General features: G+C 38.5%; 1 protein-coding gene across 1 annotated transcript; it reads right to left on the minus strand.

The window, feature by feature from the left end:
* Window positions 1-22,417: 22,417 nt before the first annotated feature.
* LOC106094873 (protein teashirt) lies at window positions 22,418-57,103 on the minus strand. The gene is made up of 2 exons (XM_059365219.1): window positions 55,741-57,103; window positions 22,418-26,116 (listed from the first exon to the last, which is right to left on the minus strand). Exons 1-2 carry the CDS (start codon window positions 55,791-55,793, stop codon window positions 23,248-23,250), a joined length of 2,922 nt encoding a protein of 973 aa, XP_059221202.1. The 5' UTR covers window positions 55,794-57,103; the 3' UTR covers window positions 22,418-23,247.
* Window positions 57,104-72,089: the final 14,986 nt, after the last annotated feature.

Raw genomic sequence — 72,089 nt, forward strand, 5'->3', positions numbered from 1 at the left:
ATAAGAGGAAACCCAAAATTTCGATTAAATCGCACCACCCTTCTCAGAGATCTGGCGTTGGCGTTGGATGATCTCTTCCAAGATATCCTATTTTTCCCCCTCCCTGGACGGGGTCACCCTGCGGCTGTCAAAGGAAGGGAAGTACCTAGGCATAAACCCCAATTCGAAACTGTCCTGGAAGAGGAACACCGCGGAGAGAAGCCGTAAGGCACTGTGCGCTTTTTACTCCTGCAGGAGGATGTTCGGCAGGTATTGGGGGGGTGACTTCCAAGACGATTTATTGGATGTATACGGCCATCGTGAGACCAGTACTGACCTATAGAGCACTGGTATGGTGGGACGCCGTAGGGAAGAGGCCGCGAGCGAAGGAGTTCGAGAAGGTCCAGAGACTGGCCTGTGTCGGGATCACAGGGGCGCTGAGATCCGCACCGCAGGCAGTCCTGGAGGCGATGCTGGATATGCAGCCCATTGGGGCCTATATTTGGAACAGCGCTGCCAGGGTCACGCTTAGGCTGAGAGAGCTCGGCATGCTGAAGGAGGATGGTTGCGCCCACAGTTCGATTCTGTTATGGATACGGAGGGTAGACTGAGGAGGATCTCCGACTATCTGGCACCAGTGCTGACTGGGGTGAGAGCATTCGCCATTCGTTTTCCTGAGAAGGACGAATATAGGGCGTATGGTGTACTTGATGAGGATGAGACCTCGATCTACACAGATGGCTCCAAGATGGTGTCAGGGACTGGATTGGGAGTCTACTCTGATGCACTCTGATATCAGTATGTCTCTGAGACTGCCGGATGAGTGTACAGTCTTTCAGGCAGAGGTCTGTGCCTTTGCAGTAGCCGCAAGAGAAATTCTGGCAAGGGGCCTACCGTCCTCGAAACTCAAAATTTATGTGGACAGTATGGCGGAGGTCGAGGATGGTGAGGTCTCCGGGCCCACGATGTGACGCTGACATGGGTTCCCGGGCATGAGGGGATTCCAGTGAATGAGAGGGCGGACGAGTGCGCCAGGAGGGGTTCGTCTGCGCCGGGTTGACCACTCATCGGTCGTGCCTACGTGCCATTTGTCGAGCTACTGAACACAGTAGAGGGGATGGCCAGGGCGGCATCGGTGGCGTGGTAGGACACGCTGTAAGGTTGCCGTACTGCGAAGGCGCTATGGCCGGTCATCGACCGAAGGAGGACGAGGGAATTGCTGGCATTCGGTTGGAGGTCGATGAGTACTTCAACAGTGGTCATAACCGGACTTTGTGCCATAGGCCGCATGGCGGAGCGCATGGAAATACCGCACAATGACTCCTTTAGGAGTTGCCTCGGTGAGGATGAGGAAGAGACTATTGAGCACTTTTTTTGTTCCTGTCCGGGTCTGCAGAGACGTAGGCTTTCCTTTCTGGGGAGCCTTCTCTTCTGTGATCTGGGTGAACTTGCGAATGTACCTTTGGTATCTCTCCTGAGATTTGTTGAGGAAACAGGATGGGTCCGAAGAGGGTGGTGACACAGGCCCCGGCATAGGTAGATCCGTGCTTGCGCGGCGAAGGGCGGTTCTTCACCTCCCGCTCGGGTTTTCTCCACTCCTCTAGTACGAGGTCTCAGATTTTCCATTTTCTCCCCTTTCTCTCTCTCTCTCTAGGGTAGCACAATGGGCCAAACTGGCCTCCGAGTGAACTCACCTTTGGTGGGCGACCCATTCAACCTAACCTTACCTAACCCTCGCACAGTTCGGCAAATTTTTTTGGCTCCATATCGACTCATCTGAATTCCTTTCCTCTCTATCTCTTACTTTTCTCCTGATGCCTTCCCGTAACACCTCGATTCCTATTTTTAGGACACCTATTCATATATGAACAAAAACTCAAGACCTTCATACCAAGATAAACTTAACTATGGGCTATCTTTCGCACTTGCACTAGCCTTTTTGACATTGACTGCATCTTTGCGACAAGCAAGAAGCATAAAACCGATCCAAATTGATCTTTGGAGTTGATGTTAAGCATCAACTACAAGCAACAACACCAACAACAACAAACAAGCTCACAAGTCTGACTGAAAAATGGACAATATGAACCATGACGCTCCTTTGCAACATGATGACCAACATGGTGCTGAGCACATCGTTGATGCTGGTTGGTGTTCGTAAATCGATTTTGAACAAAACTAACAACAACAATGAAGATGCATTCCCACAAATACACTCTTACAGTCAGCAACATAAGGCCACACATGTCTGAATGATCCCTACCACCACAAGTTGGTGGTGAGCTCAGTCAGTGTTCATGCCATGGACACATAATCGTTTAAAGATTTTTAACTGCTGTTGGTGCTGCCTGAACAGTTGCAGTTGCTCGATTGCTACCTTTACGCCATTAAGTAGCCATTGGTAAGAAAGATGGCCAAAAACAATAACAACAACAAAAACACAACAGCACCCAACAAACCAGAAGAGTAAAAAAAAACAGCAATGTGGTGGACAATCGCCGCGCGCTAAACTTTGTGAGGTGAAAAAAAAAACAAAAGCTTTAGCAGTCACGTTTTTCCATATCTCTCCCTCTTTCTCGCTTTTGTTTTTGGTGGGCATTTGAAAAATACGCATGCGCGCATCTTAGATCGCCACAAGTCGTCATCATTTTCCATTTGGTAAATGTAACTTGGGGTTGCTGTAGATCAGTTTTTGTGGTTATGGGGGAAATGTTTTTTTTTTTTTTTTTAGAAAATACCGATATCATGCTTGGTGATTAATATGAAATGAGTGATAAAAACTATCATGAATTCTGTCGCTATTATAGATAACTCAAGTTCAGTGCCATGATCCTGGCTAACCAGAGTCTTAGACTTAGTCATTGAGAAGAGGTATAGAGATAAAGTAGTTATGAAAATGGAGCAATTGAGTTGCAGAAGCGGGAAACCAATGACTCAAGTCTTGAAAGGTAAAAATCGCTTCGAACAAGTTGGAGAAATTTAAGGCTCAACAAGTAAAAAGGCGTTAAGTTCGGCCGGGCCGAACTTTGGATACCCACCACCTCGGTTATATATGTAAACCACCTTTCATCAAAATTCGGTGAAAATTTTATACCTTATACTCATATACGACACGCATGTCGAAAAGCCGAACATAAGCCACTGTGTCAAATTTCAGTAAAATCGGATTATAAATGCGCCTTTTATAGGGCCAAGACTTTAAATCGAGATATCGGTCTACATGGCAGCTATATCCAAATCTGGACCGATTTGGGCCAAGTTGCATAAACATGTCGAAGAGCCTAACACTAAGCACTGTCCCAAATTTCGGCGGAATCGGACAATAAATGCCTCTTTTATGGGCCCTAAACCATAAATCCAGAGATCGGTCTATATGGTAGCTATATTCAAATCTGGACCGATCTGGGCAAAATTTAAAAAGGACGTCGAAGAGCCTAACCAAACTCACTGTCTCAAATTTCAGCGACATCGCACAATAAATGCGTCTTTTATGGTCCCAAAACCTAAAACCTAGATATCGGTATATATGGCAGCTATATCCAAAACTGGACCGATCTGTGCGATATTGCAGAATTATGTCAAGGGGCTTTACTTAACTCACTGATTCAAATTTCGGGGACATCGGGCAATAAATGAGCATTTTATGGGCCCAAAAACATAAATCAAGAAATCGGTCTATATGGCAGCTATATCCAAATCTGAACCGATCTGAATCAAATTGAAGAAAGATGTCGAAGGGCCTAACACAACTCACTGTCCCAAATTTCAGCAAAATATGACAATAAATTTGGCTTTTATGGACCTAACACCATAAATCGGAGGATCGGTCTATATGGCAGCTATATCCAAATCTGAACCGATCTGAGCCAAATTAACGTAGGATGTCGATGGGCCTTACACAATTCACTGTCCATCAAAATCGGACAATAAATGTGGCTTTTGTGAGCCTAAGACCCTAAACCGGAGGATCGGTCTATATGGCAGCTATATCCAAATCTGAACCGATCTGGGCCAAATTAAAAGAGAAAGTCGAAAGGCCTAACACAACTCACTGTCCCAAATTTCAGCGAAATCTAATAATAAATGTGGCTTTTATGGGCCTTAGACCCTAAATCGGAAGATCGGTCTATATGTTAGCTATATCCAAATCTGAACCGATCTGGGCCAAATTAACAGAAGAAGTTGAAAGGCCTAACACAACTCATTGTCCAAAATTTCAGCAAAATCGGATAATAAATGTGGCTATATGGGGGCTATATCAAGATATAGTCCGATATAGCCCATCTTCGAACTTAACCTGCTTATGGACAAAAAAAGAATCTGCGCAAAATTTCAGCTCACTATCTCTATTTTTAAAGGCTGTAGCGTGATTTCAACAGACAGACGGACAGACGGACGGACATGTCTAGATCGTCTTGGATTTTCACGCTGATCAAGAATATATATACTTTATAGGGTCGGAAATGGATATTTCGATGTGTTGCAAACGGAATGACAAAATCCATCGGTGGTGGGTATAAAAACGGCATTGTGGTATAAAAATGTCCGAAATCAACTGTAACTATTACAACAACCGAACTAATCGTGAAGAAAAAGTTATATCAGAAGCGAGCTAATCGCGAAGAGACCAGATTCGCAGAAATTAACGAATTCGGGAAACATACGAATAGCGGGTACATGCCAATCTCCGAGAGAACGAGTGGCATAAATGAACAAATTACGCAGGCAAAAAAGCATTAGTGAACGATTTGGGTAAGTCAATAAACTATACAAAGCGCTTGCCAGTGCGAAGAATCTATCGCAAATAGAGAGATTTACGTATGCGATAGAATCGCGTAAGCGATAGAATCGCGTAAGCGATAGAATCGCGTAAGCGATAGAATCGCGTAAGCGATAGAATCGCGTAAGCGATAGAATCGCGTAAGCGATAGAATCGCGTAAGCGATAGAATCGCGTAAGCGATAGAATCGCGTAAGCGATAGAATCGCGTAAGCGATAGAATCGCGTAAGCGATAGAATCGCGTAAGCGATAGAATCGCGTAAGCGATAGAATCGCGTAAGCGATAGAATCGCGTAAGCGATAGAATCGCGTAAGCGATAGAATCGCGTAAGCGATAGAATCGCGTAAGCGATAGAATCGCGTAAGCGATAGAATCGCGTAAGCGATAGAATCGCGTAAGCGATAGAATCGCGTAAGCGATAGAATCGCGTAAGCGATAGAATCGCGTAAGCGATAGAATCGCGTAAGCGATAGAATCGCGTAAGCGATAGAATCGCGTAAGCGATAGAATCGCGTAAGCGATAGAATCGCGTAAGCGATAGAATCGCGTAAGCGATAGAATCGCGTAAGCGATAGAATCGCGTAAGCGATAGAATCGCGTAAGCGATAGAATCGCGTAAGCGATAGAATCGCGTAAGCGATAGAATCGCGTAAGCGATAGAATCGCGTAAGCGATAGAATCGCGTAAGCGATAGAATCGCGTAAGCGATAGAATCGCGTAAGCGATAGAATCGCGTAAGCGATAGAATCGCGTAAGCGATAGAATCGCGTAAGCGATAGAATCGCGTAAGCGATAGAATCGCGTAAGCGATAGAATCGCGTAAGCGATAGAATCGCGTAAGCGATAGAATCGCGTAAGCGATAGAATCGCGTAAGCGATAGAATCGCGTAAGCGATAGAATCGCGTAAGCGATAGAATCGCGTAAGCGATAGAATCGCGTAAGCGATAGAATCGCGTAAGCGATAGAATCGCGTAAGCGATAGAATCGCGTAAGCGATAGAATCGCGTAAGCGATAGAATCGCGTAAGCGATAGAATCGCGTAAGCGATAGAATCGCGTAAGCGATAGAATCGCGTAAGCGATAGAATCGCGTAAGCGATAGAATCGCGTAAGCGATAGAATCGCGTAAGCGATAGAATCGCGTAAGCGATAGAATCGCGTAAGCGATAGAATCGCGTAAGCGATAGAATCGCGTAAGCGATAGAATCGCGTAAGCGATAGAATCGCGTAAGCGATAGAATCGCGTAAGCGATAGAATCGCGTAAGCGATAGAATCGCGTAAGCGATAGAATCGCGTAAGCGATAGAATCGCGTAAGCGATAGAATCGCGTAAGCGATAGAATCGCGTAAGCGATAGAATCGCGTAAGCGATAGAATCGCGTAAGCGATAGAATCGCGTAAGCGATAGAATCGCGTAAGCGATAGAATCGCGTAAGCGATAGAATCGCGTAAGCGATAGAATCGCGTAAGCGATAGAATCGCGTAAGCGATAGAATCGCGTAAGCGATAGAATCGCGTAAGCGATAGAATCGCGTAAGCGATAGAATCGCGTAAGCGATAGAATCGCGTAAGCGATAGAATCGCGTAAGCGATAGAATCGCGTAAGCGATAGAATCGCGTAAGCGATAGAATCGCGTAAGCGATAGAATCGCATAAGCGATAGAATCGCGTAAGCGATAGAATCGCGTAAGCGATAGAATCATGAGCTAAATGCAATCAAAAACCTCTATTGTTCGTATCCTTGCTACCCCATAGACTATGTAAGCTTTGGCATTCCCCTAAGTAAACCGTACACCTGTCCAAGCCCGGGACCACATCTGTCGGGGGATTGCCTTCATTATACGGTAGGTACAATGGGACCAAAAACAGTAATGGTTTGCTTAGCTTTTCAATGCTGTCACGAAAATTAGTAGTTAGATTAATTAATTAATGGGAGAGATATAAGCTTCAGATTGCAAAAGTCCACTAACGTTGTTACCTTGTGATTACAGTTCTTGGACGAGGGCCACTTCAGAGCCATTTGTCTCTTTCCATAATTCTGAGCTGCCTCTACGTGGTGCAGAGCTATCATACTCACGAACCTCTTGAGTGGCCCTATCGGTCTTCTTCAATATTATTACACCGCTCTCGATACCTCCTACCAATGACTTCAAGTGCTACAAGGATTCTGAACCAACCCTGCACCAGAGATCTTCTCATTTAATTAACCCCTCGCTTGCTCCCTGGAGGTGAGAAGAGTTTCAGATTGTGTGATCTTCGTTCAAGAACCACGGTTCCTGGATAAAGGCAACATCAGCGCCATTTTTGTATTTTTTCTGTAGCTTTCTCCCTCGAACGCTCAATCCACCGTTAGAAAACGTTTTTTCTGTTTCCATGGCAGCTAGAGATACGACAACTTCTACTATTAGTTTCTGCTGGAGGAGAGATGAGATTCAGATTGTGTGATCTGGGTTCACGAACCACGATTCCTAGATAAAGGCCACATCAGAGCCATAATTGGATAATTTTGGGCAGCTTGTCCGTAGCTGCTTCTTAGCGTTGCAGGTCAACCAGCTGGCAGTTCACCTCTACCCCTCTAGGTTCAAATACAGAAAATTTTACATCGGTGCTTTTCCTTTTACTAATGTTGATGACTTTTTTGAGAGATCCTGCCATGTTAAAACTTCTCTACCGAGTAGTGTCGCTATGCGGCAACCCGTACGGACTGGGCCTAAAGAGTAGGCGACTTATCAGTGAGATTAAACTTTACTGCACTCATTGATGTGAGAGAAATATCTCCTGTTTCTTAATGGAAAGTAAATGGGAAATTTAGTATTAATCTTACATCCTTGTCATTTCCTTTTTCCCTCGACCGCTCAAACCAAAGCTAAAAAACGTTTTTTTGCACCTTCAGCAGCTAGAGATGGGCTTGACCTTCGGTACAAGAGGAGAAACCCACACTAACGATGTGTTCCAGCTAGAGATTTTGTCGATCGGTACCAGCTCCATCATCAAATCCGGCCAAAGGGGGTTCAGAGGCCACTGATACACGAAGAGTGAAATTTTGACGCCTTCCCATAAGCACATCCAATAACCTTGCAACTTAACACCAACGAATTCCTTGAAGGAGTCATTCTCTCCTTTTCTGGTAGCTCATCAACCGACTTTCTGTGGATAGCCGGTCTTCTCATTACAACATCGAATGGCTTTGCCACCCGACAGCATCGAATTCTGTGAATAAGTCAAGATCATATTATTCGATGGTTTACCATACAGCTAGAAGAGTCCTTCAGCAGCTTGAGTATGGCTTCATCCTCCAGTACAGAAGGGAAAATTCACAATTCCTACATCATCCAGCGGGGTATTTCTTGGATCGCAACCAGTTTTATCATCATGCCAGGTCAATGAAGGTCATAGCCACTAAGACAGTTTAATGCCTTCTCTTTACCACTTCTAAGACCTTAACATTTGACACCTTGGAATTACGATTGAGTTCAGAGGATCCTATCTACGTTTGTCAACCAACTTTCGTGGATCGCGGCCTTCTCATTACCACATTCAATTACCATGCCACTTACGATGCCATATTCCATGTGGAAGTCGTCCTCACCTTTTCCAATGGCTTCCTATAGAACTCGAAAAAAACCTCTTTTCCTTCATCAAACAATTTTCCGAGTGATTACCAGGTTTCGAGATTGCTCTGGTCTAGGATAGCCCTTTGTAGTTCAGGCGCTGGTGACAAACGACAAATGCTAGATGCCTTCTCATTACCACATCAAGTGACCTTGCAACTTAACACCAACGATCTCTACGTAAGAAGTCCTTCTCGCCTTTTCTGGTAGATTCCGATAGAGCACGGAAAATCCGCTCTTCGGGCAACACTTGACACCATCATATTCCGTGAGGAAGTCATCCCCACCTTTTCCAATGACTTCCGAGAGAACTCGAAAAAGACCTCTTTTCCTTCATCAAACAAGTTTCCGGAGGATTTCCGGGTTTCGGGATGGCTCTGGTCTAGGATAGCCCTTTGTAGAATAGATGCCTTCTCATTACCACATCAAATGACCTTGCAACTTAACACCAACGATCTCTACGTAGGAGTCATTCTGGCCTTTTCTGGTGGCTTCCGATAGAGCACGGATAATCCTCACTTTGGTCTTCAACCAACTTTCCGTGGATAGCCGATCTTCTCATTACAACATCGTATGGCCTTGTCACACAACACCATCGAATTCTGTGAATGAGCTGTGAATGAGTCAAGATCATATTATTCGAGGGTTTTACATACAGCTAGGAGAGTCCTTCAGTAGCTTGAGTATGACATTGTCCTCCGCTACAGAAGGGGAAATTCACAGTTTTAACGTCATCCAGTGATCGGGACCAGTTCTATCATCATGCTAGGTCAATGGGGGTCAAAGCAACAGAGAAACCATTGACACCATCGAATTCGCTCGGAGGAACTTTTCCATGTTTATCAACCAACTTCCGCTTTCAATTACAAATGCAAATTTGCCCTGGAACGTTCCATTAAGGAACTGGCGCAAACTTCTCACAAATCAATGACTGCTGTCCAATTCAATTTTAGGCTCAATGATAAACGACCTCCTTTTTATAGCCGTGTCCAAACGGCGTGCCGTAGAGCGACACCTCTTTGGGGAGAAGTTTTTACATGGCAAAGTACCTCACAAATGTCGCCAGCATTAGGAGGGGATAACCACAGCTGAAAAATGTCTGACGTTCCTTCCAAGATTCGAACCCAGGCATTCAGCGTCCTAGGCGGACATGCTAACTTCTGCGCTACGATGGCCTCCACTTGACACCATCATATTCCGTTAGGGAGTCTCCCTCACCGTTCGATAGAACTTGAAAAATGCCTCTTTTGCTTCATCAAGCAACTTTCCGGGAGTTGCCGGCCTCCTGGATCACTCTGGTCCAGGATAGCCCTTCGTAGTTCAGGAGCTAATGACAGACGCCAGATTCTTGCGGTAGCCCAGAAGCCTCACTTGTATTTTACAAATCTGTAGTATTCCAATCAGAATTTATTTAAAACCTTTTCCAATTCACCCTTGTATTTTCCAAACACTGCCTTATAAACATCTCAGTCCTGTGGTGCCCTTGTGTCTGTAGTTTCCCGCTACATCAATTGACACTAGTGAAAGATTTCGTTTCATTATTGCAATTATATTCAAGCCACTCGCTGCCTTCACCTACCTAACGGTGCTCCAATCCTTCGTTTACAATACATTCCTCCTTAACTTAGAATTCAACATAACAAAATTTTCTCTCAACACCACCCACCTAAGCCCGAGACAAGACTCCACCACTATCTGTCCTACTCAGTGCAGTAAGCCTAGCTTTTTCACACACCCGCACACACACACACCCACACAAAACGCAGCATAACCTTAAAGTTCAGTTTAGGTAACAGGTAATTACATTGTATGCTTGCGTTAATTGCGTTACGTTATTTTTACGTTTCTCTTGATGCCATTGCTGGTTCAACAAATTGTTGATGTTATGCCGTCGCCATGCTTGCCTGCCTGTTCATATTTTTTGCAATTTGCATTTTCCACCTCCATGTTCTACCGACGGCAAAATGCATTTCCGATGATTGCGTTCGCAAAAAATAAAACCGTGGAAACGAATAAAACATAAGAGCAACAAAAATAACAAAAAAAAAGCAGCAGTCATGCATGCATGCCATGCTATGCAGCCACCAAAGACAAGGCAAGACCAGCTAAACTTGTTTAATGGCTCTCGTCGTAGTCAAGCCGCCTTCTTCGACGTCGTCGTCGTCACCGTCATAGTAGTTCGTATGTGTATCAGGTTGATGATTGCTTTTTCGTAGTTGTTGTTGTTGCTTTCGCTGCCTTGCTGCTGGAGGTTTTTTGTTTTGTTGTTGTATTTTTCAGTGTTCTCTCCGCTCGTTTTGTGTTTGGGCGCGCAATTTTCAATGTGTTTTGGTTTGAATTTTTTTGTGAGTTTGTGTTTTTTTTTTTTGGTTGGTTGGTTTGTTGCTGTAGCAAACAATTTTGCGCTAAAATATTTAGATAATTCAATTAAAATGATTAAAATTGAATATTTCTTAAATTAAATACAAAAGATAACTTTAAGAGCGCCGAGAAGTGGAAATAAATGGCTGCCATGGTTGGCCGTCTAGCTGATGTGCAGCGAACTCACACAGAGTATGGTAGCTGCTGTTACTGTGGGGTGTGTGTGTGTGTGTTGTTTGTATGGCGAAGAAGAAGCAGAATATGAAAATGTAGAAAGACCGATTTTTTCTGTTCTGTGAAGAATCAATGACTTTAAGTGTTCATTGTGATAAAGGAAACGCATGGAAATGATGGCAACAGGTAAGAGTTTTTGGATTATAATAATGTGGAAGGGAAATTTAGAAGCTCATGAAAATTTTAACAAATTGGAAATTTTATTTGTAACATATACTACCAACTTTGAAAATAATGTTTCATAAATTTCGAGTATTTAACATTTAATTTTGGAAAGAAATAAAAATTTGGGTATGGAACCAAAATCATGAAAATGAAACGAAGATTATTGAAACGAATCTCTAAACCTAAATCAATGACCTACAGACACGATTTAAGGACCTTAGACTGAGAGACGTCACTCCGGATGAACTCTCTTTCGAAATAGTGCATTTTAAACACTGGGGAATGTAGTTGACGACCAAAAGGTTGATAAAAGGCGTCAAGCCTCTGATATGGTATAAATACCATACCACCTTTGATTCAAGCCCGGTTACCAATCAACGTAATTTTACCCGGGGAAGAAACCCAGCAACATCCTAAAATTCGCATGTTTTATATTTTCTGGTTCATGGTACCTAACCGAAAATAAAGCCCATTTTTGGGATTCGAGATGGATCTGAGTTAGATTTGTCGGAATGCATAAGAACCACTTAAATGTTTACTATTATCATGTTAATTTACTTACATAGACCTTTACTTAAGGAGCTACAATCATTTTAAGTTTACCTCTGCAATGCTGAGAATGTATAATCTATATATGTGAAAAAAATCCAACATAAACCCATGCGGAACGGGTTACTTGAAAGACACTACCTGCAAATACAATTATCATTTGAGTTTTCTTACTTAGACCTTTACTTAAGGAGCTACAGCCATTTTAAGTTAAACTTTGCCAAGCTGAGAATGTATGGGTGCAAAAAAACCGACATAAACCCATGCTGAACGGGTTACTTAAAAAGCTGATCGTAATCAGCATTGGAAAGACACTTCCTGTTAAGTATAAAGAGTTTGGTTCTTAAATAGGAATACAATATTGTAACAAAAAAAATTTGCATCAGGTAATCCAGATATTTTCTTCCATAAACAAATCTTTCGTCTAGAGATGATGATAAAAAACTTCCACAGGAGAGTTCTTCGGATTCTTCAGGCATACTTGAATGAACCTTTTGCGAATGATGCAAAACCTACCTAACTATTCATTATATTCTTTCTTGAGGTGTCCTTTAAAAAAGCAACCAGTCTTCGGAGTTGTAAAGCCTTAAACTTTATTACAACTGGGTAAAGCGGCTCCTAGGAAAATCCTCTTTTCAAGAGCAATCGCCCCTTTGGCTATAACTTTTATACACTGCTTAAATCTATTAAAACGTATAGCCGTCCTTAATAGTTGGGTACCACCTCTATTTAAGGATCTATAATATTTAAATTTTTTTATATTGTACATTTCCATGTGTTGACAACCCATCTTTGTGAAGAATTCGTTAAAAGCAATCCTTGTAACTCAAATGACAACAGTTATTTGAACTTTTCACTCTTTTGGCGTGTAATTATCCCTAAGTGATCCGAAGTTCTTTGGCATTTTGTGGAAAGTTTATTTCACCATCCTTTTGCATATTGCAAATTGCAAATTTTGGCCATGAACATTCTATTGAGGAACAGGGGCAAACTTCTCACATATCAATGAGTGCAGTCCGATTCAAGTTTTAATCTCAATTATAAAGGGGCCTCCTTTTTATAGCCGAGCCCGAACGGCATGCCGCAGTGCGACACCTCTTCGAAGAGAAGTTTTACATGGTAGCTCACAAATGTTGCCAGCATAAGGAGGGGAAAACCACCGTTGAAAAATTTTTCTGATGGTCTCGCCAGGATTCGAACCCAGGCATTCATCGTCATAGGCGGACATGCTAACCTCTGCGCTACGGTGGCCTCCTTGCTTTTGCATATAAGGACCAATTATTTTGAATCTCCGGAACGATTCTGTTCAAGAAACCCTGTTTTCCAACAAGCAAGGAAAAGGAAGACTCTTTATCATTGTCCTACCTTTTGATAAGTGAAATATTACGGTCTAAGGAGCTATTCTTGTTAAAGGGTGACCTTCATATTTAAGGGTGCCCTTCTACTCTTTAACAAGAAGGGTAAAGGGTTCAATTTAAATCATCAGGATGGGAGAATGCTTTATTCATGTGACAAGCATGTTTCTCGCCTCATGCAGGAATCTTTCGTTATCAACTGCACCGACCTAAACCCCATCCTTTTTCAACTCGGGGGATTAATTCCACCTCGGAACTGGTTTTGCATTATTATAATTATAATTATTTATTTATTGATAGATTTAGATCTTTGGACATAAGTTTTTTGTTATAATTTTTTACTATGAATGAATCTTAATCTATATTGGCGTAGCAAGATTGCTGTATGCCATATTGGCAATTTTAAATTTTAATATTTGTTTTTGTACATTGTCGTGCCATTTAATATAGTAAAAACCTCATTCTCACTAAGTATAGTTTGATCGAAATATTGTATTTTAAAATGACTATATATTGGACATGCACCGATAAAATGGAGCGTGTTTTCAGACGCATGCATGTTACATAAGGTACAAATTCCATCGGTATTGTTTTAATACATCTTCCGATACAGTTCAATAGACCACATCTTGCACGAGTTTTTAACCCAGTAGCTCGAGCACATGAGGCATCGACACAGAAGTTTTCAAAGTCTTTGAACTTCAATGATGTAATTATATCCCCCAGTACACACATGTTGGAACTGTAGGATTCGGAACTCCATACCCAACTGACTGACAAATATTCGAACACTCTCTCGCCCAATAAATATTCAATTCAATAACTCTCTCGGCCAGAATACTTGGTAGGCGATGTGAGTCAAGCTTCAGTACTCTATCGATATATCTAAAGTGTGACTTTAAGTCGAAGAATAAATCGCATCACACCCCATTTCTAGATGTAAAACGTAGTTCGGAGTATTTGCAGCAAGGTATATCTTTTTCTTGACAAAAACCCGTAATAACCTTTCAGCATCTTCATATTTCTCATATGCCCATATCTGGTCAGCGTGGGACATAATGGATCGAGAACAAGCGTTTAATATCCTCATCTTATTTTCCTTTAAAATTCCAGGAGGATTAAGGTACTCCCCCAAGAAGAATTTATAGCCATCTTAGAGGTCATCACAAGCTTCTTGTGAATATATGTTTCATAAAAGAGGGATTGAATGATAGTTCAAACCGAAGACGGACGTAACTGTTAACAATTCCTATGACCTTACCACCAAATGTCAATTCTAAATCAACAGAGAATAGCGGACCCCCTGCAAAAGACCACAATTTTAGACTTTATTAGGTTCACCTTCAAGTACCACAGTAAGCAATATCAATACAACGCATAAATCATTTTCCGAAGATCCTGAGGACTGCCAGACCGCAAAACAATATCATCTGCATAAAGCAGGACTTTAATACTATTATCAGCTACATTCACTTCATATGGAAGGGCATTTGAAAGATCATTAACATACAGAGAGAGCAACATAGGACTCAGTATACATCCCTGTTTCACTCCAGTTTGCAAAGGGAATGTGTCAAAGTATGAACTTCCATCCCATATTTTGTTCTCACTATCATCATAGAGATGCATTAAAAGTCGTATAATCTTTGCTGACAGACCAATACAGGAACGTTTGTAAAAGAGACTGTTCCTTGGTATTAAGTCCAAAGCATAAGAAAAATCTAATCGTAGGTTCGTTTATTAACAAATTTTCTAATACTGATAATATTAACGAGTTTGAATATTGAATAATCCTTGCGAAAACCAGACTGAAACTGATTCATTATATTGGGTTGCCCAAAAAGTAATTGCGGATTTTTCATATAGTCGGCGTTGACAAATTTTTTCACAGCTTGTGACTCTGTAATTGCATTCTTTCTTCTGTCACTTATCAGCTGTTACTTTTAGCTTGCTTTAGAAAAAAGTGCAAAAAAAGTATATTTGATTAAAGTTCATTCTAAGTTTTATTAAAAATGCATTTACTTTCTTTTAAAAAAAATCCGCAATTACTTTTTGGGCAACCCAATACATTTCTCCGAAATCCATTCAACCATACGGTGCAGCAATAAACTGTTAAAAATCTTACAAACAGAATCTATAAGTCCTTTATAGTTCGTAACAACATTTGGATCACCTTTCTTGGAAATAGGCATTAGAATCGACTGCTTGAATGAGTTCGGAGCAGATTCCGATAGAAAAATATTGTTGAAGGCTTTTAGAAGCAGTTTTATGAAGTTTGGGGGAGCTTTTTTTAAAATTCGTAGGATATCCCATGCAGGCCAGGAAATTTGTTGGATTTTAGGCCATTAATAACCGCACTCAATTTGTAATATTAAAATCTAGAAATTCATCTACAAAACATGCACCACCTCATACCCACGGTGTCGTCTCTCTCAAGTAACATTGTCCCAAAGTGCGGAAAGAAATCATTATTGCTTAAGTTGCAATTGATATTGAAATTGAGGTGGATTTAAATGAATTCGCTTAATCCCACCATTCCTTACTACATTTTACCTTATCTTAATTTCCGTAAGTCAACGTTGTACGACTTGCAGCTTCTTCCCTTTACATAATTCCAAGTGTTTCGTCCTGGCCGCATAATAACGTAGTTTATTGTTGTTGGTACGAAATCTTCTGTACGACTTCAAACACCTTAACATAGCCGAGCGAAAACGATAACACTTCCAGTCAAACCACTTCTGATTCGGTTGACAAAGGATTTACCCGTTTTCCTCGCCTGACCCTGTCTAATCTCCATGCCTAGAGTTCAAGATGGACCCCATAACCTGTGACTATTCATATCGTCTTCAATGTGTCCGTATCCAGACCTTTTGGTTTTATGCTCGAAGTCGCTGAGTCCAGGTCCATCTTTTTCCTACGCTGTACTTGCTAGGCGTATCTCATCACCCCCTCGCAGTCCTTCTCGCTCTTCAACATCCTTCGAACTGCTGTCCCAGGTAAAACGTCACTAAACGCTGTTTTCAGTTTCCTGCGTCTTTCGACCCAGCGCTCGCAGCGGAAAAATATGTGCTCTTCATCGTCTGCAACTATTAGTACCTCATAAAGGTATGTGTTAGAAGAGCATATTCCCATTCTATATATCGGTATTTCCAGAAGTAACCATGGCCTGTCAACATCTGCGTAATGTAATAGTAGACCTTGCCGTGTTTTCTCTCTCTCCACATCCATGCATCATACAAAAGTCATCTTTTCCACATGCCCCGATCCTAATTCATGCACCTTTGTTGCTAACTTTCGAAAATCTCCTCTCGTATAGCACGAGCATGGGCCGTTTGAATCTCACCCTCTTCCCTCTGGATGTTGCACGTTGCGATATAGAGCCTGGTCCGCCTCATGGTCTTTAGGTCTATCGCAACCGTTCCAGCTATTACAAGGGCTACGGGCTCCGCGTCATATCATCAACGATAGGATGATATGACCCTAATAGCAGCTGTTCACTGTGCCGAGAACCGAGATTTGCTGTCTGTAGTGTCTGGCCTTATATATTGGTCCCATAGAGCAGGATGCTCCATGTAAAGTCTGCGCTAGCGCGGGAGAGTTCCAACTATATTCGCCATCAATTGACTGAGAGCGACGTTATCCTAGCGGCCATTGTTGTAGTGTTCCCAGTCGGATACCTAGATATTTGACCGAATTATTTGTCCTCATCAGTATATCGTCTATTAGCATATCCACTTCCATTGGGATATTTTTCTCGTTAGGAATAACAACTCCGTCTTCTGCATAGCAAATTGCAAGCCGTGGGAGTTCAGCCAATACTTCGTCCTTAGTATCACCTGCCACAGCAGGGATGTCAGACGTGACGATTTTATGTCATTTTGACGATTTGTTGTGCAATATTTGGAACTTAGACGCTTGACAATTTTTTTGAATCCCTTTATAAGTTGACGATTTTTTTCGGGATAATTAAGCTTCAATATTTTGGAAGGAAAATTATTGATGAATATTCGAGTGGCATTCCACCCTCAGTATATCCTACTGGAAAAGTTCCTTCTGGCATATCTGCTCACAGTTTTCCACTGACATTCCAGATATCCAGTCCGAGTATGACGCTCCAGATGTGACCTCATATTCACTTGATCCATCCTGAGAGTTATACATAAGTAGGCTGTCATGCAGGTAACTTCGCATAATTCTCATCAGATACGGCGGTATATTATGAAGTCCACACTGAGTGCATGGTGAACGTCATACCATCTGAGGCTGTTGAATGAACAAATGGTCGAGAGTAGTGGCACCTTTGCCTAATTGCTTCTACTATCTCCAAAACACCTCTGAGTGCTCCGTTCGTGGACATTCCTACCCGAAAGCCTTGTTGTCTCAAAGAGAGTCCACCTCGCTCAGTGATGCATATATAGCCGAAGAATATAACTAGAAGTAACCATGATGAGGGGATACGACCCAACGACCCCAAAATGGATTGTTGAATTAGTTAAAGTATTTTCTTCACAGCGGACATAGCTACTAGCCATAAGGGAAGCCTGCATTGCATTCAGCAGCACCATAAAAGCGACGGAAAATGGAATATTTGTTAAACGTCAGGTGGCTATATGACGCATTAACGTCAAGTCGAAACTTGTTGTGGAATCTAAGAAAGAACTTGCTAGTTTAGTTCGAATACCAAGAGTAGCTCTGAAATTCATCACTGCTCTTGAGGGACTTGTAGAGAGTATAACAAAACAAGACTGAGCAGTTAACTCTTTTGATAACTTTTTGAGGAGACTACAAATTATGAATTTTTTGTTTCTCTGATCAAGGAGATACACGCATTTTAAGTTTAACTGGGCATCCCCAATAGAGTGGCTCAATTCTTTTGTCGACAAAACAGTTATAATAATTGATTTTATTTTTAGATCCAATTTTTTCAGAGCCATGATTTCTTGGTTAAATTTTCTTAGAATAAATAGTAGATTTAAATTTTGATAAATGGTTATTGCGTTGTTCAATGGTTCAAAACCATAATTCAAATTTTGAACCACCTTGCGATTGACGATGCCTTGCCAGGGTACTAAAACTACCCTTTTACGAAGGAAAGGGTACTAAATATCCCTTAAGGATGGGTTGGATCAGATTGAAAGACCGATTCCCTTGGTGACCTCCATTGTGGTCGCCCTAGAAGTGAGAAAAACGGACACGAAGAACATAGATAAAGATTCGTCGTAGCACATCAGTAAAACTAGAGAAATAAATAAAAGCGTGCCAAGTTCGGCCAGGCTGAATCTTGGATACCCACCACCATGGATTCCGCAAAAATAAACCCTTATTAACTGAGTGTGTATTTGAATTATTTTTGTCTCAAGAAGTCATACTTGGCACTGATATTGTAAGTCATAAGACAGGTTTTTGGGCTACATTTCAGCCGAATCAGATCAAAATTTAGGCTTCTAAGGGCTGAAGAATTCAAATCTGGGATCGGTTTATATGGGGGTTTTACGTGTTTATATACCGATTCGGATCATATTTGGCATGGGCATACTGTCTGCAGTGTCCGGCTTAATATTTCGTTTCTATAAAGGACGATGCTATGCACGTCGCCATTTAGAATCTGCGCCTGCTCGGGAGAGGTCAAACTATATTAGCCATCAGTTGACTGAGTTACGCAGTTATCCTAGCCGTCTTTGTTGTCATGTTCTCAATTTGCTCTGCATAGATCAGAAATGTATCCAGTCGGATCCCTAGAATTCTTTTTTGTCATTTGCCTAATGTGCTCTGCATAGGTCAGCTTTGTCCTCATCAGTATGTCGTCTCTTTTTCTCGTCAAGAATAGCAACTCCGTCCTCCTCCTCGCAACTTTCAAGCCGTGGGATTCCGATTAGTGCTTTGCCCTAAGTATCACCTGATGCAGCATGGCTGCCAGACGTGACAATTTTACGTCATTTTGAGGATATTTTGGTCAAAATTTGGTAATTTGGCGCCTACAAATTTTTGCTTTGAATCCCTTTATAAGAGGGAACGATTCGGATAAAACTTGGCACTGATGTTGAATGTCATAAAAAAGTTTTTTGGGCCAAATTTCATCAAAATCTGATGAAAATTTATGCTTTATAGGGCTGAAGAAGTCAAATCTGGGGATCGGGGATATGGGGGCTATACCTGTTTATAGACTGATTCGGATCATACTTGGCGTGGATGTTGGAAGTCATAACTCACTTCTTTGTTCCATATTTGAGCCAAATGGGAAGAACATTGAGGCTTCTAAGAGTTCAATAATTCAAATTCGGGGATCGGTTTATATGGGGGTTACATCTGTTCATAGACCGATTTGGATCATACTTGGCGTGGATGTTGGAAGTCATAACTCCAGTCTTTGCTCCGAATTTCAGACAAATTTGATTAAAATTGAGGCTTATAAGGGCTCAAGAAGACAAATCGGGCGATCAGTTTAAATGGGATTGTACTTGGAGTGGATGTTGAATGTTAAAACTCAATTTCTTTTTCCGAGTTTTAGCAAAATTGGATGAAAATTGAGGGGAATCGGTTTCTATGGAGGCTATTTCCAAATCTGAACCGATATGGGCCACTTATAAACCCCTATGACCTATATCAATAAAAAGTATCGGTGCGAAATTTCAAGCGGCTAGCTTTACGCGTTCGACCGCTATCGTGATTTCACCAGACGGACATGGCTAAATAGACTGAGAATGTCGAGACATCCCAGAATATATATACATAATGGGGTCGCAAATCAATATTTCGAGGTGTTACAAACGGAATGACTATATTAGTATACCCCCATTCTGAAAGGAATCCAGACAATGTCTTGCCATTGCGAACCACTCCCCCAAAAGTTGTCCGATCGTCACCTACTCATCTTCATCTTCTTCAATACAGAACGTATAGACGCTTGTTTGCCCGTCTGTCAAAAGCTGTACTTCAAACGCTTAATGCTAATGATTTAGGTCTGTTGGTATTGTACATAGCCCAAATATGCTTATAGTACTTAAATTTAGCTCCTATGTAAAACGATATGCCGATTAGGCTTCAAAAATTGTAGCCCACCATTTTCAGATTGGATTTCTTGAGTACGAGCAGAACCCAATCTTCATCAGATTTGGATGAAAGTTGGAGTGTTGGCTTTTATTCAGGCTCCCAACACAGAGAGAAAAATCAACATCCGGAAACTCTGGACTAGGTGCTTCATGTGAAGGGTATACAATTTGAATTTAAAGCCAATGTAGTGTGGCCCATCCTTCCTACATTCGGAAAAAGGACATATCGTTAGTTGAGGTCTTGATTATTTTGAGGATTTTGCATTTTTTTTGTAATATGATCATAATCCAAATACTTTTTAACTATCGATATTCTCAATATACAGAACTAGGATTTGGATTTTTATTAGGACATTGAGGAGATACAGGCATTTTAAGTTATATATGTGACACCTTATTCTGAATTTAAATCAAACTAAGAAAAGTGTAGAAACCAATTCGACACTTTTCTTAGTTTGTAACAAGTTTACTGTTTACTGAAATCTCCGGACGTGATCACCAGTAATACCTTGTGTGTCACATATAGTTCGTGGTAAAAGATTGTGATTGATGCTCCCCTACCTAGAACTACTGCAGTTTTGGATGTTTTCAATGGGTCGGTGAAATAGGATCAATTTTTGATGCCGCATACATTTAGGGAGCTACAAGCATTTTAAGTTATGAATGTGAAATTCCGATATTTGAGCTTAAATTTGTTCATGGGCAAACAAAGGATTCTGGAAAAATATTTGCCGACGGCATTTTTAAAAAAACAACTTCAAAGATAATTCCAATAAATCAATCATGGATTGCATAGTGTCATTTCTTAAAAATTTTATATTTTCTCCCTTCACAACGTTTCTTCCCCTTACAAACGCTTCCTTTCCTTACCCTCTTTACCATAATTAAATCGTGTATCATTATTAGTTTGTTGAAAAACATATTTTCATCTCTTTTTTGTTAAAATAAATGGAGCCCTGAAAAGGGCTGTATCATCTGGCATCAATTTTGCTGTCTGCTGTGGCTTTTTTGTAGATCCATAAATTGGCATAAAGTTGGGTTTTTTTTATTTTTTTTTTTTAATTTTTTTTTTTAATTTTTTTTTTCGAAAATTTGGCAAGTTATTCGATGGCATATCCAGATTATGGTATCCAGTTGTGTAGATAAAATGGCAAGAATTTTCATTCATTTTCTTTATGACAGATCAAAAAATTGTTTGTTTTTAGATATCCAAATTGATTTGCGCGTTCCAAGGGTTTAAGTGGGGTTTTCTGCAGACATAGTTTATGCTTCTGGTAATGAAACCATGGCAAAAGATAGGGGATTTTCTGAAAAGAAAATAAAATAAAAGAGAGAAATTATTAAACGGGAAAAGTAGGATGTCAGGTAATAACTAATTCATGCAATTGCTTGTCTGCTTATCCCATTTTCCTTTGTGTCACTGAAAATGAGCGGTTTTCGTTCGCTCTTATGTCAAAACCAGCTGATTTCATAAGGACAAACAGATGTTTGGGTGAATCGAGTCGCTCACTTTAGTGACCCATTTGGGTTGGGTTGCCCAAAAAGTAATTGCGGATTTTTCATATAGTCGGCGTTGACAAATTTTTTCATAGCTTGTGACTCTTTAATTGCATTCTTTCTTCTGTCAGTTATCAGCTGTTACTTTTAGCTTGCTTTAGAAAAAAAGTGTAAAAAAAGTATATTTGATTAAAGTTCATTCTAAGTTTTATTAAAAATGCATTTACTTTCTTTTAAAAAATCCGCAATTACTTTTTGGGCAATAATTTTTCAAATCTCATCTCTAATTATTTTGAAGACTTGTCAATATTTTTATTTTTTTTTTTTTTATTTATGGATTTCATTGTCCAGTTGAAACCAATGGACCTTGATTTTGCTTCTGAGTAAAATTTAAAGTCAAATAAAAACCATTTTTAAAAAGTTAAGGCAAAATGTGGTTGAGACGAACAAAGAGGCATGCGTCTACCATTGCACAGCTGACTAATTAGTCTGTAGGTGGAAGCATGCAATATTTTGATGTCATATCGGACAGATGATGAAGCTGTAAACAGCATCGAAATCGCGATCTACGTAGCCTGCCCAATACATTTACAGCACACCACATTTTGCCCAAATTTTTTTTTAAAGAATTTTTGTTTTACTTTCCATTCTTAAAGGAAACAAAATCAAAGCCCATGGGTTTTAAAATAAAAAGAAGCACTAAAACATTTTTTTGTTTTTAATTTTAAAATATTTGTTTTTTTATATTTACCTTTTATCTATGTTGCTTTGAACTTAATTCATTTAAGTCTCATTTAGGGTTTGGCATTTTGGGGTTATTCAAAATTTTCTCTTCATGTGTTGTGTTTTTTTTTTTTTTGATTTCATTTTTTATATTTTTTTTCATCTTTCTCTTAAACCTTAAAGACGGTTTTCAATATCCAGTCTCTCTTTCTATCTCGGCAATAAATCTTGCAATCCTTACTAGCTGCTTTTCTCTTTTCCACTCTGTGCACCTCATCTTTGTTTCTCTAGCTCACTCTCACTGCTCATTGATCGCCCGCTCTATGTAACACTCGTGTGCCTTTTAATGTGGCATGCTCACAAGTTGCAACAGCATCATTCTCACTGTTGCGTTGGCTGCGCAGAGCCTCACTCTCTTTTTCCTTACCCTGCTGAGAGTGGGAGAGTTAACTCATCCATAGACTCTCCGGCTCTCTTTCATAGCATCAGGGTTACTCTCGAAAACATAATCTCTCATCAACACTCTTTTCTCCCATAGCGGGGTCGAAAGAAAAGCAAGCGAGCTTCCGGTTTTGTATTGGCTGCTGTAACACGCTAAAAGTACAGAAGACTTTGGAGTAGTGTTGGTGTCGTCGTCTAGTTATTGAGAATTATTCAAAATCAGTCAAACACGTGGCCTTCTTTTCTCTGGGGCGTTCTAGACTTTCTGCTTCGCCTTTAGCGCGCTTGTTCCTACTTGCCGGTGGCCAGCTAAAAGAGCGTTGTTCTCTTCTTTTTTTTTTTTTAATTGTGATTTAAAAACAGAAATCATAATTTCGCGGCTGACTCCGAGAGCGAGACGTTGGGCGCCAACGAAATTATAGCAAAAACAAAAAATATGTTTTTCACACTGTTTCCCATAATAGAAATGAAAAATAAAAACGAAATAAGTTGGAGAGCGTTTTTAAGCGGTTTTCTCTTTCTTAATGCAGAATTGACGTAGAGCAGCTAATGAATTCGAGGTGGTCAGATTCTCGGGCGAATCGAGTTTGGCGCTTAGCAGGGATGAGGTGTTCTGGGGCTGGGGCCGGTTGCTGAGGGTCGAGGAGTTGGTGGTGCTGCCCAACGAATCGAACATGGACGAGAGGGCATTTAGGGAGTCACTGGGGTATTTCTTCTCGCCCCCATCGTAGGACTTGATGCTCGAGGCCGGAGACTTGGGAGTCAGTGAACGATGGCTGTCGGTGGGACTGCGTGGCGGCAGCAGGCGTGACTGGGGACTAGTGGCCAATTTGGGAGATTGCGCTTGGCATTCTTTGGTGTTATTGTTGTTGTTGTTGTTGTTGTTCAGCGAGTAATCGGTGCCATTGGAGTTGACAGCATTGCCATCAGCAGCTGAGCCCGAGGCTGCTGCTGATCTCTCCTTTGGACTTTGTATGCGAGGCTCGTCATCATCCCCCTCATCATCGATTTCAGCTTTGATTTCCTGCTTGATTTTTGGCACCGCATCCACACTTAGATTGGTGGCACATTCCGCATCATTTTTTTCCATTTCTCTTTTTATATCCACATCACAATCCATTTTGTGGGAGGCTGCAATGGCCTCCTCCTGATAGCTTTTGTCTGGTGTGGGATTCTCCATTTTGCGCGAATCATTATGGGTCTCAGCACTGCACTCGCTGGCACTGCGTTCACTGCTGGTGTAACGGTAGTGCTGGTAATAGGGATCCGATGTATCTATCAAGGGCTTGTTATAGTCAACATTCTCATCGATACCCAAGCGCTTAAGGATATTGGAAGCCACAGGTGAGGTATTTTTAGTGGACGAATTGGAAGGACTTGTGGCCGGCAGACTGGCATGGCGTGGTGGTGTATCAAAACTAGTGGTGAACATTTGCTCAATGGCACTCAGTACAGAAGAGGAGCCGGGTGCTGCCTTGGTGGCTCCATTTTTTGGCTCTAGCAAGTCGGGCGATTTGGTTTTGTTAAGTACATTGGAGGCTGCCATGTGATTTTTGGCAGGTTCATCGGGCTTAATGCCCGAGATGTATTGACGCATGCGCTCGGCAAATAAAGCAGCCTCAGTTTTATCGGAACCTGGACCCATGCCAGGGCGTTGCATTTTCTGCATCTCCATTTCCTGTTCCAGCTGATCCTGGGCTCCCTTCATCTCCAAGAGTTTGCGTACTGGCAAGGATTTCTCTCGCTTTTTGGGAGCCGGTCTTTTGCGATTGCCGGCCGCTCCTCCACCCATGGACTGCATTAGGGGTTCGGCATAGTGATTGTTTTTGGCCATGTGATTGCTGAGGTCCCCCAAGGAGTTGAAAGCCTTGTCGCAAACCTTGCAGGTAAGCACAGCACTGAGGGTGCGACTTTCTTCGGAACTAAGACTTTGGCCTTCTTTGCTTTCACCTGGCGCTGAGTTCGGAGTGGACTTCATTGAGATCGTTTGCTCCTGCGACAGGATATTGGTATAATGCTGAGTCTCTTGCATGTGTTTGGTCATCTCATTGAGGGAACGGAAGCTTTCGCCACAGCGCATGCATTTCAGAATTTGCATGGCCTGTTCCACACCCTTGCCCAGCCAAACGTTTTGACCACGCACCAGTTTGCGGGGCAAAGGAGTGGGAGGGTCGCCGCGATACTGGAATGCATTTTTGGCCGCCTGCGAAGGACCCGAATTGTTGCCTTTATTGTGGGGCTGCCTTAGATGATTGGCACCTGGTGGAGGTTGGCTAGGTGGTGGTGGACGCTCATTGGCCGTAGGCAAATTGCCAAAAGGTGGAACATTCACCCCGCAATGCTTGCTATCCTTCATGTGGGTGGTAAGGGCCTCCAGGGTGGGGAAGCTTTGCTTGCACCAAACACATCTAAACACCGAGCTGGCCACTCCTTTGTTCTGCCAGTGGGACTGCCAGATATTGTGTCTGGTCTTGGTGATGCCCTCACTGGCTGGTGGTGGGGCTGGCGCACTTTGCACTGGAGCTGGTGGCTGTGGGGTAACAGGTTGGGCATTCGCCTGTGAGTTGGACGAGGGACGAGAATTCTTTTCTTTGCGTGGCCCCTTCACAATATCAGACATTTTCTCCAAAGGATCCACCACCAGATCACTCTTGCCATTCCAATCGGGAAATTGTCCCGAACGGAAAATATTGGCCGCTGCCACTGCTGCCAAATAGGGATTAACTCCTGGCATCATATGATTGGGAGGAACTTGCTGGGCTGGTGGAGGCGCCGCTGCCAAAGGTGGACTATCGGATTTGAAAATTTTCTTCACTTGAATTTGCCCCAAGGAAGCATCTGCTTCTGTCTCATCCTCCGCCGAACGCTTGCGTGTGCCGCAGGACAAATCCAAGGGATTATTGCCATCATTGACCTCTTCCTCCTCCTCTTCTTCGTCGGAGGCAACAGGCTCTGCGGAGCCAGAACGAGCATAGGGATTTGTACGAAAATCCAAAGCCTCGGAATGATTGCTGGAAGCCGTGGGTGAGGCTTGTGGGGGCATTTTGAAAGCGGCCGCAGCTGCTTGGGCAGCCTCTGTGGGCAATGGCAAGGGCAAGCGGGGACCTGCACCCAAGGGGAAGCCATATTGTTGGGCAGCCGCGGCTACCATGTGTAAATAGGCCTCCATGGAGGGTGGTTGGGCTGGCATATTTGGAATGGCTGGAAACGCCCCCGGCGATGAGGGCAATGGCAGAACTCCGGCTGGCGCTTGGCTAAGGCTGTTCTCACGATGATCCTTACCATTTTCCGAGGAATTCGATTCATGCGAGGGACAGCGCTCACTGGAATTGGCAGACTCTGTCGATCGCGGCCGTGCTGTGGGCAAAGCTCTGCAAGTAGAAGGAGAGTAGAGGAAATTGATTAGCAAGGTAATAAATCTCCTTCAATTTGGGTGAGGTAAAACAAAATTAAAAAAAAAAAAACAACAACAAACAAAACCTCCTACTCGATTCGTGGCCATATTTCTCCCCACCTCTTCGACTAAATCTAAACGACTGTCACTGTGGCCATAACGACGAAAGAGCAGGCAGCAGCAGCAACCTACTGGGGCGGGGGAACCCATTAACTTTTGAAAAATGTTCTCTATCACCACTAAATGATTTCAACTAATCTTAAAAATAGCTCACAATATGTCAACGTTTTTATTTGTTATGCAAATCAAGCGAAACGACGATATAAAGCAAAAATAGAAAAAACCATATCTCCTAGGTATGTATGGGGCTATATTAAAATCTAAAATCTAAATAAAAAAAAACACAATTTTTTATTAATCTTCGTTTTCATCATCTCTCTCTCTAGTGGCGTAGTCGTTCTGGTATCGAGACATGGCAGAGTAATGGCGAATAATAAAAACAAAAAAACGTGTGGCATTGTCATGCACAAAAAACGCACAGTGTAACAGTGGACCATAACAAACATTAAGCCGAGCATAGAACGTAATAAAACTTTTGATTGATGTAGGGGATTTCCTAGGGATTCATCACAAAATGAATTAATTTTTGTTCTCAATAAATTTTCTTAGCAAATTTCGGATGGGTAACGCAGAATTGTGAATACACAGAGCAAAAAACTGCGGGATAAATCAAAAACTGCGCAGAGGTATAATGGACCCAAAGCAGACATAAAGACCACCACGCAGGGTAATTAAAATTTAAAATAGTGTGTAGATTTTCTAGGGATTTATGAAAAGACATGAATTAATTTTTGTTCTCAATAAATTTTTCAAAAATTTTTGAATTTTAATACACAGAAAAAACTTATTAACCCATTAAAAACTGCACAGTGCTATAGTGGACCCAAGCACATATTAAACCCCACCACTACCCCAGTTAATACAAACTTTGAGGGTGGTGGAGATTTTCTAAAGATTTATAGAAAACCAAAATAATTGTTGTCCTCCATACATTTTTCAAAATTGTTGCATAGGTTGCGCAGAATTGTGTACACTGAGAAGAACTAGTTTAGAAATTTGCTTAGTGTTATAATGGATCGCTTTAAATATCAAGCCTAGCAAATTTTTGACTGACGTATGCGATTTGGTGGTCCCCCAGATACTTGGCCCTGAAAAAATATCAGCATAGTGCTCTTCTTTCATGGTCCCTAAAAAGTTGCTGTTTATGGGATATTTTGGGAAAGGGTTTGACCCCCAGAAAATTGGTCCCCAAAATGGGTATAAATTCTTACTCTACCCCTCAATACCTTTCATTTAAACCCCACATTGTCATGGTCCGTAAATATGCCCGATTTAGGGGTGTTTTGGGGATTGGGGTGGTCCCCCAAAATTCTAAGCCCTGAAAATATATCAGCAATGTGCTCCATTCTCATATATCTATATATCATTTATTTGAACTCCATATTGCCATTGCCCTGAAAATTGGTTATCAAATTCGTTTTCTAATCTCATTTAAACTCCTTATTGCAAAAGTCAGCAAATATGTCCGGTTTGGGGTATTGGCCATAACAACTATCAATATCGAACTCCATTTTCTTTAAGACCCACATTTTCATGGTGAGCAAATACTTCATATTTGGGGGGTGGGACGTCCCCTAGACAGTTGGCCCCTAATGTTGATATCAGATACGTGGTCTACTCCCACATACCTTTAATTTGAGCCCCATATTTCCATAGTCGGCAAACATGACCGGCTTAGGGTGTTTTGGCGGATGGGCGGCCACTCAATGAGTTGGCCTTGAAAATTTGTATCGGATTCGTGTTCCACTTTAAAAACTCTCTTATTTGAGTCTCACATTGCAAAAGTTATCAAATACTTTCTATTGGGTTGCCCAAAAAGTAATTGCGGATTTTTTTTAAGAAAGTAAATGAATTTTTAATAAAACTTAGAATGAACTTTAATCAAATATACTTTTTTTACACTTTTTTTCTAAAGCAAACTAAAAGTAACAGCTGATAACTGATAGAAGAAAGAATGCAATTACAGAGTCACAAACTGTGAAAAAATTTGTCAACGCCGACTATATGAAAAATCCGCAATTACAATATTGGGGCAACCCAATATTTGGGTGGTGTTGTGGGGTGGCCCCATAGACACTTTTTCCGAATATTGATATGAAATTCGTGCTTTACTCCCAAAGACCTTTCATTTGAGCCCCATATTGCTATGGTCATAAATTTGTCCCCTTTGGGAGATGTTTTTGGTAAGAGGCTGCCCCCAAACACTTGGTCCCATATTTGGATATCAGATTCGTATTTTACTCGCAAATACCTTTCATTTGAGTCCCATATTCAAATGGTCAGTAAATATGGCCAATTTAGGGGTGCTTTGGGGCATGGGGTGGTCCCCCTAGCACTTGGATATCAGATACGTTTTCTTATCCTAAATACCTTTCATTTGAGTCCCATATTGTCGTGATTGGTCTAAATATATGTTTGGTAGGTTTTAGGGTGGGGCAGCCACCCTAGGTACCCCATCCGAAATTTGGATACCAAATTTTTATTTTTAGGGAAAGCACACAAAATTTTGCTTAAATCGCACCAGCCATCTCGGAGATCTGGCGTTTCTGAAAATTAGGGTAAAGGGGAGGGTCCGCCCCCCCCCCTTCAAATATCAAAAAATGTAGTACCCTTTTTTCACCACGGGTTCATTATGCACCATCTGTGAAAATTTCAAGAAAATCGGTTCAGCCGTTTCTGAGTCTATAAGGAACTCACAAATTGATTTTTTTATATAAGATTAAAACCTATCACTTTTGCCCCACTGTGCCCCTGTCATGATGGTAATAAAACATTTTTTTCTCTTCCCAACAATGGGAATATATGTTCTAAAGATCAGACCAGATCAATGAAGATTGAATGGGACATATTTTCCATTATTTCCTATTAGCGAGCTTAGGCAAAATGCTAGTGCTTTGGGAAACAAACAGAGACAGCACCCTGGTTGGCTCAGGCAAAGCTAGTGATTGACAACACAATTTTTGCAACTTGACAAAATCTCTATATTCCACACAGTATTGATATCAACAAAAAGGTGCGGATAGTGTTAATGACAAACGTTTGATGATAATGACGACGACGATGATGATGGTGACGATGATTGATAAATCATGAGTCATCGTCGTTTTAGTGTCAATAAAAAAAAATCCTACATACATAAATCATTTGTCATTTTTCTTTTTTGCCAGAGTTTTCTCAATTTATAAGCATGTCTGTGTGTGTGTGTGTGTTTTATTTTAGCGAATTATTATTAAGACTACGAGGAAGGTAACCTTCCCCACCCAAAGCCTGAATATCTATATCTATACGCCATCACGCAAGTTTTGACAGGTTTTTAATTTGCTGCATGTGTGTGTCCCAGACTGGAGACATCTATATATCATTTAAATAACTAAAAAAGCACACATGTTCGTAGGTGACCTCCAATGATTCACTGACAACGATTTCCAGCTGTTTTGTCATTTCCATCGATGCAATTAATTTTCGTTTTTATACCCTCCACCATAAGATGGGGGGTATACTAATTTCGTCATTCTGTTTGTAACTACTCGAAATATTCGTCTGAGACCCCATAAAGTATATATATTCTTGATCGTCGCGACATTTTATGTCGATCTAGCCATGTCCGTCCGTCCGTCCGTCTGTCTGTCGAAAGCACGCTAACTTCCGAAGGAGTAAAGCTAGCCGCTTGAAATTTTGCACAAATACTTCTTATTAGTGTAGGTCGGTTGGTAATGTAAATGGGCCATATCGGTCCATGTTTTGATATAGCTGTCATATAAACCGATCTTGGGTATTGACTTCTTGAGCCTCTAGAGTGCGCAATTCTTATCCGATTGGGATGAAATTTTGCACGACGTGTTTTGTTATGATATCCAACAACTGTGCCAAGTATAGTTCAAATCCGTCCATAACCTGATATAGCTGCCATATAAACCGATCTTGGGTCTTGACTTCTTGAGCCTCTAGCGTGCGCAATTCTTATCCGATCAGAATGAAATTTTGCACGACGTGTTTTGTTATTATATCCAACAACTGTGCCAAGTATGGTTCAAATCGGTCCATAACCTCATATAGCTGCCATATAAACCGATCTTGGGTCTTGACTTCTTGAGCCTCTAGAGTGCGCAATTCTTATCCGATTGAAATGAAATTTTGCACGACGTGTTTTGTTATGATATCCAACAACTGTGCCAAGTATGGTTCAAATCGATCCATAACCTGATATAGCTGCCATATAAACCGATCTTGGGTCTTGACTTCTTGAGCCTCTAGATGGCGCAATTCTTATCCGAATGGAATGGAATTTCGCACGACGTGTTTTGTTATGATACCCAACAACTGTGCCAAGTATGGTTAAAATCGGTCCATAACCTGATATAGCTGCCATATAAACCGATCTTGGGTCTTGACTTCTTGAGCCTCTAGAGGGCGCAATTCTTATCCGATTTGAATGAATTTTTGCACGAAGTATTTCGTTATGATATCCAACAACTGTGCCAAGTATGGTTCAAATCGGTCCATAACCTGATATAGCTGTCATATAAACAGATCTGGGGATTTGACTTCTTGAGCTTCTAGAGGGCGCAATTCCCATCCGATTTGACTGAAATTTTGCATGACGTATTTTATTTTTACTTTCAACAACTGTGTCAAATAAGGTTCAAATCGGTTTATAACCTGATATAGCTGCCATATAAACCGATCTGGGATCTTGACTTCTTGACCCCTAGAGGTCGCAATTATTATCCGATATGCCTGAAATTTTGTACGACGGATCCTCTCATGACCATCAACAAACGTGTTTATTATGGTCTGAATCGGTCTAAGTCCCGATACAGATCCCATATAAATCGTTCTCTTTATTTTACTTCGTGAGCCCCAGTGGGCGCAATTCTTATACGAATTGGCTGAAATTTTACACAGGTCTCCAACATATAATTTAATTGAGGTCCAAACCGGACCATATCTTGATATCGTTTTAATAGCAGAGCAACTCTTTTCTTATATCCTTTTTTGCCTAAGAAGAGATGCCGGGAAAAGAACTCGACAAATGCGATCCATGGTGGAGGGTATATAAGATTCGGCCCGGCCGAACTTAGCACGCTTTTACTTGTTTTTTTTTTTTGTTTTTTTTGCTGTGGCTGTTTTTCGCGACATTATTTTTTTTTTTCTTCTCTTGCTCTATGTTGAGATATTCAATTAAAATAAATTGACATATTTCAATGGAATCAAGAGCAATGCGCTTTGAGTACAAAGCATACATGCAAAACAGAAAAGAAAGAAATTAAAAAAAAATGCATTTATGCTTTAGAAACTAAAATATAAGGCTTGATGTCTTAAAACTACAATGAGAAGGCCTCATTGAAATAATAATTGATGACTTTTAACTTAAAAAAAAAAAAAAACAAATAAAAAGGTGACGAAAATTAAATTTGGGTATTTTCAAAATGTAAATATGTTTAAACGTTACGATTCCTACTGTCCCCATCTACTGCAAATGCAAATTTTGCACATGAACATTCCACTAAGGAACAGGGGCAAACTTCTCACATATCAATGAGTGCAGTCCGATTCAAGTTTTTAAGCTCAATGATAAAGGACCTCCTTTTTATAGCCGAGTTCAAACGGCGTGCCGAAGTGCAACAACTCTGTCCCCATCTAATATCCCATTAAAAAAAATAATTAAAAAAACTTTTGACTATTCTGAAAACTGATTGAAAGTTATGGGAAATCGTTCGGCTATAGAAAATCTACAAAAAATGTGCATTGCATTGAAATATATTAATTCCAACTGTTCCCAACTACTACTTCATGGATTTGAATGAAACTGAAAAAAAATTATAAAACATAGTTTTATATATTAAATATAAAATTCGTTAACGAGAAAAACTCTAAATATAGTGAATCATCCCAAATTGGATTACATCGGTTCCTACTGTCCCTATCTACTTCAGCGTGTATTTGCATGGAAATGAAAAAAAAAACTATAAAACAATTGCTGGGTATAAGAAATATGTAAAACGTGATGTAATATCCCAACTCAAAACAAACAAATTCCTACAGACCCCACCTACTTCTTCCTGAACTTGCATGGAATTGTAAGAAAAAACTATTCAATATTGTTCTGAGTATCGGAAAAATGCAAAATATGATGAAATACCTACATCGTGAATTTTTAATGGAAACAAGTAAAAGCGTGCTAAGTTCGGCCGGGCCGAATCTTTTATACCCTCCACCATGGATCGCATTTGTCGAGTTCTTTTCCCGGCATCTCTTCTTAGGCAAAAAAATGATAAAAGAAAAGATTTGCTCTGCTATTCGAGCTATATCAAGATATGGTCCGGTTTGGACCACAATTAAATTATATGTTGGAGACCTGTGTAAAATGTCAGCCAATTCGAATAAGAATTGCGCCCTTTGGGGGCTCAAGAAAAGTAAAATAGAGTGATCAATTTATATGGGAGCTGTATCAGGCTATAGACCGATTCAGACCATAATAAACACGTATGTTGAGGGTAATGAGAGGATCCGTCGTACAAAATTTCAGGCATATCGGATAATAATTGCGACCTCTAGGGGTCAAGAAGTCAAGATCCCAGATCAGTTTATATGGCAGCTATATCAGGTTATGAACCGATTTGAACCTTATGCGACACATTTATTGTAAGTCATAACAAAACACCTCATGCAAAATTTCAGCCAAATCGGATAGGAATTGCGCCCTCTAAAAGCTCAAGAAGTCAAATCCCCAGATCTGTTTATATGACAGCTATATCAGGTTATGAACCGATTTCAACCATACTTGGCACAGTTGTTGGATATCATAACGAAATACTTCGTGCAAAAATTCATTCAAATCGGATAAGAATTGCGCCCTCTAGAGGCTCAAGAAGTCAAGACCCAAGATCGGTTTATATGGCAGCTATATCAGATTATGTACCGATTTCAACCATACTTGGCACAGTTGTTGGATATCATAACGAAATACTTCGTGCAAAAATTCATTCAAATCGGATAAGAATTGTGCCCTCTAGAGGCTCAAGAAGTCAAGACCCAAGATCGGTTTATATGGCAGCTATATCAGGTTATAAACCGATTTGAACCATACCTGGCACAGTTGTTGGGTATCATAACAAAACACGTCGTGCGAAATTCCATTCCAATCGGATAAGAATTGCGCCCTCTAGAGGCTCAAGAAGTCAAGGCCCAAGATCGGTTTATATGGCAGCTATATCAGGTTATGGACCGATTTTGGCCCATTTACAATCCCAACCGACCAACACTAATAAGAAGTATTTGTGCAAAATTTCAAGCGACAAGCTTTACTCTTTCGAAAGTTGGCGTGCTTTCGACAGACAGACGGACGGACGGACAGACGGATGAACAGATGGACGGACAGGCTAGATCAAAATAAAATGTCACAACGATCATGAATATATATACTTTACGGGGTCTCAGACAAATATTTCGAGTAGTTAAAAACAGAATGACGAAATTAGTATACCCCCATCCTATAGTGGAGGGTATAATATGGTGGAGGGTTTAATTTCTGATAGTCTCGCCAGGATTTGAACCCAGGCGTTCAGAGTCATAGGCGGACATACCAACCCCTGCGCTACATATACTATCCTACATATACAACCCCTACATATACTACCCCAAATTTTTATACCCTCCACCATTGGATGGGGATATACAAATTTCGTCATTCTGTTTGTAATACCTCGAAATATGCTTCTGAGACCCCATAAAGTATATGAGTCGATCCAGCCATGTCCGTCCATCCGTCTGTCCGTCGAAAGCACGCTTACTTTCGAAGGAGTAAAGCTACGCGCCTGAAATTTTGCACAAATACTTCCTATTAGTGTAGGTCGGTTGGTACTGTAAATGGGCCAAATCGGTCCATGTTTTGATATAACTGCCATATAAATCGATCTTGGGTCTTGACTTCTTGAGCCTCTTGAAGGCGCAAATGTCATCCGATTTGGCTGAAATTTTGCATGAGGTGTTTTGCTATGACTTGTGCTAATGTATGGTTATATGTATGGTGCTATGTATGGTTTAAATCGGTCCATGTTTTGATATAGCTGCCTTATAAAACGATCTGGGATCTTGACTTCTTGAGCCTCTAGAGATCGCAATTCTTATCCAGTTTGGCACACATTTTATAAAACAGCTTCTCTCATGACCTTCAACATACGTGTCTAATATTGTCTGAATCGATCACTAGCTTGATACAGCTCCCATATAAACCTATCTCCCGATTTTGCTTCTTGAGCCCCTACAAGGCGCAATCTTTATCCGAATGAACTGAAATATTGCACAATGACTTCTACAATATTCAGCACTCATTTATGGTCCGAATCGTACCATAACTTGATATATCTCCAATAGCATAACAGTTCTTATTCAATATTCTTTGTTTGCCTAACAAGAGAAACCGCGCATAGAACTCGACAAATGCCATCCATTGTGGAGGGTATATAAGATTCGACCCGGTCGAACTTAGCACGCTCTTACTTGTAAGTTCTACCTGTGTATATCATAGAAATCCTGCTCTGATATATCCTCTACCTTAAATCCAAAAGAACTTGGCTTAGTGTCAAACAAATCATAGCAAAGATTTATAAGTTTTTATACCCACCACCGAGGGATGGGGGTTTATTCATTTTGTCATTTCGTTTGCAACACATCGAAATATCCATTTCCGACCCTATACAATATATATATTCTGGATCAGCGCAAAAATCTAAGACGATCTAGGCATGTCCGTCCGTCTGTCTGTCTGTCTGTTGAAATCACGCTGCAGTCTTTAAAACAAGAGATATTGAGCTGAAATTTTGCACAGATTCTTTTTTTGTCCATAAGCAGGTTAAGTTTGAAGATGGGCTATATCGGACTATATCTTGATATAGCCCCCATATAGACCGATCCGCCGATTTTGGGTCTTAGGCCCATAAAAGCCACATTTATTATCCGATTTTGCTGAAATTTGGGACAGTGAGTTGCGTTAAGCCCTTCGACATCCTCCGTCAATTTGGCCTAGATCGGTCCAAATTTGGATATAGCTGCCATATAGACCGATCCTCCGATTTAGGGTCTTAGGCCCATAAAAGCCACATTTATTATCCGATTTTGCTGAAATTTGGGACAGTGAGTTGTGTTAGACCCTTCGACATCCTTCGTCAATTTGGCTCAGATCGGTCTAAATTTACATATAGCTACCATATAGACCGATCCTCCAATTTAGGGTCTTAGGCCCATAAAAGCCACATTTATTATCCGATTTTGCTGAAATATGGGACAGTGAGTTACGTTGGGCCCTTCGACATCCTGCGTCAATTTGGCTCAGATCGGTCTAAATTTAGATATAGCTGCCATATAGACCGATACTCCGATTTAGGGTCTTAGGCCCATAAAAGCCACATTTATTATCCGATTTTGCTGAAATATGGGACAGTGAGTTACGTTGGGCCCTTCGACATCCTCCGTCAATTTGGTTCAGATCGGTCCAGATTTGGATATAGCTGCCATATAGACCAATCTCTCGATTTAAGGTTTTGTGACCATAAAAGGCGCATTTATTGTACGATGTCGCCGAAATTTGGGACAGTGACATGTGTTAGGCCTTTCAACATTCTTCTTGAAGTTGGCTCAGATCGGTCCAGATTTGGATATACCTGTCATCTAGACCGATCCACCGATATAGGGTATTCGGCGCATAAAAGCTACATTTATTATCCGATGTTGCTGAAATTTGTGACAGTGAGTTGTGTTAGGCTATTCGACATTTTTCATCAATATGGCCCAGATCGGTTAAGATTTGAATATAGCTGCTATATAGACCGATCTCTCGATTTAAGGCTTTGGGGCCATAAAAGGCGCATTTATAGTCCGATTTCGCCGAAATTTAGGACAGTGAGTTGTGTTGGGCCCTTCAACATCCTCCTTTAATTTGGCCCAGATCGGTTCAGATTTGAGTATAGCTGCCATATAGCCCGATCTCTCGATTTAAGGTCTTAGGCCCATAAAATCCACATTTATTATCCGATTTTGCTGCAATTTGGGACAATGAGTTGTGTTGGGCCCTTCAACATCCTCCTTCAATTTGGCCCAGATCGGTTTAGATTTAAATATAGCTGCCATATAGACCGATCTCTCGATTTAAGGTTTTGGGGCCATAAAAGGCGCATTTATTGTACGAGTTCGGCAAAATTTGGGACAGTGTGTTCTATTAGGCTCTTCAATATTGTTCTGCAACTTGGCCCAAATCAATCCAGATTTTGATATAGCTGCAACATAGACCGATATCTCGATTAAAAGTCTTTGCCCCATAAAACACCCATATATAATTCGATTTTACTGAAATTTGACACATTGACTTATATTAGGCTTTTCGACATCCGTGATGTATATGGTTCAGATCGGTTTATTTTGGTATATAGCTTCTAAGAAGATCAATATTTTGCTATACACAAATGAACAATTATTTGTACTTATTACTATTCGTTCCAAATCGGAATATATTTCGATATAGCTGCTATGGGGCATAAGGTATAAATTTTTTACCGGGTTTTGACGAAAGGTGGTTTACATATATACCCGAGGTGGTGGGTATCCAAAGTTCGGCCCGGCCGAACTTAAAGCCTTTTTACTTGTTTTGTTACAGTTACCCCTACTCCAAGCACTCCTTTTGATTTATATTCCAAAAATCAATAATAACACCTCTTGACTTTTAATCTCTATAAATGCATTACCGAATGCTTTTAACAAAATGTTACACATTGCAATCTCTGGCCTCCTTCCTCGTCCCCTAGAGTATCGATCTACTTTTTTTCAACATTCATTTGCTATCTCATATCTAAAGGGGTAGCTATAAATCATAATTTTTTCGCTTGAAGAAAAATAAAAAAAAGCGCAACAGCAAATTAGTATCATGTGTCAATATCACTGTTATTGGCTAATAATAATGTATAGATTTTAAGTTTAATAATTTATATTAAAACTATTAATAAATTTATTGGTTATAAGGTCATGCACAAATATCATAACGAACAGAAAAAAAAAAACACACAAAAAATATAGAAAAACAAAATATGTATGCATGCGAAAAGTAGATGTAGAATAAATGAATGAGAGGTGATAGGCGGACAGATGGATGGATCGATGGCCGAGCAAAGAAAACAAGGCAACAATGTTATTAAAAAAAAAAACAAAATTCCATATTGACAATAACATAAATGTTACAAAATCGTTTATAAGAAGAGGGGAAAATGGATGGAAAGAAAAAATTATGGTTTTTTTGTCTAGCTTTAAGGCAAAAAGTAGGGAATTGCAGATGTTTCTTTCCCCTCAAGACTTAGAGATATTAACAAGATATGGAGTATTGGGGTAGGCTTACTGTACAAATATTTGCGAGTAATGATTGTTTGATTTTCGAGAGGAGAGTCTCAGTGAGGAGTCAGCTTGCACTGGATCTTTATTAAATACTGAGTGCCAATGATACTCGAGATGACAAGCCGAGTTATTGGCGCCTTCAAATAACCAATGGCCAACATCAGCGTCTGTTCCTAGGTTAGGGGCGGCGTCGGATCTTGGATCAAGCGACTCGCCTCCACGAGGCCTACGTGTGCAATCCCACAAAACCCATGCGGTTGGGGCGCTGGGCCAGTAACCCACCCCCGGAAAACTGAGAACTTTGGGTTGCCCAAAAAGTAATTGCGGATTTTTCATATAGTCGGCGTTGACAAATTTTTTCACAGCTTGTAACTCTGTAATTGCATTCTTTCTTCTGTCAGTTATCAGCTGTTACTTTTAGCTTGCTTTAGAAAAAAGTGTAAAAAAAGTATATTTGATTAAAGTTCATTTTAAGTTTTATTAAAAATGCATTTACTTTCTTTTAAAAAATCCGCAATTACTTTTTGGGCAACCCAATACTATGAGAAACAAAGGAATAGTAAAAACGGACCACCCCCCCAAGGTTGACGACCCACGCAAATGAAAAAAGGGACAATGATTAAAGGATCTGCACCTGCAATGTCCTCACTCTTTATAGAGAAGGTGCAGTATAAGCGCTGGCAGATGCATTAGAGAAGTACAAGGCGGATATTACCGCCTTACAGGAAGTGCGATGGACTGGAAATGGCGTCACTACAACACCAAACGGTGACGAACTGTGCTATAGTTGCCATAACACGAGGCATGGATTTGGCTGTGGATTTGTGGTTAGTCGAAGACTGAAACCCCTTAACTCCAGCTTTACTCCGGTGGATAAAAGGCTAGCCACAATCCGCATAAAAGCCACAATCCGCATAAAAGCCACAATTCGCATAAAAGCCACAATCCGCATAAAAGCCACAATCCGCATAAAAGCTACAATCCGCATAAAAGCCACAATCCGCATAAAAGCCACAATTCGCATAAAAGCCACAATCCGCATAAAAGCCACAATCCGCATAAAAGCCACAATCCGCATAAATGCCACAAACCGCATAAAAGCCACAAACCGCATAAAAGCCACAATCCGCATAAAAGCCACAATCCGCATAAAAGCCAAAGCCAAGCCCCGACAGAAGACAAAGAAGAGCAGACCAAAGATATTTTCAACGAGCTCCTAGAGAGAGAATATGACCGCTGCCCCGCCCATGATGTTAAAATCGTTCTGGGAGATTTTAAAGCGAAAATAGGGAAGGAAGACATTTTTGGTCCAATAGTCGGAAAATTTAGCCTCCATGAGATAGCGTGAAGTATTGGGTAGAGGCTGATAGATATCGCCGCGGCAAAAAGCATGGTAATTAATAGCACCAGATTTCAACTTAAAAATATTCACAAAGCCATATGACTGTCACCCGATCAAAATACGAGCAACCAAACTGATCACGTTGTGATAGATGGAAGGCATTCATCCAGCGTGTTAGATGTACGATCGATCCGTGCAGCGAATATAGATTCGGATCGTTACCTTGTTGCAGCAAAGGTTTGCACCCGTTTGAACATGGCGTGGAAATTACGATCTGACACTGCACGGAAGCTGGACATTGAAAAGCTGCAAACACAACAAATGGCAGCGGCATATTCCATTCGACTGACTCAACTGCTTGATGAAAGCACTCCTTGTTCCGATGATATAATGGCGCAGTGGCAAACTATTTCCCACTCCATGGAAAATGCCGCGAAATCCGTACTTGGGTACCGGAAGCCTCCCCCCAAGAAACCCATGGTACGACCAAGAGTGTCGAAATACTACTGAAGCCAAGAATGCGGCATATATAGCAACCAATCTGTAGCAAAGTCAGATGAAGGAGAGGTATAGGGAGAAAAGAAGAGAGAAGAGAAGTCTATTCCGCAGAAAGAAAAAGGAAATGGAAAGACGTGAGTGTGAGCGAATTGAGATGTATTGGTAATTGCGGATTTTTCATATAGTCGGCGTTGACAAATTTTTTCACAGCTTGTGACTCTGAAATTGCATTCTTTCTTCTGTCAGTTATCAGCTATTACTTTTAGCTTGCTTTAGAAAAAATGTGTAAAAAAAGTTAATTTGATTAAAGTTCATTCATTCATTAAAAATGCATTTACTTTCTTTTAAAAAATCCGCAATTACTTTTTGGGCAACCTACAACAGTCAGAATGAAGTCCGGAAATTCTACCAAAGAATTTAGCATCAAACCGATTGCTTTGGTGCAAGCACATCCTCCTGCAGAGACAAAGAAGGAAATCTGGTAACTGACACAGATAACATGCTGAGGATATGAAAATAACATTTTACCCAACTGCTAGTGTCCGATGTTGGCGGCAAAGAGGATACCGCAGAAGCAATTCCTGATGATGGTATAGAATGTTTACCTCCTAATCAGAATAAGGTCCAAGTAGCAGTGACCCGACTAAAGAACAACAAGGCAGCAGGTGCCGACGGATTACCCGCTGAACTATTTAAGACCGGAGGCGACACGCTGATAAGGCTTTTGCATCAGCTTATATGCGCAATCTGGCTAGAAGAACGCATACCTGATGATTGGAACCTCAGCATACTATGTCCCGTACACAGGAAAGGAGACAAGACGGAATGTGTCAACCACAGAGGAATTAGTCTCCACCCCATCGCCTACAGGATACTCTCGAGCGTACTGTGTGAAAGATTAAAACCTAAAATCAATGAGATAATTGGGCTCTATCAATGCGACTTTAGACCTGGTAAATCCACCCTAGACCAGATATTCACACTGCGCAAAATCCTGGAAAAGACCCGAGATGGACATATAAATCCACCCTAGACCAGATATTCATACTGCGCTAAATTCTGGAAAAGACACCAACCATCTCTTTGTTGACTACAAAGCCGTTTTCGATACTCCTTTACGTTCAAAGGTATTCATGGTCTTCTCCCAAATAAACTACATTTGAGTCCCATTTTTCCATAGTCGGCAAGCATGACAGGCTTGGGGGGTGTTTTGGGGGATGGGCGGCCACTCAGTGAGTTGGTCTTGAAAATATATATCGGATTCGTGTTCTACTCCAAAATACCTCCTATTTGAGCCTCAAAGGTATTTCAAGCCATGTCTGAGTTTGGTATCCCTGCAAAATTAATAAGACTCTGCAGGATGACACCTGCTGATACGCGTTCCTCAGTAAGAATAGGAAAGAATCTCTCGGAACCATTTAATACCAAATGAGGTTTCAGACAAGGAGACAGCCTATCGTGTGATCTCTTTAATATCCTGCTAGAGAAGATTATACGAGAGATGGAGATGTGAATAGATTTGGCACACTAATCACAAGAGAACACATGCTACTCGCCTATGCCGACGACATCGATATCATAGGTCGGTCACCGGAAGTAGTAACTGCAGCTTTTGAAAGAATCGGAAAAGAGTCAGTGAAATTGGGTCTGGCTGTAAATGGATGGTTTGAACTCTCAAAAAGTCTTGCACAACCGAGCAGACAAAGAAAATGGAGAAAGTTGGAAGCCACAACTTTGAGACAGTCAGTAAGTTTATCTACCTCGGCATCGGCGTAACCGAAACGAATGACACCAGTTTTGAGATTAAGCGAAGAATAATACTGGCAAACAGATGCTACTTTGGACTAAGTAAGCAGTTTAGAAACAAGGCCACCTCTCGACAGACGGAGATTACACTATACAAGACATTAATGCTGCCCGTGCTGTTATATGGTTCTGAAGCATGGGTACTTGTGAAAGCAGATGAGGCAGTACTTGGAGTATTTCAGAGAAAGATTCTTCGTGAAATATATGGACCAGTTTGCGTTAATGGAGAATATAGGCAAAGTATGAACCACAAGCTGTATGAGCTGTATGACGACGATAGCATAGTTACACGCATCAAAATACAACGGCTGCGTTGGCTAGGTCATGTTGTCAGAATGGATGAAGAAGCTCCAGCAAAGAAGTCTTTTGAAGGCAAACTACCACCGTGTTTGCCGCAAACCGGGAAGACCAAAAGCCCTATGGAAAGATCAAGTTGTGGCAGACACCTCGAAACTTGGTGTCAGAGATTTTAGAATGAGCGCAGAAGATCGAGGCGCTTGGAACGCTATTCTACGCTCGGCTAGTGGAACAAATATTCTGTCATAGCCAATTAAAGTAAAGTAAGAAATGTATTGTTTGAAAAGCAAATTTTATCGAATTTTTACAACTTTGGTTTTAAACCAAACCCCATAATTATTGGGTTGCCCAAAAAGTAATTGCGGATTTTTTAAAAGAAAGTAAATGCATTTTTAATACAACTTAGAATGAACTTTATCAAATATACTTTTTTTACACTTTTTTTCTAAAGCAAGCTAAAAGTAACAGCTGATAACTGACAGAAGAAAGAATGCATTTAAAGAGTCACAAGCTGTTAAAAAAATTTGTCAACGCCGACTATATGAAAAATCCGCAATTACTTTTTGGGCAACCCAATATTACTTGCCACCACTTCATAAAACTGGTAGCAATTAATGACTACCAAGATTCTAGATATGAAAAATGGCTTACTTAGCTTGAATTTAATAGCTGTGTTAGGCCAGCAGTCTTAAGTAGTGACATTGACATGCAAGTGATTGTGGATCAATTATGGCCTTATATATTCATGCCTTAGCTGAGTTCTCTCCTTTTTTTTTTTTTTTTGTTTTGCTGCTAGTACTTTGACTATGCAATAAAACTGTCAATTGGATTTTTTCTTGTTTCATTTCAAGCTCATATAACAAATGGCATAAATAATGATTGTTTATGAAATATCAGTCATTCCCTATCGATACCTTGACACATGGCAGCTAGGTTTTTTTTTTTTTTTTTTTTTTTTTTTCTTCATTTACTTGACTTCATTTCAAAATGACACCATAATAATTTCATTTCGCTTAATTAATTTGAATTATTAGAAAATTCCAAAAACAAAATCATCCGAATAAAACATATACCAAATAATTGTTTATGGCATAGTGATAAGAATAAAAAAAATCATACAGGCGACGCAAGTATATTTTTGGTGAATTTATAATATCTGTTCAAGTTGACAAGACTTGTCAAAGCTAAATATTGATATTGTTTCAGTTCTGGCTAGTTTAAAAAAAAAAAAAAAAAAAAAATTGTTTTTGGAAGTACTTAAGTGACGAAATGGCAATTTATGATTGACCTTTTGAAATATTATGGGGGGGAAATAAAAAAAAAAAACATTTTGTTTTAACATTATAAATAAAACAATAAAGTTGGTTTTTTTTCCTGTATGATGAAATGTTGACAGCTTAGCTGGGCCCTTAGTCTTAGTTAAACAAAAATAATATTGAAATAAATTTGACATTAACATAAATTTTCTTATAATGAATAGAAATATTTATAAGTTGATACTACGATATGGAGTATTTTTTGTTGCGGGCAATTATTGATCATCATAAATCAAATTTTTTTATATTTCCCTTTTAGGGTAATATAATATTTCAACTGCTCAAGTCTATTATTATACATTAAATAATTTACAGTTTGTTTAACCGGTTTGCCAATGGTGATAACAAGATCTTGAATTACCGGATATCAATTTTCAAAGACTCTAATTAAACACTTAAGGGGAGTTATATGCAATAACATTTCAACTATTATTGCATTACAGAATAACAGGTAAAAGCGTGCCTAGTTCGGCCGGGCCAAATCTTATATACACTCCACCATTGATCGCATTTGTCGAGTTATTTTCCCGGTATCTCTTTTTGGGTCAACATATGATAAAACAAAAGAATTGTAAAATTTCAGCCAATTCGAATAAAAATTGCGTCATCGCATAAGAATTGCGCCCTCTAGAGGCTCAAGATGGCAGGATCCAAGATCGGTTTATATGGCAGCTATATCAGGCTATGGACCGATTTAAACCATACTGAGCACAGTTGTTGAAAGTGGTAACAAAACACTACGAGCAACATTTCACTGAAATCGAATGAGAATTGCGACCTCTAGAGGCTCAAGAAGTCAAGACCCAAGATCGGTTTATATGGCAGCTATATCAAAACAAGGACCGATTTGAACCAAACTTGGCACAGTTGTTGAATATCATAACAAAACACCTCATGCAGAATTACATTCCAATCGGATAAGAATTGCGCCCTCTAGAGGCTCAAGATGGCAGGACCCAAGATCGTTTTATATGGCAGCTATATCAGGTTATGGACCGATTTGGACCATACTTGGCACAGTTGTTGGAAGTCATAATAAAACACATGCAAAATTTCAGCCAAATCGGATAGGATTTGTGCCCTCTAACGGCTCAAGAAATCAAGATCCCAAATCGGTTTAAATGGCAGCTATATCAAAATGTGGACCGATATAGCCCATTTATAATCCCAACCGATCTACATTAATAAGAAGTATTTGTGCAAAATTTCAAGCGGCTATCTTTACTCCTTCGAAAGCTAGCGTGCTTTCGACAGACAGACGGACGGACGGACGGACATGGCTAGATCGACTTAAAATGTCAAGACGATTAAGAATACATATTCTATATGGGGTCTCAGACTAATATTTCGAGTAGTTACAAACAGGATGACGTAATTAGTATACCCCCATCTTATGATGGAGGGTATAAAAATCAATTTGTGTTTGTTTGTTTGAACCGATTTTCATGAAATTTTCACTGATGGTGCATAGTGACCCTGTGGTGAAAATAGAAACGCCAGATTTCGGTGATGGGTATCCAAATTTTGGATGGGGTACCTAGGGGGTCCGCCCCACCATAAAACCTACCAGATATATATTTAGACCAATCACGACAATATGAGACTCAAATGAAAGATATTTGGAATAGGAAAACGTATCTGATATCCAATTGTCGGACCAAGTGTTAGGGGGACCACCCCATCCCCCAAAACAACCCTAAATCGGACATATTTACCGACCATGGCAATATGGGACTCAAATAAAAGGTTTCGATAAGTAGAATGCGAATGTGATATCTAAATGTGGGACCAACTTTCTGGGGGTCTACCCCTTCCAAAAAAAAAAAAAAAAAAAATAGGACTTCTTTAATTAACATGGCAATATGGGGCTCAAATAAAATGTACTTGAGAGCAGAATACGAATCTGTTATCTAAATGTGGGTCCAAGTATTTGGGGGGCCGCCCCTCCCCAAAAAACAACCCCTAAAGAGGACAAATTTACGACGATAGCAATATGGGTCCCAAATGAAAGGTCTTTGGGAGCAAAACACGAATCTGATATCAAAATTAGGGAAAAGAGTCTATGGGGCCACCCCACCCCCATAACACCACCCAAATAGGACCACCCAATAGGATCCATATTGGACCACCCAACAGGACCCATAACACCACCCAAATAGGACGTATTTGCTGATCATTGCAATATGGGACTCAAATAAGAGGTTTTTTATAGTATAACACGAATATGAGATACGTATTCAGAGCCAAGTTATTAAGTGGCCTCCCCATCCCCCTAAACGTCCCCAAATCGGACATGTTTACCGACTATGAATATATGGAGCTCATATGAAAGGTATTTGGGAGTAGACCAAGAATGTGATTTCAACATTCGGGACCAACTGTCCAAGGAGACGTCCCACCCCCATAACAACCCCCAAATAATACGCATTTGGTCACCATAGTTTTTAGGGCCCATATCCCAAACCGGACATAATTGCTGACTTTTTCCAATAAAGGATTTAAATGAAAGGTATTTGAGATTAGAAAACGAATTTGATATCCAATTTTGTGGCCAATGGCAATATGGGGTTCAAATAAATGATATTTGAAAGTAGAGCACGATACTGATTTATTTTTAGGGCTAAGTGTTATTTTAGGGCACAGCCCCCTTAATGGGACATATTTACCGACCATGTCAATGTGGGGGCTCAAATGAAAGGTATTAGGGATTAGAGCACAAAATTTATATCCACTTTCGCAAAAAATTTTCTGGGTGTCTACCCCTTTTCCAAAACACCCACAAACAGCTCCGATTAAAGTTCAATGATAAAGGGTCTCCGTTTTATGCCGAGTCCAAACAGCGACGCACATAGCGAGCCCACAGGGTTTAACATGGCAAGAGACCTCTCAAATGTAGCCAGCATTAGTAAGGGAATTATCACCTCTCAACATTATTCTGATGTTCACGCCGGGATTTGAACCCACGGTGGCATCCAAATCGCGATAGCGGTCGAATGAATAAAAATTTGGATATAGCCCCCATATAAATCGATCCCCAATTTTGATTCCTTAAGCACCTAGAGACCTCAATTTTTATTCGATTTGGCTGAAACTCGGCACAAAGACTTCTGTTCTGGCTTCTAAAAACCGTACCGAGCACAATCTAAATCGGTCCATAAACAGATATAGTCCCCGGATTCGACTCCACGCAGGCGTGGCGTAGAGGTTAGCATGTCCTCCTAAGTCGCCGAACGCCTGTGTTCAAATCCCGGTGTGAATATCAAAAGCATTTTCAGCGGTGGTTCTCCCCTTACTAATGCTGGCAACATTTCCGAGGTATTCTGCCATGTTCAAACTTTTCTACTAAGTGGTGTCGCTATGCGACACACTATATACGAAGTACGTCTCTCTCAAACACTCCAACTACTCACTCTTCAGTTTTGACAAACATTGCCTCCACTCAAGCTTCAGCACTATTTAGAAGACTAAGTGGTGTCGCTATGTGACACCCTATACACGAAGTACGTCTCTCTCAAACACTCCAACTACTCATTCTTCAGTTTTGACAAACATGCCTCCACTCAAGCTTCAGAACTATTTAAAAGACTAGTCTTGGGACGTGATTGGAACCATTTTACCCTTAAGGATCTAATTATAGCTCCCATAAAAACACTCATATTATAGCTTCCGTTAAAACCCAGGCGAGGCGCAGAGGTTAGCATGTCCTCCTAAGACGCCACACGCCTGTGATCAAATCCTGGTGTGAATGTCTGAAACATTTTCAGCGGTGGTTATCCCCTTACTAATGCTGACAACATCTGTGAGGTATTCTGCCATGTTTAAACTTCTCTGCTAAGTGGTGTCGCTATGCGACACCCTATATACGAAGTACGTCTCTCTCAAACACTCCAACTACTCACTCTTCAGTTTTGACTAACATGCATCCACTCAAGCTTCAGAACTATTTAGAAGACTAAGTGGTGTCCCTATGTGACACACTATAGACGAAGTACGTCTCTCTCAAACACTCCAACTACTCACTCTACAGTATTGACAAACAAATCACTCAAATTATAGCTCCCATTAAAACAAATAACATTTTTCTCCCAACTCGTTAAATCATTAACTATTTAAGCCATTGTTTGACATTTCATCACTAACCAAACAAATTCTATGCCCGAAAAAACAGGTTGGCTTATATTTAAACAGAAACACCAAAAGTTACCTAAATTCTCATTAGCCAAATTTGGCTTCTGGTATTATTTTATGAGTTAAAAGTTTTTTCTCCTTGTTTGCTTTTGTTACCAACACCTCCGAAACAAAAACGAACTTAAAATGTCTTATGTCATTAAGAATGCTTAGACAAACTTTAATCAATTTCCATGTCAAATTAGTAGTTGTCCGTCTCATGCTCGATGATGACAAAGAACAGAACGTCAAAGTTAAGCTGAATTTGAAAAGTTTTTTGTTTGCATAAATTATTTCATCAAGTTCATAACTGAAAAAACGCCAAAGAAAGAGAACAAACTAATGAAGCAGTTAATATGTATGTCATTAGTTCCATTTTAAATACAATCCACCTTATTAATGGTTTTTTATAATTAAAACTTAAACTATGATCTCCAATAACTAACATTGAATATCATCCATAGAAAGATGAGCTTTTTGGAATAAAGTGTGATCTATAATCAAGCATCTCGATAGATTACTTTCTGTTTTATTTTTTTATGAAAATGAGACTACATACCTGCATAGATTATTTTTTTTTTTGTATTCATTTTTTTTTTAATTAAAGTTTACTTTTGAGAAAAACTCATCGGACATTTTTTGCATTTTTTCATAATTTAATTAATCTTTGTGTTTTGGTGAATAACTAAATTCCTTGTTAGCGTGAAAGCAAACCAGAGCTGAATTTTATTTTCAACACCTACTCATAAATATTTATAAACATAATGTGCATTAATTACCATCTTTTAGGTTTATTAAACATTTGAACTAAACGTTTATGCTTCTTCATTCCCATGGGCGGGAAGCAATTTGGCTAGAGTTAATAACTTGCAGAAAAACTACAAAAAATTGAGACATTTTTTTAGTTTCAAGATTGATGCAGCTTAATGGTGGTATGATATGGAAAAAGGCAGAGAAACTTTATGTCTTCATGTGAAAAGATCATTTGTTGTAAAAACTGTCTTTGAATTATATATGGAAATATGAAAACTTAAGTTATTTTTGAATTACTCAGATAGAGTAGATGGGGACAGTAGGAATCAAGTTAAACCATAGACTTTTTGTAGCGTAAAAAAGTATATAGGCATTAAGCTTAGTGAGTAGAATCTTAAATCTATTATCTAATTGCAGTATGTTTACAAAGAACTAGATGGGTACAGTTGGAATTTTGAGTAATCTAAAAGGTTACATTGTAATATTCTGCAGATGAATCTAAACGTTTATAGACTTTCTTGTGTTGAAACAATCTACATAACACAACGAAGTATGCACTGATAGAAAATGGACGATATTTTGCCAATAATACCGACTGGTATTAATTTAATTGCGTTATTGACAAATATTTGTAATACCTTGTGGTATCAATTTAATGCCAAACGAATGAAGCTATTTAGAATTGACGGCGTCCCATTTGTATTCTTGTCATGGCGGCAAACGTGTTGTTTAGCTTTGTAATTAAAATATTAACGTCATTATATAAAATTTGTTTTAATTGATAAAAAAAAACTTAGGGGCGTGGCCTGAAAAACAAATAAGGATTTTGCAAGTAGCACGGAATTCGTAACTTTTTCGAGGTTACTTTGTAATATTTAGAGCGCACAACAAGCCAATTACTGGCTTAGGTGTATACCCATTGTGGCACGAGGCGTACCCCTTTTCGACCTCACCTATCCTAACCTAATAAAAAGTTTTAATAAGATTTATGTGCGTAAAAATGTATTCCAATGCTCAAAAGCGGTGAAAATGGAATGGAAACTCTATGGAAATTATCCATATCTGAAACATGATAATGTCTCTTGCGTGGTAAATGGTGGTATGTTGGCGTATTCATATGAATACGACTTCTGGGAATTAATGGATATGAAATCAATTGCTGAAAACAAATAATGGAGGTTGGTCAGATTGTAACGTAATTTTTTTTGTAATTATTCAATTGTACCGAGATCGAAATAAAATAAAACAAGTAAGAGCGTGCTAAGTTCGGCCGGGCCGAATCTTATATACCCTCCACCATTGATCGCATTTGTCGAGTTCTATGCGCAGTATCTCTTTTTAGGCAAACAAAGAATGTTGAATAAAAACTGGTATGCTATTGGAGCTATATCAAGTTATAGACCCATTCGGAACATTGTAGAAGTCATTGAGCAATATTTCATTTTATTTGGATAAAAATTTCGCCTTATTGCGGCTCAAGAAGCAAAATCGGGAGATAGGTTTATATGGGAGCTGTATCAAGCTGTTGATCTATTCAGGCCATATTAGCCAAGTATGTTGAAGGTCATGAGAGAAGTCGTTGTACAAAATTTCTGCCACATCGGATGAGAATTTCTCGCTCTATTGGCTCAAAAGTCAAGATCGGTTTATATGACAGCTATACCAGAGTATGAACCGATTTGAATCATACTTTACTTAATTGTTGGAAGTGATACCAAAACACTACCATACTACGTATGGTATCCATGGTATTGATAGTAAAGCAATATCGTGAATGAATATCAAAACAATACCGTATGGTATTAATAATGTTTTACATTGTCCATCACATACTGCATTGTTTTGGTATAGCTTAACTATCAATACCGTTGGTATCAGTTTTTCGTTCGTTGTGGTTGTTTATTTGGTTAATTAGGATGTAAAGTATTCAAATGATAACGAGATTAGTTTGGTACTAAAACCAATAATAGTTCTGTAAAAAGAGTAGTAACAAACAGTACTAATCATTTTATGTTTCGTCCATGCCATGCGGTATTGCTGTGTTACCATACGGTGCAGCTTTACTATCAATACTGTATAGTATTGAAATGAGCACATTTGCAATACCATCCTATACGGTATTGTTTTGGTATTACTTTACTATCAATACCGTTTGGTATCAATTTTTCGTTCGGTGTGGTTGTTTATTTTGGTTCATTGCAAATGCAAATTTGCCCATGAACATTGCAATAAGGACCAGGGGCAAACTTCTCACAAATCAATATATGCTGTCCGATTCAACTTTAAGCTCAATGGTAAGGGACCTCTTTTTTATAGCCTCCTTGGTTCATTAGGTGGTAGAATATTCAAGTAATAACAAGAATAATGGCATTAAAACAATAACGGTTTGGTACTAAAACCAATAACAATTTGGTACCAAGATAATAAGGCTTGTGCAACCCATACCAGGCGGTATTGCTTTGTTACCATACCGTGTTGCTTACTGTCAATACTGTATAGTACGGAAATGAGCACATTTGGTATCAATTTTTCTCTGGGTGTATAGACGTTAAGTTTCGTCCTATATTTAGGTAAACGTCCTATACCATTCATAGTACCATGCACACAATGATAAAACCTCTTACTCCAAACAAACTTTGTTCCTTCTATGCCAATGGTGCAAAATTGCTTTTGTGGGTACATAAGACCTACCTGAATTTTGGAGTAATTTGTTTGTACTCATTCCCAAAGTTAATTCGGAAGCTTATATGCACTCTATACGGCTAAGATAGATGTCATTGTTTTGATATTTTTCGTTAGCAAGATTTTTTCAAGGTATTTTCTATAATTTTCTATTTATTTCCGACGAATACTGTAGTGACATTCCACAAATGTTCAAGTGCTCAATAAAAAGAGTTTGGCATTGTTGATGTGCTTTGTTTTTCCAACCATTGATGATTAGTTTGTGTCGGAATAGTGAAAAATGAGTTATTATGCTTTCTTACTGCGCTTGGGATAGCTAGAAAACTAATTGAGCCCTGTTTCAGAAAAAAGGCGTGCTCTACAATGTACTCTATAGTCGTGGGGTATGTAGAGCACTATAATCAATTTGACAAAGGTGTTGTGGAAGATACATGGCGTATCAGAAATCGCAATTCTCCGTGCCAGTCAAAGTGTTTTGACAACAGCACTCCCCTACTAAACTTTTATGAGTTCTTTGCTGATCTCGAGATGGAAAATATTAGAAAAATCGCAAAAGGTATAAATCTCCATCCGGAAAATATTCGAAAAATCACAAAAGTTATAAAAAAATTTAACAATAAAATTATTTTTGTAGGAAAGACATTTTTCTATCTGCTTTCTATGTATGGATTAAAGCATCTCAATGAAAATATTTTTAAAAACTGTTCAGAGCTCACAAAAATTATATTTCAAGAATCCCGCAAAAAGATTTTTTTTGGGAGTTACTGTATCTAAGTTCTTGATAGTGACAAAAATCAAGGAAAAACCTGTCATGTCCGTCCGTCCGGACATTGCATGACAATGTGTAACAGCCAAAGTCGGGACAAGGACAAGGAAAATCTTTGGTCAGATTCACATCGTGAGAGGACATGGCTTTTATCGAAAATAAGTAAAAAGGAGAAAAGTGTATCGCACGAGCACACTTATGTAGAATTGGTCTATCAAGTGTCATGTGTAGCGCTATTGGGAACGATGATGGATGTGGAAACATTTCCCATGTGATTCTTCGGCTTTCTTGGTTAACTTTGGGGCGTGGAGGAATTAGGGATTTTTGAGTAGCACGGCATTCTTGACTTAGATTTTTCGAGATTATTTTGAGTCCAAAGAGGCTTGACGTATTGCTACAACACTTGGAAGAGAAGTTTAAACATGGTAGGATACCTCATAAATACAGACAGTATTAGTAAGGAGATAACCACCGCTGAAAATTGTTTTGATGTTAACACCGAGGTTTGAACCCAGGTGTTCGGCGTCATAGGTGGACATTCTAACCTCAGCGCCACGGTGGCCTCCATTATTAGACAACCAGCATGGTTAGAGCCATAAGCCTACACCAAAACTACAATGGTAAGGCCAAATGGAGAAAAACGCCCCAAAATAGGTGTCAGAAATTGGAGAAGATTCTGAGCACGGCTGTTGAAATGAACAGTCTCTGATAGCCAACTAAGTATATAAAATTCCCACACCATTTTCCGTCTGTGTAAAACCAAAAAATATTAAATTTCCTCTCATCATGGAATATAATGGGTTGCCCAAAAAGTAATTGCGGATTTTTTAAAAGAAAGTAAATGCATTTTTAATAAAACTTAGAATGCACTTTAATCAAATATACTTTTTTCTAAAGCAAGCTAAAAGTTACAGCTGATAACTGACAGAAGAAAGAATGCAATTACAGAGTCACAAGCTGTGAAAAAATTTGTCAACGCCGACTATATGAAAAATCCGCAATTACTTTTTGGGCAACCCAATATAACTCTCTTCCAGAAGTCAACATTTAAATTTTTCTAGGTCTAGAAGAATTTTCACCTCATTAACATATGTACAGAAGGAATACAAGGATTTTTTCTTAAAAGTCCATCCTTTAAATGATTTTTTGTTGTTTTTTTCATCGGACACATTGGTTTCTGGGGCTTTTAACAGTTCGTTATAAAGTTTTTGTATCGGAACAGCTGGATTCTTAATAATTTCCTGAGGTATTCTCTTCCTTAACTGCCGGGCAATAGTTTTATATTTAACCAGCTTACTTAGCTGTCTACTTGGTGGAAGCCACCCTGGCGCAAAGGTTTGCATGCCCGTCTATGACGCTAAACACCTTGGTTCGCATCCCGGCAAGAACATCAGAAAAACTTTTCAGCGGTGGCTATCCCCTCCTAATGTTGGCGACATTTGTGAGGTACTTCTCCCCATTCTCCTCAACTGTCGCATTGCGACACGCCGTTCGGACTCGGCTATAAAAAGAAGGTACCTTATCATTGAGCTTAAAATTTGAATAGGACAGCTCTCAGTGATATGAGAGAAGTTGGCCCCAGTTCCTTAGTGGAGTGTTCATGGACAAATTTGCAAGTTACTTGTGGGCAAATTAAGCCTCACAATTTTTGTATTGGGTTGCCCAAAAAATAATTGCGGATTTTTTAAAAGAAAGTAAATGCATTTTTAATAAAATGCAATTACACAGTCACAAGCTGTGAAAAAATTTGTCAACGCCGACTATGTGAAAAATCCGCAATTACTTTTTGGGCAACCCAATATTATTTTGTAGAGTGGGTAGGATTCACTGAATAAAGTTAAGCCAAGCAATCAGCTGATATAAATTTTTTTATAATTTTTGTCACTACCTAATTGCATTGAGGTTGTCAGCTTGGTCTCTTTTTACATTCATTCTTTGTTTAAGTTTTCTCCTTTTTGTCACTATTTGGCGATGTGAAAAATCCGCAATTACTTTTTGGGCAACCCAATATTATTTTGTTGAGTGGACAAGATTCACTGAATAAGGTTAAGCCAAGCAATCAGCTGATATAAATTTTTTTTTATAATTTTTGGCACAACTTGGCATTGAGGTTTTCAACTAGGTCTCTTTTTACATTCATTCTTTGTTTACGTTTTCTCCTATTTGATGAGGTTTTCAATCGGCAGATTTGACATCCTTAATGATATTCATGGGGTCTTTACACTTTATGTTTTTGCAATTGACCTTAACCTTCTATTAGTAAATCCGGGTGGCAGAATACAAAATTTATAATTTATTTAATATATAATATATATTTATAATTTTAAAATTTAGTTTAATTGTAAAGCTATTGGCATAAATATCTTCTCAGACAGCCAGGCAGCCAGCCTGGAGAACGTATTTCTGAACACAAAAACCGCCTTCGACTGTCGCAGATATCTCAACGAGATGGCTGAACAGATCAAAATTCATCCGTTCCGGGTGCAGGGCCACAGATATATCCCAGGGAATTGGGAAGTGGACGATCTCGCGAGATTAGGATCTACCCTACACATTCCAGGGATACTGGAATCTGTGGGTATGCCTTTAGCGACATGTAAGCTAAGTTTTCAGTACCAGACCCGAAGGACAACGAATGATCGATGGTCACAAAGAGCTGATCATTCCAAAACTATGTGGCCTAATCTAGACTAGAAGAGGTCTACCGCTTTGCTCTCATTGGCAACAACAGACATCTCAGTCATTGTGTCCGTCATGACAGGTCACTGTCTAAGCGGAAAATATGTTGACAGACGGAAGCTTGTCAGTCTGTCTAATCGGAAAACATGCAGACAGACTGAAGGTTGTCATCAACGACTTTTGCAGAACCTGTGAGGACATTGAAGAAGAGGAGTCTATGTAACACCTTCTGTGTGTGTGTCCCGCACTAGCAGTTAGAAGGAGTTTCACTTTGGGTTCTCATTTCTTTGAGAACCTGTCTGATTTAGCGAATGTGAACATTGGCAAGTTTTTGGACTTGAAGCGATATAAATGGTTCAACGGTAGGAACTATTGTAGAATGCATCTTTCAATCAGACTCACATCTAAGTGAGTCTGATGGCAGCCTGCCACTTAAACCTAACCTTACCTAAGGTTATTATGTGTTCTTCAGAATACGAAAATGGAAATTTTTTATTAAAAATTTTCTTTTGTAAAAGTAATTGCGGATTTTTCATATAGTCGGCGTTGACAAATTTTTTCACAGCTTGTGACTCTGTAATTGCATTCTTTCTTCTGTCAGTTATCAGCTGTTACTTTTAGCTTGCTTTAGAAAAAAAGTGTGAAAAAAGTATATTTGATTAAAGTTTATTCTAAGTTTTATTAAAAATGCATTTACTTTCTTTTAAAAAATCCGCAATTACTTTTTGGGCAACCCAATAGGTTGTAAAATTCAACTGGTAATGATGTTCATGGGGCCTATCCACTTTATGTTTTCGCAAGTTGCCTAACCTTCTATTAGTGAATCCCGTTGACTGGGTAGCAAAATATAATGAAAGCAATTTTTTTTTTCTGACATTTTGTCAAGTGGGAATATGCATCAAGAGAAGCTTCAAACACTTTTATGGCATGCCCTTATTAAAAATATGAGAAACAAAAGTGATCAAAGAGCGTAGTTGTCTTTTTCGAAAAAAAAAAATTACATGTTTTTGAAAATTTCAAGCTTTGTTAGGCTTTAATTTTGATGTCGAAACCTTTGTTTTTATTTCGTGCGAAAATTTGATTTTTTTTAATATTTTTTAATACAACCAAAATGCTTTAATGATTTTTTTTTTTAATTTTCTAATTAATTTATAACTTAATCCATTTTTTATCTTCCTTGGGAATTTTTTAAATTGCATAAAAAAAATATTTTTTTTTGTTAACAACAACCTTTTGATTTTTTTCAAATCTAAAAGTTTTTGGTTTTTCAAAAAAAAATATTTTTTTACACTGTTTGATTTCTTTTCCTCTTTTCTCACTTTTTATAAATTCTTGAATTTTTTTTTTATTTTTATTCACAATTTATTTGCCAACGACCACAAAAAATGTTCAATTGGCTTATATAAAAAATTTATTTATATTATTAAAATATAAAAATTCATCAAAATCTCACTTGATTTGCATGGGGCTATATCTTTTTTTTTTGTTTCCCTAAGTCCGTCCGTCTGTGCTATGCAAACACTTGGTTGTATTTATGTCCGTCCTATACAAACACTTGGGTTTTTTTCGAAAAAATTCTTTTCTCTTAAATAGCTCTCCCCCACTTAGCAGCTAATTTATTAATAAAACTTTATGAAAGCAAAACGATGCTACTAATCTTTGGAAAAACACATAAAAAACGTTTTTTTTTGTGTTTCAAACCTTAACGAAAAAAAAAACCAAATCAAAAATTTCTTTTGATTTATGCTGACACATACGATAGATAGACAGGCAAAACAGACAGACAGACAACTTACCCCGCATTCAAGGCCTGGCGATAGATTTCTAGCATTAAAGCTTCGTGCAGCATTTTGAGTTTGTTGGTGTGGTTGTTGTTGTTGCTTTTTTTGATGGTGGTGGTGGTGTGGTTTTAGAGGAGGTTGTAGTTAATGATGAATTTCTTACGCTCTCAATTCACAATATGCGAGAGAGAGAGTAGCAGAGAGCGAGTTTAGTTGGGAGAGCTCCACTCAGCAATTTTTTTTTAGTTAAATAGCAACAATTTTCAATTTTTTCAAAAAACAAAATTTGGAGATTTTCTTTTTTGATTTAGGAAAAAATTATAGCACGGTGTTTATAGTTGGTTTTGGTATAAAAATTGTTTTTGTTTTAAATAACAAAAAATTTTTGATTGCTCTGGGACAGAGCAGGGGAGAACACCAAAAAGCACGAAAAAAAACTGTGGTGGCAATGATGCCGTTGCTGAACGAATGTTGATGAGTTTTTGCCTCCTTATGATGAGTTATTGATGTTGGCTTGGCTAAGGTTTATGTTCTTCTTGTTGTTGTTTGATTCTTAAAATATTATTTATTTTGTATTTTTGTTTTCTTTATTATTAATAATATTTAATAAATTATTGTTGTGTGTAGGGGGGTATTTTGTGGTTGTAGTTGTTGTTGTTGATTTTTTTAATAATTTTGCACTATGTACGCGTATAATTGTTGTGGGTTTTGTTTTTTGTTTTATTAAAACTATTTTTGTTTTGTTTTTAGAATTTTAGAAAATATTTTTCATTAATTTTTTAAATTTTTTTTTATATAGGTATATTGTTGTTAATTTAATTAATAATTGCAGTGAATCGTATACATTCGGTTATTATTTTTTGTTGAAAGGTAAGATTTAAGGGATTTTTTTTAGTTGTTTACATCAATTTTCGTATATTTTGTTGTATTTTTGTTTTATTTTATTAAATGAGCAATATTTTGTTTTTTATTTAGGAAAAATATTTTTTTTGTATTTGCACTCTACGTTTATTTTGTATTATATTTTTAAGTTACTTAATAAATACTTTTTTTTGTAATTTTTTTTATTAAATTTTTTGTTAAATATTTGTATTGTATTGTTGTTGTTGTTGATTTTGTTTCATTTTACGTATACTTTGTTAACGAGTTTTGTTGGTTGTAATAAGTTTTCTGAGGTTTTTGTTGGAATTAAATCTGCATGATTTGTTGAATTTTTGTTTTTTTTTTTTGAGAAAGTTGGTTTTTTGTTTAATTTTTGAATCAGTCTTGTTTTTTTGTTTTATGGTTCTTAAGTAAATGTATTTCCATTTTTGTGGTTTTATTGGAATTTAACAATTATTATTTTTTTTGTATGTCAATTAAACGTTTTATAGCATTTGACTAGATATGAATTCATAATCATTTTTGTTTACTTTTTAATTTTTTCATTTGTTAAAAAAATTATTTTTTTTATATCTTTTAAATTATCACATCACTACTTTTTCACAATAAGATTTCCATTTAACTTTGATTTCTTGTGTCCACTTTATTCTTCTTTTTTTTTTTTTGTTGCAAGTCTTTGCCGTGATTTCCTCAAAAATCTTGTTTGTGTTGTGCGTGTATGGCGTGCTGTCGTCGCACCGTGTGTATTTCCGTTATGGCCAAGTAACCGTCGTTAACCGTTTGAGAGTCAAACAGCGAATGTCGTCACTTAATCACAGAAAACATTCAAAATGCTGTCTTGGCTGCTGAGCTGCCTGGTGCTCTGCTGCTTGTATGGCCGTCGTCGACGTCGTCAATGTTGACGTTGATGTTTGTGAGCTCGCACAGCACTCACTACTCTTTCACATAAGTTGACTTGTTGTTATTATTTTATTATTGTTCTTCTTCTTCTGCGTTTACGTTTGTACGTTCGATCGATGGATGGATGGATGGATGTGTGTTGTGTTGTAGTGGCTCAAGAAGACTGACTGACTGTCGATGGCCAACAATACTCAGGCCAAGAAGCAGCCGCCACACATTTGCTTCTACTCATTGCGCGCACACACAGAACACAAGTTAGCAGGCCCAACAGAGCCACACAGACGCGCACACACTTGTATTATTGAAATCCCCCCAAATGTTGTTTTGTTTTTGTTTTTTTTTTCTTTGGCTTGTTCACCACTTCTTGTACTCACTGAAAATGATGGTTAAGTTGACAATCATAGAGGAACGAAGAGCAAAAGCCGCCTCGTTGTCCCAACGAAGTTGTGTGTGAGCTCTGATTATGCTGCTGCTGCTACTGCTTGTATGCTGAGGCTGTTGTGTGTGATGAAGATGAGTACGAGCGACAATACAAAGTACGACGAGTATGTCTCTGCAAACCGAATAATACGAAGTTTGATGTGATGCCCCGCAACAAGAGTGAGTGATGCTTTCTTTGTGCTCTGGCTCTCGTCACTTGTGCGGCTAATGCTGTTGCCTGTGTGTATATTGGATGGTAAAGCTGGTGAGGAGATAGATGTGTAGGGCTTTAGCTTAGTTTGCCCACCCCCCTCTCTTTATTTTGAGAATATTTAGTTTAGGCAAAAAAATATTGCAAAGCAGAGTGTGTAACAGTTTAGCACGCGTAGTTGTTGTAGTTTTTTTTTTTTTGTGTGTTTGTTTGCATCAACAGAACCTTATATTCGATGGCTAAGGTGTTTGTTGGCTGTGTTTTTTTTTGTAAGGTTTAAAAGACAAGGCAAAATGGTATAAAGAAGAAGAAGAATTAGATACAACAAATCTAAAGGAAATAACGCAATATGAAGCCAAAGGAAATTTAAATGTTCGATGCTGCCAATTTCGTTTGGCTGGTTTGAAGGCTTATGGAGTTGCAGCAGCAGTTTTTTTTTTTTGTTTGTGCTGAAGTTTGAGCGAAAGCTGTCAAAACGATTTCAACACTTCAAACTCTGAATCGATGATTTTGCAATGTTATAATTTCGCATGGATACTTGTTGTTGTTGCTGCTTTTGTATATTATCCACAGCCAGCCGAGTGTTGTTGGATTAGTTTTCCGTGTTTTTTTTTTTTTTCTTGTGAGAGAATGGAAGCGTATGCTGACAAAACGTTTTCTGCAAACAAATTCCCTCCCCAATCAGGGGTGTGTTGGACTTTGATTGAGTCTTTTCTTGTTGGCTTTTTTTGGAGTTTAAGCAAATTGTTTGTGCTTGTGGCTATAGTTTCCTATATCATATTAGGTGATGTTTTACACTGTTTTAAAACAATTTTTTTTTTGATGAGTTACACTCGAAAATTCTTGAAATGTTTTAATTTTTTTTAGCACAAATCACTTTATCGCTGGACCTTTTTATGGCTGCAACAAGTTGTAAGAGAAATTTGGGTTAAAGAAGTCAGAATTTTGGTTTGAAAAGTATTTTAGGCAATGTCTAAAAAAATTACAAAAAAGTGGTAATTAAAAAAAGTCTTTTTTTAAAAAAACAATTAATTCGATTTTTTTCAAAAAAAAAATTAGAAAAATTTTTAAAAATATTAGTGTTTTATTTTATTTTTGTTAAATTTTCGCATATATTTTATTAATTGTTATCGCGAACATATTGTTTTTAAAGTTTGTTTTAGAAGCTTTTGGTAAAATATATTTGTCACATTGTATTTAATATTTTTTTTATGTCATTTTCGTATATTTCAAAAGTTTTTAGTACTGTTTTTTTTAGTTTTAAAATTAAATTTTTTAAATTTTAATATTTCTTAAATATGTCTTTATATATTTTTTTTTAATTTAATTTTTTTATTCAGAAAATCCCGTCGGCATTTTTGTTTGTTATTTTTCAGGAGTTCGGTTTGAAATTTTTATTAAAAAATTTAATAACTACCCCTTGATGTTGGGTTAGGTAACAGTGGCAATCGATTATAGACTCATTTAAAAAAAATTTTGTTCATTCCCTCTTCCTGGGGGAGAATCGAACCTAGAAACACTACACATTTTTTTTCTCTGCAACAAGCTACATTTCTTGCTTTCATTCATGGTATGGAAATGAAGAATAATAAACTTCGACAGTTCTCCTAGAAGATCCTGGCTAAACAGAAGCCTTTCTCAAAGAACCCATGATATAATTATGAGTGCCGTATTTCTACTAAGCCTTAGAATGGAGCAAATGGGTAAGCCATGCTTGCTGTCAGTAGCAATTTGTAAGGCTATGCAGAGATATCAAGCGAGCAGGAGAGAGAAGAAATGTCTAGTCCGCAGAAGTATAAAAAATTCCGCCAAAGCCCGGTCAGGGTTTGAACTTGGACCCATGGCACCACAGAACGGTTGACGCTGTCTTCGTTTTTTCAAGCCATCTACACAACTTCTGAAATTTGCATTTATGACATGTGTATACCATGGAAGCAATTGTAGTTGTATAGACAAGACATCCATCACTACATACATCCATATGCATTGGAAAGAGACAGCTAGTGTTACAAACCCTTTCGGATGAATGCAGTGCATATTTAAACAAGTAAAAAGGCGTTAAGCACGGCCGGGCCGTTGGTTTATAACTAGATATAGCTCCCATTTTTATACCCTCCACCATAAGATGGGGGGTATACTAATTTCGTCATTCTGATTGTAACTACTCGAAATATTCGTCTGAGACCCCATAAAGTATATATATTCTTGATCGTCGTGAAATTTTATGTCGATCTAGCCATGTCCGTCCGTCTGTCCGTCCGTCCGTCAGTCCGTCCGTCTGTCTGTCGAAAGCACGCTAACTTCCGAAGGAGTAAAGCTAGCCGCTTGAAATTTTGCACAAATACTTCTTATTAGTGTAGGTCGGTTGGTATTGTAAATGGGCCATATCGGTCCATGTTTTGATATAGCTGCCATATAAACCGATCTTGGGTCTTGACTTCTTGAGCCTCTAGAGTGCGCAATTCTTATCCGATTGGAATGAAATTTTGCACGACGTGTTTCGTTATGATATACAACAACTGAGCCAGGTACCTAAGTGGGATGTTAGACTATATCGAAATATATATGCATGATGTTCTCGCCAGGATTCGAACCCAGGCGTTCAGCGTCATAGGCGGACATGCAAATCTCTGCGCTACGGTGGTCTATATTTAAGTTTTGCACTGATAGAAAAAAGTGGTTGAAAATTAGTCATCATCCCCATAGAATGTGTCGTTAAGTAAGCAATCTGGTAAGGTGTTTGAAAATACACTATCATGGGATGGATGCAACATAGGTTGGGTTTTCAGTAACACCCCAAAACTTTTTGCAATCTTTGAAAAAACCTGTGCCTTACACATTGATAGAATCTGAACGCCTGTGGACGTTACGCAAAAACTATTGATGTTTTCATAAAACTGTTGTTGATTTGTGAACATTTGTGGTTCATCTGATAACAACTGTGTGTTGATTAATTTTTGTGAACCAATGTGGTCAAGTTGGCAACGCCGTGCCTGATTTTTTCTATAGGTGTGTATTATTCCCTTAAACAACTAAGCCAAAATGGTATGGTATGGTTACATATAGATTCCATGTAGGCCGATCTCCCGATTTGCTCGGTCGTCTCATTGCTAGATCGTCTCAGAACTTCGAGGCGATCAAGAGTTTAAATACATTATGGGGTTTTAGACGAATATTTCGAGATGTTACAAACGGATTGACTAGATAAGTATACTTCATCCTATGGTGGTGGTTAGAAAAATACAAAATACAACAATTCTAAAGTTAAAATTTTTTTAGTTTCTTTGAATTTTAAAAGTGATACTCCGTAACAATGAAACTTTAAAAGGAAGTGCTAAAAAAATACCGATATTTAAATATATACAATAAAATTTGAAAAAATCGTAAGCCTTTTTTCATATGTTTTGAGTCATCAAATGTCTAATTTTAAAGAAAATTTAATATTGAAAAATAGTTATTTAAAAATTTTTTTGTATAGCAACCCCCATCTTGCATTACACTATGCCAAACTAGAGTTTGCGTTGTAGACCGGCTATTTTAATGTTGTAGCAGATGTGCTGAAGAGTCCTAACTTTCACTCCTGGAAATTAGCCTATGTTGAAAAGTGAAGTAATATAGACCAAACTGAAGTTGAAGAGACAAATGTAACCAAGTTCTTCAAAAATTAAAGAATTCTATGAATTCTATGCCTGAAGAGATGGGTCAGTATGCTTGGCACAGATGTAGAAGGCGCGAATATCACTCTCTATTCCAAGTTTTATTGAAACTGAATGAAGAGGAACATTATTATATCATTGTACCCACCGTAACATCGAGAATAGGTCCCATGAGGAATACTTAGCACAGAATTTCATCAAAACCAAATGGAAAGAAGATTTTTTTAGCCCTCAGACATTGCTAGAGGTCCGTCTGACGAAATCACGATAGCGTTCGAACGCGTAAAGCTAGCAGCTTGAAATTTTGCACAGACACCAAGTATTGATGTAGGTTGTTAGAGATTGCAAATTAGCCATATCGGTTAAGATTTAGATATAGCTCCCATATAAACCGATCTCCCGATTTGACTTCTTATGCCTTACAAGCCGCAATTATTGTCCGATTTGGCTAAAAATTTACACGTAGTGTTCTGTTAAGACTTCTAACAACTATGCTTAATACGGGTCGAATCCGTCTATAACCTGATATAGCTCTCATATATACCGATCTCCCGATTTGACTTCTTGAGCCCCTAGAAGCCGCAATTTTTGTCCGTTTTGGCTGAAAATTTGCATATAGTGTTCTGCTATTACTTCCATCAACTGTGGCAAGTACGGTCGAAATTCGTTTATAACCTGATATAGCTCCCATATCCTTATATAAATAGCTCCCGATTTGACTTCTTGAGCCCTTACAAGCAGCAATTTTTGTCCGATTTGGCTGAAATTTTGCAAGTAGTGTTCCGTTAAGACTTCCAATTTTGCATGTAGTATTCTGTAAAGACTTCCAACAACTATGCTAAGTACGGTTCGAATCCGCCTATAACCTGATATAGCTCCCATATAAACCGATTTCCTGATTTAATTTCTTGAGCCCTTACAAACCGCAATTTTTGTCCGATTTGGCTGAAATTTGGCATGTAGTATTCTGTTAAGACTTCCAACAACTATGCTAAGTACGATTCGAATCCGTCTATAACCTGATATAGCTCCCATATAAACCGATTTCCTGATTTGACTTCTTGAGCTCTTACAAGCCGCAATTTTCGTCCGATTTCGCTGAAATTTTGCATGTAGTGTTCTGTAAAGACTTCCAACAACTATGCTAAGTATGGTTCGAATCCGTCTATAACCAGATATAGCTTCCGTATAAACCGACCTCCCGATTTGACTTCTTGAGTACTTAAAAGCCGCAATTTTCATCCGATTTCGCTGAAATTTTTAATCCGATTTGGGTAAAAAGTTTTAATTATTTTAAAATTATTTTACTCCGTTTGTTTGCGCTCCTACTATTATCTTTAAAATCTGTTGGTGATTTTTCGGATATATTCCAGCTCGCGATCATATTGAATGCTTTCTACTTAAAGAACAGCATAGCAAAGAATTTATAAAAGTTAGGCAAGTGCCAGTCAAAACACTTTGACTGGCATGATGGATCATGATTTTTGATACTCCATCAACATCTTTGTCAAATTAAGTAAGTTACTCTACATACCCAATGACTATTGAGTACGGTATAGAGCACGCTTTTGTTGTGAAACAGGTGGCAATTTAGCCTCCTTAGCGCAATAAGAGAGAAGAAAGTCATACTTTCCTCTACTCCGATGCAAACAAATCATCAATGCTAAGAACAACAATAGCTGTGTTTTATTTTTTTAATATATAGTGCAGTGCAATGAATATTGCCCAACTCTTTCTGTTGTGTACATTGAAAATTCATTGCAACAATTTCACTTCTATTTTGATTTTTTTAGGAAAAAGTTTAAAATGCTTTAAATTTGAAATAAGAAAATTCATTGAATATCACCGCAATTATTTCACTTCTATATGATTTCTAAAGAAAAAAGTTTAAAAGGCTTCAAATTTTAAATATGAAAATCATGGAATATATAAAAATTTCGAAACTTAAAAAAAAAAATTCGAAAATATTTACAAAAAATTAATTTCATATTTTTGGCTACAAATATTTTTAAATTTAAATTATTTGATTTTAAAAATTTAAAAATTTTAATGATATAAAAAAATTAAAAAATTTTAATATTTTTTTTTTTAATATTTAAAATTTTTTATTCGTTATATACTATAAAATTTTATATATCATATTTTTCATTCTTTGAGCTTTAAGTTTTAAAATTTTTATGAATTTTAAATGAAATAAACATATTATAAAAATTTATTAATTTTTTTATATTATAGCAAGATTTTTTTTTAATTTTTTGAATGTTAAAATTTTTTATATATATCATTTTTTTTTTTTAATTTCTAAACCTTTCCAACCATTGGCTTTGAAAATCAGGTGAAACTAAAAAATATTAAAAAAAAAACAAAAACTTGGCAGGTCCTAACGATGTGGTTGGTCTGTTGCCATACGAAATCGCCATCTAGTAAACCAGTCAAATGCTATTACAGCAAACCGATTTTCTGCCTATCTTTAAAAAGATTTTTTTTGGTTTTTCCATTTATAATAGAAACAGAGAACCCTTCGGTCTGCAGACGGACAATTTTCGATTGTGTGGATTAAACCAGAAAATCCAAAATTTTTAGATTTTTTAGGCAGGTACATGGCGCCCCAAAAGCCGAGTTGGAAGCTTGCTCGGATTGCCAGTGTAGGGGTAGTGGGTTTGTTTTCCACCAGAGACATTGGTCTGTCGCTACTGTGATGTCACAATGGACTAAAGTTGTCAAAGTGACAACTGTAAAGGACTGCCACTCTTACCTAACCTAAACTAAGGTACGAATATGATTGGTTTTACAATTTGTTTCACATGTCAGCATTGATTCTGAACGGATGAAAATGTCATACATAAAAAATGTTTAAAATGTTGGTTTGATCATCATCTTCCAATAGTCATTTAAACATTTATTTTAATTAAATTTATTATTTCAGCCTCCAGATATATGTGGGTTGAAGTCTATTTTCTTAGTTTTTTTTTTGTTAAAATGTAACTCCCAACCAAATTTTAATTTTAATTATTTTTAGTTATTTATTAAAATATTTTTTTAGATTAATATTTAAAATTAAAAAAAAAAAAAATTTGGAGACAAAAATTCTTTTTATTGCTATTTTTTATAACATTTTTGTCTCAATCAAAAAAATTACTATTTAAAAAAATATGTCTGGAGCCGTGCCTGTTGGATAAAAGTTGTTCAAAATTACAAAAAATTCTTTTCCACGGTCAATATTATTTTAAAATTTTTTGTTGTTTTTTTTTTTTTGAGTTTTTGACGCAATACTTCTGTGTCTCCTGAATTTTTGTTTATTAAATTTTTACACCCCAAACGTTATGTTTTTTAATCATTTCATTATTTTTGCCATTTTATTATTTTGCTTCGGTAATTGTCATCACTTTTCATTCATAACTAAGCCTTGTTGCAAACCAAGTTCGCTATACCGTTTCACGTACTTTCATTGTAACACTTGTCTTAGTTGAAAATTATTACGTCTTTTTCGCGAGCCAATCTAGCAAATCACGAAACAATTTTTTTTGCGAAAAAATCTCGTTTTCTCTTTTTTTTTTGTTACATCCGCTTTATCAAACGTACGCGTGATGTCTAATAATGGTAAATATTATGGGCAAGCTTGTTGGGTGATATCAAACAGCACATTGTTGCCGTTTGCAAACAAAAAAACAAAAACAACAAGACTGTAATGCGCCCACTCCGTAACAACCTGCAGGTTGTAAGGGAACTCTTATTTTTTTTGGTTGGTCTATGAACCGTTAATTCGGTAAAGTTTTCCTTAATAGAAGACGGAAATCACTGTTAAAGTTAAACTCTTTTATTTTGTGTGCAGCCGCTCGCTCTTCGGACACTCACTTTTGACAAGTCAACTCTTTTTATTTTTGGAGAAACCCTTTATAAAGAAAAGCTTTTTTTTGAAAGGGTTTACGAATAGTTGTTGCTGGCTTTTTTAATTTTAACCCCTTTTTTGAAGTCTTAATATTTAGCTATGTTTTCACAGCGGCGGCAAAAACAATCTTTGCGCGAAAAAGCCGCTTTACATATGCACTCACGAATTAAAGTCTATGGGGAAACTAAATAAACTCATGAAAAAAATTGTTTAAATTCCCATACAATATTTGCAGTATTAAATCTCCATAAATGAGATATGCGCTCTTAAAAACAAGCTCATAAGCATTTCCCCTAAAAGTAAAAAAAAATATGAAAACTAAAGCACTACAACTCTTAAATAAACACATCTGCAGGGAATCACTTTTTTCATAAGAAGCCAAGCGCTCTTTTCTAGAAAATAAGCAACAAAATAAGAAAATCTTTTTGGTCTCCATATAAAAATCTCTTGTTTTAATCATCCCACTATTCTCATACAGACTCTTCAATAATAAAAGCCTTATAATGCTCTCTTCGAAATGAAAAAGGTAAAGCTCAATAAGAAAATCTTCATATCTCCATGATTTCATTTATATATTCTCATTTTAAAAGCATTCCCCTTAAAGCAACCATTAAGCAATACAAGCCTTATTATCTCTTCCATAAACAACAAAATCTTCTCCATGCTTTCATCTATAATAACTCTCTTTTATCTATAAACCTCTTATTATAAACCAGCCTTACCCATAGCCCTGCACTAATATACCCCTCACACACTCTTCTTACATTATAAAAGACAATCTCTTCAACACCCATATGTTTTTTACCCCTCTTTCATGGTTTCTCTCTATTTTTCCATCTACATTGTTATGTTCTCTTCTCACTTCGTTTCATTTCACGACGGCCCTCATTGGCTTCGTTGTTGTTGTTTGAGTTTATGTGTGCTTTGTATTTTTTCATTTTCTTTGCTGTTGTGTTGTGTGTATTTTGATGGGCCATTGACGAACTGCTGCTGCTGTGCTGTGTGTATTAACAATTTGATGCTCATTTAATTTATCAATCTAAAAGGGGCATGACAAGGAAAGGTAGCTAGTATTGAGTCTAATGACATCTCTTTTTAACTCATAGCAAGTGATGGATAGGTAAAATCATTTAAACAAGAGAAAAAAACAGATTACCTCAACCCCCTTACAAAAAAAAAAAAAACAATTATTCAAAAAAAAAAACAACAAACTCAATCAATCAATCAAACTTTTTGCTTTAATTTTTTAACGAAAGAGTGAAGGAGAGGGAAAATATTCAAATATCATTTAATGATAGCCAAATTTTTAATATTCTCTTCTTTATCTCATTTATATCTTTAACTTTATATGTACGCACATATGTGTTAGTGCCTTTTGGATTTCGTTGTGTCTGGCTGTCTTTGCGTTCATTTCATTCCATCATGCAATTAAGATTTATGACACTTCGACACAGTAGCCACAACAAAAATGTCTGAAGACTGGAAAAAAAAAAACAAACTCACATAATCAGAGTAGTAGTCTACAGTTATTGTGTGTAGCAGCAGCAGTGGCGGCGGCAGCATTAGCAGCAGCTGGCTTCCGACTCCACTGACGCAAAACTAAATCGCTTGCGCTCTTGTAAACCTCCATACATATTCTGTCTCTTTTATAAAAACACAACTACTCTCTTTCGCACTCACTCTCATGCTCTCCTATACATAGCAGTTAACAAAAGGCAACACTCACTTGCTGTAGTATCTCATTGAATAGTTTTTGATTTGGTTGTTGTAAATAAAATGACAGTTGTAAGGTGAAAAAAGGAAGAATAAGTAGTATTGCAGCAGCAGCAGCAGTGACGGTGGCAGCAAAAAATTGATTCCTCGGGTGGTTTGCCTTTGAGTTCGTTACATTTATTTGTATTTACTACACTGTCAAAGGAAGACGAACTCACACAAGTGTCTATACAGATAGACGCATTGCAGTAGCATTGAAGGTGTTTGCTGCTTTTTTAGTTGGAGTTGGACTCGACGTATGTGCGACAATTGCTGACGAAATGCATGGATTATTCGTCGTTTGGATAATTATTTTGTCAAATGTTATTAAAAAAGGCACATTAGATGTGTTTTAATGTGAGACATGTTAAGAATGGGAAAGAATGGTGAAGCCTTTTATCACATATTTTAAAATAAGAGACAAAATCAAAGGAATTATTGCATGAAGTGAAGTGAAGAACTAAAATTAATAACTGAAAATTTTAAAGGAAAAATTATTTATAAAGAAAACTTTTGTTTTACACTTAGAGGAAAAAAATAAAAAAGTAAAATAATTATATGAGATTTCCTTAGAATAATCCCAATACTGCTTTGGGATATGTAATTTTTTGAGAAATACAATGGCCGATATGGAGCGACTCTATTGGTTGTGAGTAGCGAAAAGTTATGTCAAAAGTATCTGGGCTGCTGTAAAATAAGCATTGGCAAGTTATCAAACAGAGCAGAGCCTGGTGTTTCATTTCAGTAAGGCATTGGGGGCAAATAGTTTAACTCCAAACTATGAATGCCACGTGAAGGGCTAATTAGCACGGCGAATATTTGGAGCCATCCAATAACCCAAACGGCTGTACTGCAGATATCCAGAAGTAAAAATTTTAATCTTTATAAAGGAAGCGGGATTCAACTGAAGTAACCTCCCTTGAAAATCATACAATGAATTATAACAAATCCCTGAACGAATGGCCCTCTGTCAAACGAGGGTGCCAGGAATTACCGGAGGAAAATTAGGACAGAATTTAAATTTTGAAACATGAAGTGCTGGACTCAAACAGGATAAGGATTTAAACTCATAGTTCTGAGATTGTGTTTCGGTGGTTGTTTAAACCTCCTTGGTATCGCAATTGAATTGGCCTTAGTGAGACTGATTGCAGACTGCAATTTCAATCTAACATACGTGGGGTAGTAGCAACACTTATAAGAGGGGCCAAGCCCTGGCAGAGTTCTTAAATACTAACAACCTAATAACACTTAATATTCATAACACCGCTACCTTTGTTAATAAAGGGTGATTTTTTTGAGGTTAGGATTTTCATGCATTAGTATTTGACAGATCACGTGGGATTTCAGACATGGTGTCAAAGAGAAAGATGCTCAGTATGCTTTGACATTTCATCATGAATAGACTTACTAACGAGCAACGCTTGCAAATCATTGAATTTTATTACCAAAATCAGTGTTCGGTTCGAAATGTGTTCATTCACCGTAACGTTGCGTCCAACAGCATCTTTGAAAAAATACGGTCCAATGATTCCACCAGCGTACAAACCACACCAAACAGTGCATTTTTCGGGATGCATGGGCAGTTCTTGAACGGCTTCTGGTTGCTCTTCACTCCAAATGCGGCAATTTTGCTTATTTACGTAGCCATTCAACCAGAAATGAGCCTCATCGCTGAACAAAATTTGTCAAAATTTGAACACATTTCGAACCGAACACTGATTTTGGTAATAAAATTCAATGATTTGCAAGCGTTGCTCGTTAGTAAGTCTATTCATGATGAAATGTCAAAGCATACTGAGCATCTTTCTCTTTGACACCATGTCTGAAATCCCACGTGATCTGTCAAATACTAATGCATGAAAATCCTAACCTCAAAAAAATCACCCTTTATAATTAGGGAGAAGGTATTAGATGTGACGATATGTTCGGAAAATCTAATCTCTGACCATTGCAACATTAGGTTTAGAATAGCATCCTGTTGACATTTTCGCCAATGTCTTCTATGCTTGGTCAATCTAAATTATCTTTCCCAAGTCTTCTTCCGAGTAGTCTTTTGAATTTTTTCCAGTTGGTTTTCAATTTTCTTCGGAAGAATAGCACGGCCAGCGCCGAAACATCGGATTCGACAACTCTAAAGACTTAGGCAAGATAATTTAGATTGTCCAAGCCAAGAAGACATTGATGAAATGGCAACAGGATTAAGACTGCACTGGTGAGGACTTTCGAAGATAGTTGTCCTTCTCGAAATAGGAAATCAGCCTAAGAAAACCTTGGATGACCAGAGAGAATCGCATTATAGGCAAAGAGGTCCGCAAACTTTATAACAGAGCACCTCGTAAAAAAGCGAGTTGCCAGAGAGGCAAAACGTGCCTCCTGGAAGCTTTTCTGCGAACATGTCGATAGCGTTAGTAACGCCGCCAAAAAAAACAAGTAAAAAGGCTTTAAGTGTGAATTTAATGGGTCGAAAACCTTAAATCAAGATATCGGTCTATATGGCAGCTATATCCAAATCTGGACCGATCTGAACTAAATTGCAGAGAGATGTCGAGGGTCTTAATACAACTCACTGTCCCAAATTACGGCGACATCGGACAATAAATGCACCTTTTATGGGCCTAGGACCCCAAAATTTTGAGATCGGTCTATATGGCAGCTATATTAAAATCTGAACCGATCAGTGCCATATTGCAGAAAGATGTCGAGGGGCCTAACTTAACTCTCTGTCCCAAATTTCGGCGACATCGGACAATAAATACGCGTTTTATGAGCCCAAAACCTTAAATCGAGAGATCGGTCTATATGGAAGCTATTTCCAAATCTGGACCGATCTGAGCCAAATTACAAGAATGATTTCAAGTGGTCTAACGCAACTCATAGTCCCAAATTTCAGCAAAATCGAATAATAAATGCGCCTTTTATGGGCCAAGACCATAAATCGGAGTATCGGCCAATATGGCAGCTATATCCAAATCTGGACCGATCTGTTCCAAATTAACGAAGGGTGTCGAAGGGTCCAACACAACTCACTGTCCCAAATTTCATTAAAATCGGATAATAAATGTGGCTTTTGTGGGCCTAAGACCCTAAATCGGAGGATCGGTCTAAATGACAGCTATATCCAAATCTGAACCGATCTAGGCCAAATTAACGAAGGAAGTCGTATGGGCTAACACAACTCACTGTCCCAAATTTCTGCGAAATCGGATAATAAATGTGGTTTTTATGGGCCTTAGACCCTAAATCGGCCGATCGGTCTATATAGGGGCTATATCAATATATAGTCCTATAAAGACCATCTTCGAATTTAACCAGCCTATTGACAAAGAAAGAATCTGTGCAAAGTTTTAGCTCATAATCTTAATTTTTAAAGGCTGTAGCGTAATTTCAACCGACGGTCGGACGGGCATGGCTAGAACGTCTTAAATTTTTACCACGATCAAGAATATATATACTTTATAGGGTCGGAGATGAGTATGTCGATGTGTTGCAAACGGAATGACAAAATTAATATATCCCCATCCTTCGGTGGTGGTTATAAAAAGGTTTTAGTCTTTTACACAGTACCCTCGAAAGTACATTGTATGCGATGACTTTTTTGACTTTTTCCTCTGTAGTTGGCACATTCAATATTGTCTCGTTTCTTATGTATGGGACAACGTATGCTGAGGTTCCAATTATAGGGTATGTGTTCTTCTAGCCAGATCGCGAAGACAAGTTGATGCTTACGCCTTATCAGCGTGGCGCCTCTGGTCTTAAATAGTTCAGCGGGCAATCCATCGGCCCCTGCTGCCTTGTTGTTCTTCAATCGGGTCATTACTATTGGTTGCCCAAAAAGTAATTTTTCATATAGTCGGCGTTGACAAATTTTTTCACAGCTTGTGACTCTGTAATTGCATTCTTTCTTCTGTCAGTTATCAGCTGTTACTTTTAGCTTACTTTAGAAAAAAAGTGTAAAAAAAGTATATTTGATTAAAGTTCATTCTAAGTTTTGTTAAAAATGCATTTACTTTCTTTTAAAAAATCCGCAATTACTTTTTGGGCGACCTAATACTTCGACCCCATTCTCACTAGGAGGTAAATATGCTACAATATATCATCATCAGGGATTGGTTCAGCAGTATCCTCTTCGCCGCAATCGAAGAACAATAGCAGTTGAAAGAAATGTTCTTTCCATATCCTCAGCCCACTATCTGTATCAGTTACCAGATTTCCTTTTTGTCTCTGCAGGAGAATGAGCCTGCACCAAAGCCTTCGGTTGGTTGTTTAATTCTTTGGTAGAATTTCGGACTTCATTCTGACTCCTGTACATCTTAATTCTCTCACACTCACGTCTTTCCATTTCCCTTTTCATTCTGCGGAATAGGCATTTCTCCTCTCTCCCTTTTTCTCGATACCTCTCCTTCATCTGGCGTTGCTACTGATAGCAAGGTTGCTCTGTTTGCCGCATTCTTGGCTTCAGTAGATTTAAACACTCTTGGTCGTACCATGGGTTTCTTGGGGGAGACTTCTGGCACCCAAGTATGGATTTGGCGGCATTTTCCATGGAGTGGTCAATGGATTGCCACTGCGCCATTATATCATCGGGACAAGGAGTGCTTTCATCTAGCAGTTGGGTCAATCGAGTGGAGTATGCCGCTGCCATTTGTTGTGTTTG

Source organism: Stomoxys calcitrans, chromosome 3 (genome assembly GCF_963082655.1).
Source record: "Stomoxys calcitrans chromosome 3, idStoCalc2.1, whole genome shotgun sequence".
Classification (NCBI taxonomy): Eukaryota; Metazoa; Arthropoda; class Insecta; order Diptera; family Muscidae; genus Stomoxys; species Stomoxys calcitrans.

Bases quoted from the DNA above. Each gene is read 5' to 3' on its own strand.
- LOC106094873 (XM_059365219.1), bottom strand. From the start codon at position 55,793: ATGCTGCACGAAGCTTTAATGCTAGAAATCTATCGCCAGGCCTTGAAT. The intron at 26,117-55,740 runs GTAAGTTGTCTG...TTCTACTTGCAG, and splicing joins CGCCAGGCCTTGAATGCGGG to AGCTTTGCCCACAGCACGGC.